Raw genomic sequence first — 72,089 nt, forward strand, 5'->3', positions numbered from 1 at the left:
CACCCTAACCCTAACCCTAACCCTCACCTTAACCCTAAATCTAAATCTAACCCTAAGCTTATCCCTCACCCTCACCAGAGCCCTCACCCTAAACCTAATCCTAACGTTAACCCTCACCTAACACTAACACTCAACCTAACCCTCACCCTCACCCTAAACCTCACCCTAACCATATCCCTAAACCTAACCCTAACCCTCACAGAAACACTATCCCTAACCCTAACCCTCAACCTAACCCTCACCCTAACCCTCACCCTAAGCCTAAACTTAACACTAACCCTCAACCTAAACCTTAACCTAACCCTTAACGTCACCCTCACCCTAACCCTCACACTAACCCGAACCCTAACCCTAACCCTAACACTAAACGTCACCCTCACCCTAAACCTCACCCTCAGCCTCAATCTAACCCTCACCCTATCCCTAACCCTAACCCTCAAACTAACCCTATCCCTAAACCTTACCCTTATCCTACCCCTAACCCTAACCCACTTCCTAAACCTCAACCTAACACTCACGGTAACCCTAACACTCATTCTCACCCTAACCCTCACCCTAAACATAGCCCTCACACTAAACCTAACCCTCAATCTAACCCTAACCCTACCCCTCAACATTACCCTCATCCTAACCGTAACTCTAACCCTTATCATAATCCTAAACCTAACTCTCACCCTCAACCTAACTCTCACCCTCAACATAACCCTAACCCTCACCCTAACCATAACCCTAAACCTAATCGTAAGCCTAACCCTAACCCTCACCCTAACCCTAATACTAAACAAAATGCTCACCCTCACCCTAACCCTCAACCTAAACCTAAACATAAACGTCACCCTCACCCTCACCCTCACCCTTAGCCTAACTCTAAGCCTAACGCTAATCCGAACCCTCACCCTCAACCTCACCCTAACCCTCAGCCTCGCAGTCACACTCACCCTAACCCTAACCCTAACCCTAACCCTCACCCTCAACCTCACCCTAAAGCTAACCCAAAACCGTACCCTCACCCTAACTGTAATGCTAACCCTAACCCTCACACTCACCCTAAACCTCACACTAACACTTACCCTCACCATAAACCTAACCCCAACCCTAAACCTCACCCTCACCCTATCCGTCCCCCTAACCCTAACGCTAACCCTCACCATAACCCTAACCGTAACCCTCAACCTAACCCTCAACCTAACCCAAACCCTATCCCTTACCCTCACCCTAACCCTAACAGTAACCCTCAACCTAACCCTCAACCTAACCCTAACCCTATCACTTACCCTCACCCTAACCCTAAACCTCTCCCTCACCCTAAATATAATCATTACCAAAACCTTAACCCTAACCCTATCCCTAACCCTTACCCTCACACTAACCCTATCCCTCAACCTCACCCTAACCCTCACACTCACCCTATCCCTTACTCTAACCCTAACCCTAATCGTGTCCCTAAACCTAACCCTAGCCCTAAACCTCACCCTAAACCTAGCCCTCACCCTAACCATAACCCTACCCTCACCTTAACTTTCACCCTAACCCTAACCCTAACCCTCACCCTAATACTAAACGTTACCTTCAATCTAACCCTAAAAATATCCCTAAACCTCTCCTTCACCCTAAACCTCACCCTCACCCTAACCCTAACCCTAACCCTCACCCTAAACCTAACACTATCCCTAACCCTAACCCTCACACTAACCCGAAAACTAACCATCAAACTAACCCTAAACCTAACCCTCACCCTCACCCTAACACTCACGGTAACCCGAACGTTCATTCTCACTCTAACCCTCACCTTAACCCTAACCCTCATACTAAACCTAACACTTACTCTAACCCTAACCCTACACATCACCATTACCCTCATCCTAACCCTTACCCTAACCCACACCATAACCCTAAACCTAACTCTCACCCTCAAACTAGCCCTCATCCTAACCCTAAACCTAACCCTAACCCTCACCTTCACCCTAACACTCACCCTAAACATAACCCTCACCGTCACAATAACCCTCACTCTAATCCTCACCCTAACACTCACCCTCACCATAAGCCTAACCCTCACCCTAACCATAACCCTAACCCTAACCCTAAGCCTATCCCTAACCCTAACCCTCACCCTAACCCTCAACCTAAACATAAACATAAACGTCAAACTCACCCTCACCCTCACCCTCAGCCTAACTCTAAGCCTAACGCTAATCCTAAGCCCTCATCCTCACCCTCACCCTAACCCTCAGCCTCGATGTCACACTCACCCTAACCCTAACCCTAACCGTAACCCTCACCCTCAAACTCACCCGAAAGCTAACCCTAAACCGAACCCTCACCCTAACCCTCACCCTAAACGTAATGCTAACCCTAACCCTCACACTCACCCTAACCCTTACCATCACCGTAAACCTAACCCCAACCCAAAACCTCACACTCAAAATATCCGTCACCCTAACACTAACGCTAACCCTCACCCTAACCCTCACCCTAACCCTAACCCTCACCCTAACCCTAACACTATCCCTAACCCGCTCCTTCACCCTAAACCTCACCCTCACCCTAACCCTAACCCTTACCCTCACCCTAACCCTAACACTATCCCTAACCCTAACCCTCACACTAACCCTAAACCTAACCATCACACTAACCCTAACCCTAAACCTCACCCTCACCCTAACACTCATGGTAACCCTAACGCTCATTCTCACACTAACCCTCACCTTAACCCTAACCCTCACACTAAACCTAATCATTACCCTAACCCTAAGCCTACACCTCACCATTACCCTCATCCTAACCCTTACCCTAACACTCACCATAACTCTAAACCTAACTCTCACCCTCAAGCTAGCCCTCACCCTAACCCTAATTCTCTCCCTAACCCTCACCTTAACCCTAACCCTCACCTTAAATGTTACCCTCACACTCACATAACCTGACCCTAACCTAACCCTAACTCTAATCCTCACCCGAACCCTAAACCTCACCAACACCCTTTCCCTCACCCTAAAACTCAACCTAACCCTAACTTTAAGCCTAAACCTAACCTCACCCTAACCCTAATACTAAACCTAACCCTCACCCTCACCCTAACCCTTAACCTCAGCATCACCCAAACCCTCACACTAACCCTAACCCTCAACCTAACCCTAAGCATAAACATCACCCTCAAACTCACCCTCAACCTCAGACTAATTCTAAACCTAACGCTAATCCAAAGCCTCACCATCAGCCTCACCCTAACCCTAACCCTAACCCTCATCCTCACCGTAACACTCAACTTCACCCTCACCCTCACATTAACCCAAACCCTCAACCTAACCCTCACCCTAACCCTCACCCTAACCCCAACCCTAACACTAAACCTCACCATAACCCTCAACCTAACCCTTAACCTCACCCTCACCCTAACCGTCACCTAGTCCAAACCCGCACCCTAACCCTAAACCTGAACGTCACCCGCACCCTAACCCATACCCTCAGCCTAACTCTAACCCTCACCCTAACCCGAACCCTATCCCTCACCCTCACCCTAACCTTAACCCTAACCCTATCCCTCACCCTAACCCTGAACCTAACCCTCATCCTCAATCTAGCCCTCACCCTAACCCTAAACTTAACCCTAACCCTCAACTTAAACCTTACCCTCACATTAACCATAAACCTCACCGTAACCCTAACCCTAATCCTCACCGTAACCCTCACTCTAAACCTTACCCTCACCCTAACCATAACTCTCAGCCTCACAATAACCCTCACAATAACCCTAACCAGTACCCTAACTCTAACACTCACCCTAACCCTCACCCTCACTCTAAACCTAACCCTCACCCTAACCCTAACCCTAAGCCTTACTCTAACCCTAACCCTAAACCCCTAAACGTAACCCTCACCCTAACCCTAATGCTAGCCCTAATCCTCACATTCACCCTAAACCTCACCCTCACAGTGAACCTAACCCTAACCTTAACCCGAACCCTCAACCTAACCCTCAACCTTACCCTAACCCTATGCCTAAACCAAACCCTAATCCTGAATCTCACCCTCAACCTAACTGTAACCCTTACCTTCTCCATAACCCTAACCCTATCCCAAAACCTAACCCTCACACTAACTCTAACCCTCAGCCTCACCCTTACCCTCACCTGAACCCGAACCCGTACGCTCACCCTAACCCTAACCCTATCCCTAAACCTAACCCTCACACGAACACTAAACCTCACCCTCACATTAACACGATCCCTCACCCTAACCCTCATCCTAACTGTAAGCCTAACCCTAACTCTCACTCTAACCATAACCCTAAACCTGAACCTAACCCTCACCCTCACCCTAACCCTCACACTCACCCTCACCCTCAGCCTAAACCTAACCCTAATCCTAACAATAACCCTCACCCTCATCTTAACTCTAACCCAAATCCTAACCCGCACACTCACCCTAACCCTCACACTAACCCTAAACATCACCCTAACCCTAACTCTCACACTAACCCTAACCCTATCACTCAAGCTAACCCTTACCCTAACCCTAAACTTAACCCTCACCCTAACACTAAGCCTCAACCCCACCCGAACCCTCACCCTCATCTGAAACCTCAAACTCACCCTAGCCCTCATCATCACCCTAAATAAAGCCCCAACCCTAAGCCTCACACTAACCCTAACCCTAACCCTCACCCTTACCCTCACCCTCACCCTGAGACTAACTTTAACCCTAAACCTAATCCTAACCCTAAACCTCAACTTCACCCTGACCCTCACCCTAAACCTTACCCTCACCCTAACCCTAACCCTAACCCTAACCCTCATACTAAACCTAACCCTCACCATATCCCTAAGCCTACCCCTCAACCTAACCCCCACACTAACCCTAAACCTAACCCTCACACTAAAGCTAAACCTCACCCTAACCCTAATCCTCACCCTCACCCTCACACTCACCCTAACCCTTATACTCACCCTAAGCCTAACACTAACACTAACCATAAAACTAAACCTAACCCTCACTCTAACCCTAACTCTAAACTTCACCTTAACCGTAACCCTCACCCTGTCACCCTCACCGTCACCTTACCCCTCACCCTAACCCTAACTCTAACCCTCACCTTAACCGTAAACCTCACCCTCAACCTAATCATCACCCTAACCCTAAACCTTACTTAGTTGAAACCCTCACCCTCACCTTCACCCTCACCCTAAGCCTAACCCTAACCTTAGCCCTCAACTTAACCCTAACCCTAATACTAACCCTCACCCTCACCCTAACCCTCATCCTCACCAGAGCCCTCTACTTAACCCTAACCCTAATCCTAACTCCCACCCTAACAATCACACTCAAGCTCAGGCTAACCCTCACCCTCATCCTAATCCTAAACCTAACCCTCACCCTCACCCTAACCCTCAACCTAACCCACACCCTCATCCTAATCCTAACCCTAACCCTAACCCTCACACTAAACCTAACCCTCACACTCACACTCACCCTAACCCTCACACTAACCCTAACCCTCATCCTCACCCTAAACCTCACCCTAACCCTAACCCAACCCCTCACCCTAACCCTCACCCTATTCCTATCCCTGACACTAATCCTAACCCTCAACCTAACCCTCAACCTAAAGCTCAATCCTAACCCTAACCCACAATCTAACCCTAATCCTCACCCTCAACCTAACCCTTAACCTCACCCTCACCCTCACCCTAACCCTCACACTAACCCTAACCCTCACCCTAACCATAACCCTAAATGTCACCCACACCCTAACCTTCACTCTCAGCCTAACTTTAACCCTCACCCTAACCCTAAACCTAACCTTCACACTAACCCGAAACCTAACCCTCACACTCCCCCTAACACTCACGTTAACCCTAACGCTCATTCTCACACTAACCCTCACCCTAACCATAACCCTCACACTAAACCTAACACTCACCCTAACCCTAACTCTACACCTCACCGTTACCCTCATCCTAACCATAACCATAACCCTCACCATACCCCTAAACCTAACTCTCACCCTCAACCTAGCCCTCACCCTAACCCTAATCCTATCCCTAACCCTCACCCTAACCATATCCCTCACCCTAACCGATACCCTCACCCTTACAATAACCCTCACCCTAACCCTAACCCAAAACCTAACTCTAATCATCACCCCAACCCTAAAACTCACCATCACACTTTCCCTCACCCTAAAACTCAACCTAACCCTAACTTTAAGCCTAACCCTAACCATCAACCTAACCCTCACCCTAACCCTAATCCTAAACCTAACCCTCATCCTCACCCTTACCCTTAACCTCAGCCTTACCCTAACCCTCACACTAACCCTAACCCTCACCCTAATCCAAAGCATAAACGTCACCCTCAACCTCAAGCTCACCCTCAGACTAACTCGAACCCAAACGCTAATCCAAACCCTCACCCTCAGCCTCAACCTAACCCTAACCCTAACCCTCATCCTCACCCTAACCCTCAGCCTCGCCCTCTTCCTCACACTAACCCTAACCCTAACCTAACTCTCATCCTAAACCTAAACCTCAACCTAACCCTAACCCTAACTCTCACCCTAAACCTAACCCTAAACCTAATCCTAACACTACCCCTCACCCTAACCCTCATGCTAACCCTAAATCTAACCATAACCCTCACCCTACACCTCACACTAACCCTAACCCTGAACGTAAACCTCACCCTAACCCTCACCCTCAGCCTAACTCTAACCCTCACCCTAACCACAAACCTAACCCTCACACTAACCCTAACCCTAACCCTCACCATCACCCTAACCCTAAACTAACCCTCACCCTAACCCTCACCCTAATACTCACAGTAACCCTAAACCTCATCCTCACCCTAACTCTAACCCTCACCCTAACACTCACCCTAACCATAACCCTAAGCTAACCCTCACCCTAACCCTCACCCTAATACTCACAGTAACCCTAAACCTCACCCTCACCCTAACTCTAACCCTCACCCTAACACTCACCCTAACCCTAACCCTAACACTCAACCTAAACCTAACCCTATCCCTAACCGTCACCCTTACCCTAAAGCTCACCCTCACCCTAACCCTAAACCTACCCCTCACCCTAACCCGCATGCTGACCCTAAATCTAAAACTAACCCTCACCCTAACCATCACCCTAAACCTAAATCTTACCCTAACCCTCACCCTAACTCTAACCCTTACTCTCACCCTAAACTAACCTTAATTCTAAGACTATCCCTCAACCTCACCCTAGCCCTCACACTAACCCTAATCCTAACCCTAACCCTCACCCTCACCCTAACAATAACCCTAACCCTCACCCTAACAATAACCCTAACCCTCACCCTAACCCTCACCCTAACTTTAATCCTAAACATAACCCTCACCCTCACCCTAATGCTCACCCTAACCCTTAAACTCAGCCTCACCCTAACCCTCAACCTAAACCTACCCCTCACCCTAACCCTAAACATAAATGTCACACTCACCCTCACCCTCAGCCTCAGCCTGAATCTAACCGTAACGCTAATCCGAAGCCTCACCCTCAGGCTCACCCTAACCCTAACCCTAACCATCACCCTCACTCTCACCATCACCCTAACCCTCACCCTAACCCTAAACCTTACCCTCAACCTAACCAAACACTATCCCTGAACCTAACACTCACACTAACCCTAAAGCTCACCCTCATCCTAAACCTCTCCCTCACACTAACGCTTACCCTCACCCTCACCCTAACCCTATGCCTCAACCTAACCCCAACCCTAACCCTCACACTAAACCTAGCCCTCACCTTAACCCTAACCCTAGCCCTCACCTTAACCCTCAACCTAACCCTAACCCTAACCCTAACCCTATGCCTAACCCTCAGCCTCACCCTAAACCTCACCCTCACTCTAACCCTAACACTTACCCTCACCCTAACCATAACCCTATCACTAACCCTAACCCTCACACTAACACTAACCGTCTTCCTCACCCTAACCCTCACCCACACCCTAACCCTTACCCTCACACTAAAGCTAACCCTAACCCTCACCCTAACCTTTATCCTCACTGTAACCCTAACCCTCACACTAAATCTAACCCTCACGCTAACTCTAACCCTGCCCCTCACACTAACACCCACCCTAAACCTAACTGCAACCCTCATCCTAACCCTAACACTCACCCTCACCCTAAACCTCACCCTAATCCAAACCCTCACCCTAATCCTAAGCCTAACCCTCACACTAATCCTATCCCTCACCCTAACCCTCACCCTCACCCTAATCCTAAGCCTAACCCTAACACTCAACCTCAACCTAGCCGTCACCATAACCCCAATCCTAACCCTAACCCTCAAACTAACCCTAACCCTCACCCTCACTTTCACCCTAACCCTAACCCTCACACTCACCCTCATGATAACCCTAACCCTAACCCTAACCCTCAGCCTCACCCTCACCTTCAACCTAACCCTAACACTATCCCTCACCCTAACCCTCACACTAACAGTCACGCTAAACCTAACCCTCACTCTCACCCTAAACCTCACCTTAACGCTTACCCTCATCCTAAACATAACCCTAACCCTAACCCTCACACTAAACCTAACCCTCACCCTAACCCTAATCCTAACCCTCAAGCTAACACTCACCCTAACCCTAACCTTACACCTCACCCTAAACCTAAGCCTCACCCTCATCCTAAACCTAACCCTAACCCTAACCCTCACAGTAAACCTAACCCTCACCCTAACCCTAATCCTAACCCTCAAGCTAACACTCACCCTAACCCTAACCTTACACCTCACCCTAAACCTAAACCTCACCCTAATCCTAAACCTAACCCTAACCCTCACCCTCAACCTAGCCCTTACCCTAACCCTAATCATAACCTTAACCCTCAACCTACCCTAACCCTCATCCTCAACCTAACCCTCACCCTAACCCTAAACCTCACCCTAAACCTAACGATAATCCTAACACTAACCCTCACTCTCACACTCACCCTAACCCTAACCCTAACCCAAAACCTCACAGTAAGCATAACCATCACTCTAACGCTCACCCTAACCCTAAAGCTCACTCTAAGCCATACCCTCACCCGAACCCTAAACCTAACCCTGATCCTCACTCTAACCCTAAGCCTAACCCTTACCCTCACAGTACCCCTCTTCCTAACCCTAAACCTAAACCTAACCGTCACCCTCACACTAACCCTAACTCTAACCCTAACCGTAACCCTCACACTAACCCTAACCCTAACACTAACCCTAACCCTACCCCTCACCTTATCCCTCATCCTAACCCTAACCTAACCCTAAACCTAAACCTAACCCTCACACACAGCCTCAACCTCAGCCTAACCCTAACAATGATCCTAACCCTAATCCGGACCATCACCCTCTTCCTAGCCCTAACCCTAACCCTAACCCTCACCCTCACCCTCAGCCTAACCATAAACCGAACGCTCACCCTAAACCTAACCCTAACTCTCACCCTCAACCTCACCCTAACCCTAAACCTAACCCTAACCTTCACCCTAACACTAACCCTCACCCACACCCTAACACTCAACCTCAACCGAAGCCTCACCATAACACTATTCCTCACTGTCACCCTAACCCTCACCCAAACCCTAAAGCTCACCCACACCTTAACCCTCACCCTCACCCTAACCCTTAACCCTCAACCTCACCCTAAACATAACCTTAACACTAACCCTCACATTAACCCTAAACCTAACCCTCAACCTAACCCTCAACCTCACCCTCACCCTCATCCTAAGCCTAACCCTAACCCTAAAACTAATCCAAAACCTAAACCTCTCCCTCACCTTCACCCTAACCCTAACATTTAGCCTATCCCTAACACTCACATGAACCTTAACCCTAATCCTAACCCTAATATTAACACTCACACTCACCCTAATCCTAAAACTAACACTCACTCTGAAACTAACCCTTACCCTAACCCTTATCCTCACCCTAAATCTAACCCTAACCCTAAATCTAACCTTCACACTAAACCTAACCATCATCCTAACCCTAACCCTAACCCTAACCCTCACCCTCATCCTTACCTTCACCCTAACCATTAACCTCAGCCTAACCCTCACCCTAAACCTCACTCTAATCCTAATCCTCACCCTCACCCACACACTACCTCAAACCTAACCCTAACCCTCACCGTAACCTTAACTCTCAACCTATACCTATCACTGAGTCTCACCCTAACCCTCAAACAAACCATAAAACTAACTGTAACGCTGACCCTCACCCTCTCCCTCACCATCATCCTAACCCTTACCCTCACCCTAACCCTAAACCTCACGCTAACAGTCACCCTCACCCTAACCCAAATTCTAACCCTAACCCTAACCTTAACCCTAACCCTATCCCTCAACCTCAAACTAACCGTCACACTAACCCTTACCCTCACCCTAATGCTAAGCCTTACCCTCACACTAACCCTAACCCTCACCCTAACCATAACCCTACCCCTCACCCTAACCCTCATCGTAACCCTAAACTAAACCTAACCCTCACCTTCACCCTCAACCTCAGCCTAACCCTAACCTTAACCCTAATCCAAACCCTAATCCTCACCCTAACCCTAACCATTATCCTAATCCTAACCCTAATCCTCACCCTAAACCTAACACTCAGCCTAACTTACACACTAAACCTAAACCTAACCCTAAAGCTCACCCTCAACCTAAACCTCACCCTAACCCTTACCCTCAGCCTAACCCTCAGCCTAACCCTCAACCTAACCCTAACCCTTACCCTAACCCTCACCGTCACCCTCATCCTAACTCTCACCCTAACCCTAACCCTAAATCTCACCCTAACTCTCACCCTAACCGTAACCTCAACCTGTACCCTGACACTAAACCTAACCCTCACCCTAACATTAACCCTAAAACTAACCCTCACCCTAACCCTCACACTAAACCTAAACGGCACCCTAACCCTCACACTCACCCTAAACCTCACCCTAAACCTAAACCTAACTCTCACCCTCAACCTTGCCATCACCCTAACCCTATTCCTAACTCTAACCCTCACCCTAACCCTAACCCACAAACTCACGCTAACACTCACCCTCACACTACGCCTAAACCTACCCCTAACCCTGAACCTCACAGTCACCCTAATCCTAACCCTAATCCTCACCCTCAATGGAACCCTAACCCTAACCCTCACCATAACACTAAACCTAACCCTAACCCTAACCCTCACCCTCACCCTTGCCCTCACCCTAACCCAAATCCTAACCCTAAACCTCATATAAACCTCACCCTAACCCAACCCAAACACTCACCCTAACCCTAACCCTAACCCTAAACCCCACGCTAAGCCTAAGCCTAAGCCTAAGCCTAACACTAAGCCTAACCCTAACCCTAACCCTAACCCTAAACCTTACACTCAACCTCACCCTAAAACTAAGCCTAAGCCTAACACTAACCCTAACCCTCACTCTCACCTTATCCCTCACCCAAACCCTAACCCTAACACTAACCCTAACCCTAACCCTCACCCTAACCCTCACCCTAACCCTAACTCTAACCCTAAAGCTCACCCTCACCCTAACCCTAACCCTAAACCTCATCCTCAGCCTCAAAGTCACCATAACCTTAATCCGAAGCCTAATCCTAACAATAACCCTATCCCTAACACTAATCCTATCCCTAACCTTCACCTTAACCCTGACTCTAAACATAACCCTAATCCCACCCTCACCTTAGCTCTCACCCTAACGCTAATACTAACCCTAATAATCACCCAAACTCTAACACTAATCCTAACCCTAAACCTGACACTAACCTTAACCCTCACACTCACATTCACCCTCAAACTAAACATAAACATAATCCTAAGCATAACCCTCACCCAAACTCTCACCCTAATCCTAACCCTTACCCTCACCCTAACCTAACCCTCACCCTCACCCTCAGCCTCAGCCTAAGCCTAAACCTTATCCTAACCATAACCCTCACCCTCACCCTCATCCTAACCCTACCCCTAACTCTAACCCTCACCCTAACCCAACCTCCACGCTAAACCTATCCCTCACCTTAAAGCTAACCCTCACCCTAACCCTAAGCCTAACTCTAACACCAAACCTCATCCTCACCCTAACACTAACCCTAATACTAACCCTTACACTAAACCTCACCCTAATGCTAACTCTAACCCTAAACTTCATGCTGACCCAAACCCTAACCCTCACCCTAACCCTCACCCTCAGCCTAACCCTAAGCCTAAGCCTAAGCCTAACCCTAACCCTCACACTCACCCTCACCCTAACCCATACCCTAATCCTAATCCAAACCCTAAACCTAACCCTAACACTCACCCTATCCCTCACCCTAACCCTAACAATAACACTAAAAATAACCCTAACCCTAACCCTCACCCTAACACTAACTCTAAACCTAAACCTCACTCTCACCCTAACCCTAACCCTAAACCTAAACCTAACCCTAACCCTCACCCTGACCCTAACCCTGAACCTCACCATAAACCTAACCCTAACCCTCACCCTCACCGAAGCCCTCAACCTAATCCTAATCCTAAACCTAACCCTCACTCTAACCCTCAACCTAACCCTAACCTTAACACTCACCCTAACACTAATCCTATCCCTAACCCTCACCCTAAAACTTACCCTCACTCTTACACTTACCCTTATCCTAACCCTAACCCTCACACTAACCCTAAAACTCACCAAACTCTAAACCTCACACTAACCCTCACCCTAGCGCTCACCCTAACCCTAATCCTAACCCTAAACTTCATCCTCACCCTCACCATAACCCTAACCGTAACCCTCACCCTAACCCTCAACGTCACGCTCGGCCTAAGCCTAAGCCTAAGCCTAAGCTTAAGCCTAACCCTCACACTCACCCTCACCCAAACCCTAACTGTAACACTAACACTAACACTCACAGTAACACTCAGCCTAACGCTAAATCTAACCCTATACCTCACCCTCACGGTAACAATAACCCTCACACTCAACCTCACCCTCAGCCTAAACCTAACCCTAACCCTAATCCTAAACCTAACCCTCACCCTTACCCTCACCCTAAACTTAAACCTAACCATAACCCTCACACTCACCGTCACCCTAACTGTAACCCTTAAGCTAACCCTCACCCTATCCCTCATCCTAACCCTCATGAAAACCCTAACCCTCACTCTCACCCTATCCCTCACCCTAACCGTCACGAAAACCCTAACCCTCACTCTCAGCCTAACCCTCACCCTAACCCTTACCCTCACCGTAACCCTAACCATAACGCTCACCTTCACCCTAAACCTAACCCTAACGCTCACCATCACCCTAACCCTCAATTAAAACCTAACCCACACCCACACCCTAAACCTCAGTCTCACACTCACCCATACCCTCACGCTAATCCTCACCCTCACCCTAAATATCAGCCTAAGCCTAACCCTCACCCTTACCCTAACTCTCACTCTCACCATCACCTTCAGCCTAACCCTAATCCTAACCGTAATCCTAACCCTAACCCTCACCCTCAACCTCAACCTCAACCTAACCTTAAACCTAACCCCAATCCTAACCCTAAACTTCAGCCTCACCCTAACCCTCACCCTAACCCTAATCCTAACCCTAACCCAAACCCTAACCCTCACCCTAAACCTCACCCTAACCTTAAACCTAACACTTACCCTAACACTAACCCTCAGCCTAAACCTCACCCTAACACTAACTCTAACCCTAAACCTCATCCTCATCGTAACCCTAACCCTCACCCTCACCCTCAACCTCATCCTAACCCTAAGGCTAAGACTAACCCTAACCCTAACGCTTACACTCACCCTCACCCTAACCCTAAACCTGAACTTTTTCCTAACCCTAAACCAAACATTCATCCTAACCTTCACCCTAACCCTAACCCTAACACTAACCCTAAACCTAACCCTCACCAAAACCCTCACCCAAACTCTAACTCTAACCCTAAACCCCACCCTCACCCTAACCCTAACCCTCACCCTTACCTCACCCTCACTGCAACCCTAACCGAAACCCTAACCCTAAACTTCACCCTCAACCTCACCCTAACCCAAACCCAAACCCTCAACCGAACCCTCAACCTAACCCTCATCCTCACCATCACCCTCAGCCTAACCCTAACCCTAATTTAACCCTAACCTTCACCCTCAACCTAACCCTAGCCCTAACCCTTACTCTCACCCCAACCCAAACCTCCACCCTATACTTAACCCTCACCCTAACCCTAACCCCAATGCTAACCCTAACCCTCACACTAAACCTAACCCTCACCATAAACGTAATCCTAACCCTCACGCTACCCCTCACCCTATGCCTCACCCTAACCCTAAACCTAACCCTAATCTTAACCCTAACCCTAACCCTAAACCTCACCCCAACCCTAACCCTCACCCTCACCCTCAAGCTCATGCTCACCATAACCGTAACCCTAACCCTAACCCTAACACTAACCCTAAACCTAAACCTAACCCTAATCCTAATCCTTAAACTCACCCTCAAACTCACCCTAACCTTAACAATGACCCTAATCCTAACCCTAAACCTAACCCTAACCCTAATTCTAACACTCAGCCTAACCAAAACCATAACCTTAAACCTCACCCGAACCCTAACCAAAACCCTCACCCTCCCCCTAACCCTAAATCTAATCCTAACCCTACCCCTCACCTTAACACTGACTCTAACACTCACGGTAACCCCAACCCTAAATTTCACCCTAACCCTCACCCTAAACCTTACCCTAACCCTAACTCTAACCCTAACACTAACCCGCACACTAAACCTAACCCTCACCCTAACCCTAACACTTACCCTCATCCTCACACTCACCCTCACCCTAAAACTAACCCTAACCGTCACCCTAACCCTCACACTAACTCTAAGGCTAACCTTAACCCTCATTCTCACCCTAACCCTCACGCTAACCCTAACCCTAACCCTCACTCTAAACCTCGCCCTCACAATAACCCTCACCCTAAGCCTAACCCTCACCCTAACTCTAACCTTCACACTCACCCTCAGCCTAACCCTAAACCGAATCTTATCCCTCACCCGCACTCTCAGCCTAACCTCAACTGAACCCTAACCCTAAATCTAAACCTCACCCTCACCCTAACCCTCACTCTAACACTAATCCTAACCCTATAACTAATACTAACCCTCAGCCGCACCCTAAACCTCACTGTCAGTCTAACCCTAAACCTAAACCTAACCCTCACCCACACCCTAACCCTCAGACTCAACCAAACCCTCACCCTCACCCTAAAACTCACCCTAACCCTAACCCTCAACCTCACTCTCACCCTCACCCAAACCCTAATCTTCAGTCTCACCCGAAATCTCACCCTCATCCTAAACCTCACCCTCACCCTAAATATCACCTAAGCCTAACCTTCACCCTCATCATAACCCTAAACCTAAACTTCACCCTAACCTTAACCCTCACCCTCAACCTAACCCTCAGCCTCACCTAACCCTAATCCTACCCCTAAACCTCACCCTCACTCTCCACATCATCTTAAACTAACCCTCACCCTAACCCTAACCCTAACCCTCAGCCTAACCCTGACTCTCCCCCTAACCCTCACCCTCACCCCAACCTCACCCTAACCATAACCCTAAACCTAGCCCTTACCCTAACCCTAAGCATCACACTCACCCTCACACTCAACCTAACCCTCACCCTCAAACTAGCCCTCAGCCTAAACCTAACACTAACCCTAAACCTCAACCTCACCCTCACACTCAGACTAATCCTAACCCTAAACCTAATCCTAACCTTAACCCTCACACTCACACTCACCATAAACCTCATCCTCACCATAGCCCTCACTCTAACCCTAACCCTAACCCAAACCCTAAACATCAACATCACCCTCCCCCTCCCCCTCTCCCTCAGGCTAACCCTAACCCTAACATTAATCCTAACCCTAACCCTAACACTCACACTAACCCTAACCCTCACTCTCACCCTAAACCTCACCCTAACACTTACCCTAACCCTAACCCTTACCCTAAGCCTAACACTCACACTAAACCTAACCCTCACCCTAACCCTAACACTAACCATCACACAAACCCTAAGCCTAACCCTAAACCTCACCCTAAACCTAATCATCACAATCACCCTAGCCCTCAAACCAACCCTAATCCTAACCCTAACCCTCACCCTTACCCTAACCCTAACCGTAAATCTCACTATCACCCTCACACTAACACTAACCCCAACCCTCACCCTAACACTAACCCTACCCCTCACGCTCACCCTCATCCTCACCCTAGCCCTAAACTTAACCCTAACCCTCACACTAACCCTAAGCCTAATCCTAATGCTAACTCTAAGCCTCACCCTCACTCAAACCCTCACCCTCACCCTAACCCTCACCCTAACCCTAATCATAAACCGCAACCTCACCCTCATCCAAAACCTAAACCTAAATCGAACCCTCACCCTCACCCTCACCGTCACTCAAAACCTAACTCTACCGGTAACCCTTACCCTCACCCTCAAATTAACGCTAACAATAACCCTAACCCTAACTGTAACTCTAACCCTCAAACTAACCCTAATTTTAACCTTTACCCTCACCCTAACCATAACCCTAGCCCTATGAATAAACTTCCCACTAACCCCAACCCTCACCCTAACCCTCACCCTCACCCTAACCCTAAAACTAACCCTCACACTCACACTAATTCTAACCCTAAACCTAACCCTAACCTTCACGCTAACCCTCAAAGAAACTCTAAGGCTAACCTAAACCTCACTCTCACCCTAACCCTCACCATCAACCTAACCCTTACCCTAACCCTAATCCTAACCCTAACCCTCACCCTCACCCTGTCTCTAATCCTAACTGTCACCCTAACCCTAAACCTATCGCTAAACCTCACCCTATCCCTAACCCTTACCCTAACCCTAACCCAAACCCTGACCCTCACCCTAACCCTAACCCTCACCCTAAACCTCACCCTAATGCTTACCCTCAACCTAACCCTAAACCTAACCCTAACCCTAATACTCACAATAACCCTATGCCTAACCCTAACCCTAACACTCACCCTAATGCTAAACCTCAACCTAAACCTCACCCTCAGCCTAACCCTCAACATCAGCCTAACACTCACCTCACCCTAAACATCAACCTAACCCTAACCTTCACCCTAACCCTAACCCTAACACTCACCCTAAACCTCACCATCACCCTCACACTCACCCTAAGCCTAACCCTAACCCTACCCCTAAACCTTAACCTAACCCTCATCATCACCCTCACCCTAAACCTATCCCTAACCCTAACACTAACCCTCACCCTCACCCTAACCCTACCTCTAACCCTAACCCTAAGCCTAACCCTCACCCTAACCCTTATCCTCATCCTAAAGCTAACCCTAAACCTAACCCTAACAATCACAATAACCCTAACCCTCATTCTAACCATAAACCTACCCCTCAACCTAACACTCACCCTAACCCTAACCCTAAACCTAACCCTCACCTTAGCCCTAAACTTAAGCCTCACCCTCAATTTAACCCTCACCGTCACCCTAACACTCACCCTAAGCCTAACCCTCACCCACATCTTAACCCTCACCCAAACCGAACCCTCACCCTAACACTCACCCTCATCCTAAACATCACCCGAACCCTAACCCTCACCCTAACACTAAAACTAAACTTCACCCTCACCCTAACCGTCTCCCTAAAACTTAACATCACCCTAACCCTAACCCTAAACCTCACCCTCAGCCTAAACCTAACCCTAACCCTAATCCAAAACCTAACCCCCACCCTCACCCTCACCCTCACCGTCACCCTAAGCGTAACCCTTAACCTAACCCTCACCCTATCAAACACCCTAACCCTCACGAAAAACCTAACCCTCATTCTCACCCTATCCCTCACCCTAACCCTAACCATAACGCTCACCTTCACCCTAAACCTAACCCTAACGCTCACCATTACCCTAACCCTCACCTAAAACCTAACCCACACCCACACCCTAAACCTCAGTCTCACCCTCACCCATACCCTCACCCTAACTCTCACCCTCACCCTAAACATCACCCTAAGCCTAACCCTCACCCTTACCCTAACTCTCACCCTCACCCTCACCCTCAGCCTAACCCTAAACCTAACCATAATCCTAACCCAAACCCTCACCCTCACCCTCAACCGCAACCTAACCTTAACCCTAATCCTAATCCTAATCCTAACCCTCAGACTCACCCTAACCCTAACACTAACCCTCACCTTAACACTAACCCTCAACTTCTCCCTCAGCTTACCAGTATCCGTAACCCTAATCCTAACACTCACACTCACCCTCAATCTAACCTAACCCTAATCCTCACCCTAACCCTAACACTAACTCTCATCCTCACCCTCACCCTAACCCTAATATTACACCTCACTAAAACCCTAACTCTCACCCTCACCCTCACCCTAACACTCATCCTCACACTAACCCCAAACCTCACCCTAATCCTCACACTCACCCTTACCCTATCCCTCAGTCTCACCCTAACCTTAACTCTAATCCTAACCCTCACACTCACCCCTTATCCTCAGCCTAACACTCACCCTCATACTCACCCTCACCCTAACCCTTAACCTCACTGTAACCCTCACCCGAACCCTGAGCTTAACCATAACCCTAATCCTAACCCTAGCACTCAACCTCACCCTCACCCTAAACCTAACCCTAACCCTAGGCCTCACCCTCACCATCACCCTCACTGTAACCCTAACCCTCACCCTAACCCTATCCCTAACCCTAACCGTCACAGTAACCCTAACCCTAACCCTATCACTCACACTCACCCTAATCTTAAAACCCTAACCCTCACCTTAAAACTCACCATAACTCATGAAAACCCTAACCCTCACTCTCACCCTAAACCTCACCCTAATGCTTATCCTCACCCTAACCCTCACCCTAACCCTAACCCTAACCCTCATCCTATCCCTCATCCTAATTTTAACCCTACCCCACACCCTAACCCTAATCCTAACACTCACCCTTACACTAACATTAACCCTAAACCTAACTCTAAACTTCCCCCAATCCTCAACATAACCCTAACCCTAACCCTCACCTTAACACTAACCCTAACCTTAACCCTCATCCTCACCCTAAACCTCACCCTAACTCTTAACCTCACCGTAACGTTAACCCTAACTCTAACCCTCAACCTCACCCTAAATATCACCCTCACAATAACTCTTACCTCACACCAAACCTCACCCTAAACCTAAACCTGACCCTCACCCTCACCATCACTCTAATAGTAAGTCTAACCCTAACCCTAACAATAAACCTAACCATAAACCTAACCGTCACCCTCACCAAAACCCTAAACCTAACCCAATCCCTCACCCTACCCCTACCCCTAACCCTAACCCTAAACCTCACCTAAACCCTAACCCTAACCTCACCCTCACCGTAAAGGTAACCCTAACCCTAACAATAACCCAAAAGTTGACCCTAATCCAAACTCTCACGCTCACCCTCACCATAACCCGAAGCCTAACACTAAGCCTAATCCTAACCCTTAACCTCACCCTAATCCTAAACCTCACCCTATCCCTCACCCTCAACCTCACCTAAACCTTAATTCTAACCCTAATCCTAACCCTAACCCTAAACCTCACCTTAACCCTCACCCTCACCCTAAACCTAACACAAAACCTAACAAAACACAAAACCTAGCCCGCACCCTAACCCTAAACCTAACCGTAACCCTCACAGTAAACCTAACCCTCACCCTAACCCTAACCCTACGCCTCACCCTAAGCCTAATCCTAACCCTAACCATAACCCTAACCCTAAACCTCACCCTAACCCTAACACTAATCCTCACACTCATCCTCACCCTCATCTTAACTGTAACCCTAACCCTAACAATAAACATAACCCTTAACCTAATCCTAACCCTCACCCTCACCCTAACCCTAAACCTAACCCTAACCCTCATCCTAAACCTAACCCTCACCCTAACCGTAAACCTTACCCTAAGCCAAACCCTCACCCTAACCCTAGCCTTATACTTAAACCTAAACCTCACCCTAACCCTAACGCTAACCCTCACCATCCCCCTAGCCCTCACCGTAACCCTAATCCTAACCCTAAACCTCATCCTAAATCTAACCCTCACCTTAATCTTAAACTTCACCCTCACCTTCAGCCTAACCCTAAGCCTAAACATAACCCTAACCCTAATAGTCACACTCACACTAACTCTATTCCTAATCCTAAAACTAACACTAACCCTAACCCTAACCCTAACCCTATCCCTAAAAGAACCCTAACCATAACCCTAAACCTCACCCTCACCCTATCCCTAAAGTTAACCCTAACCCTAACCCTAACCCTAAACCTCACCCAAAACCTTACCCTCACCCTAAACCTCACCCTCATCCCCACCGTAACCGTAACTCTAACACTAACCCTAACAATAACCCTAACCCTAAACCTAAACCTATCCCTAACCCTCACCCTCACCCTCACCCTCATCCTACCCCTATCCCTCACCCTAACCCTAATGCTAACCCTCACCCTCACCCTCACCCTCACCCTCACCCTAACCCCAATCCTAACCCTAACCTTCACCCTAACCCTCACCCTAACCCTAAACCTAACACTCACCCTACATCTAACCCTCACCCGCACCCTAAACCTAATCCTAACCCTAGGCCTCACCCTCATACTCAACCTCACCCTCAGCCTAACCATAACCGTAATCCTAATCCTAAACATCAACCACACACCTCACCCTAAGCCTAACCCTCACGTCACGCTCACCCTCACCCTAAACCTTACGTTCAACCTTACCCTCAGCGTAACCCTAAATCCAATCCTAACCCTAACCCTCAACCTCACCCTCACCCTAAACTTAAACCTAACCCTAGGCCTCACCCTCACCCTCACCCTCACCATAACCCTAACCCTCACTCTCACCCTAACCCTATCCCTAACACTTACACTAACCCTAATCCTAACCCTAACACTCACACTCACCCTAACCCTAAAATCCTAACCCTCACCCTAAAATTCACCATAACACTCATGATAACCCTAATCCTCACTCTCACCCTAAAACTCACCCTAATGCATATCCTCACCCGAACCCTAACCCTAACCCTCATCCTGATCTTTACCCTAACCCTCACCTTAACATTAACTATAACCCTAAACCTCACCCTCACCTTAAACCTCACCCTCATCCTAGACTTCATCCTAACCCTAATCCTAACCCTAAACCTCACCCTAAACCTAAACCTAACAATCACCTAAATCTGACCCTTACCCTCACCCTCACCCTTCCCCTAACCCTAAGTCTAACCATAACCATAAACCTAACCCTCACCCTAACCCTCACGCTCACCCTAAACATAACCCTATCCCTAACCCTCACCCTAACCTTAAGTCTAAACCTCACTCTAACCCTTGCCCTCACCCTCACCCTCACCCTCAGCTTAACACGAAACCTAAACCTAATCCTAACCGTAACCCTCGCCTTCACCCTCAAACTAACCCTAAACCTAACCCTCACCTAACCCTAACCCTCACCCTCACCCTCAGGCTAACAATATCCCTACCCCTAATCATAACCCTCACACTCATGCTCACCCTAACCCTAACACGAAACCTCACCCTAACACTAATGCTTACCCTCAACCTCACCCTCACCCTAACCCTCACCCTAACCCTAAACCTAACCCTAAACCTCACCCTCACCCTCACACTCACACTCAGCCAAACCCTAACTGTAAGCCTAATCCTAACCCTCACCCTCACCTCTCACCATCAGCCTAAACTTGACCCACACACTAACCCTCACCCTAACCCTTACCCTCACCACAACCCTCACCCTACCGCACAGCATAAACCTTACCCTAATCCTAACCCTAACTCTCAACCTGGCCCTCACCCTAAACCTAACCCTAACCCTAAGCCTCACCCTCACCCTCACCCTCACAGTCACCCTAAACATAACCCTCACACTCATGCTCACCCTAACCCTAACCCTAAACCTCACCCTAATCCTAACCCTAACCCTAAACCTCACCCTAACCCTAACACTAACCCTCACACTCATCCTCACCCCCACCGTACCTGTAACCCTAACCCTAAGACTAAAAATAACCATAAACCTTAAACGTAACCGTAAGTATAACCCTAACCCTAACAATAATCCTAAAACTAACCCTAATCCTAACCCTCACCCTCACCCTAAGACGAACGCTAACCCTAACCCTCACCCTAACCCTAAGCCTCAACATAACCGTAAACCTAACCCTAACCATCACACTAACCCTAACCCTAAACCTCACCCTAACCCTAACACTAATCCATACCCTCATCCTAGCCCTAATCCTAAAACTAATCCTAACCCTAACCCTCACTCTAACCCTAACCCTAACACTAACCCTAACTCTCTCCCTAACCCTAATCCTAAAGCTAACTTTCACCCTAACCCTCACCCTACCCTAACCATAATACTCACCCTCACCTTAGATCTCACCCTAACCCTAATCTTAACCCTAACCCTCAACCTCACACTCAACCTAAACCTACACCTAACTCTAACCCTCACCCTAAACCTAACCTCCATCCTAATTCTCACCCTAACCCTAACCCTAACCCTAAACCTCACCCTAAACCTCACCCTCAACCTAACCCTAACCCAAACCCTAACCCTCAACCTAACCCTCACCCTAACCCTAACCCTAACCTTCACCCTCACCCTAACCCTAACCCTAACCCTAACCCTCACCTTCATTGTAACACTAACCCTAAACCTCACCCAAACCCTAAACCTCACCCTAACGCTCACCCTAACCCTAACCATCAACATAACCGTAAACCTAACCCTAACACTAACCCTAACCCTAACCCTAAACCTCACCCTAAACCTAACACTAACCCATACCCTCAACCTAGCCCTAACGCTAAAACTAATCCTAATCCTAACCCTCACTCTAACCTTAACCCTAACAGTAACCCTAACTCTCACCCTAACCCTAATCGTAAAGCTAACTCTCACCCTAACCCTCACCCTAACCTAACTATAACCTCACCCTCACCCTAGCTCTCAACCTAAACCTAATCCTAACCCTAACCCTCAACCTAAACCTACTCCTAACCCTAAACCTCACCCTAACCCTAACCTCCATCCTAACTCTCGCCCTAACCCTAACCCTAACCCTAAACCTCACGCTAAACCTCACCTTCAACCTAACCCTAACCCAAACCCTAACCCTCAACCTAACCCTCACCCTAACCCTAAACCTAAACCTCACCTTAACCCTAACGCTCACCCTCACCCTAGCCCTTAACCTAACCCTAATCCTAACCCTAACCCTCATCCTAAACTTCACCCTAACCCTAAACCTAAACCTTACCCTCACCCTAAACCAAACCCTAACCCCAACCCTAACCCTCACCCTATCCCTCAAGAAAACCCGAACCCTCGCTCTCACCCTAACCTTCACGCTAACGCTCACTGTCACCCTAACCCTCACCCTAAACCTAGCCCACACCCACACCCTAATCCTCAGTCTCACCCTCACGCATACCCTCACTCTAACGCTCGCCCAATCCCTAAACCTCACCCAAGCCTAACCCTTACACTTACACTAACCCTCACCCTCACCCTCAACCTAATCCTAAACATAAACCTAAGCCTAATCCTAACCCTAACCCTCACCCTCACCCTCAACCTCAACCTAACCATAACCCTAACCCTAATCCTAACCCTAACCCTCAGCCTCACACTAACCCTAACTCTAACCCTAAAACTAACCCTCACCCTAACCATAATGCTAAGCCTAATGCTCACCCTAACCCTCACCCTAATACTTACCCTCCCGCTAACCCTCACCCTAAAGCTAACCCTAACCCTAACCCTAAAGATCACTATAACCTTCACCCTAACACATACGATAACTCCAACCCTCATTCTCACCATAACCTTCACCTTAACCCTTACCTTCACCCCAAACCGAACCCCAAACCTCACACTAAAACTAACCCTCACTCTTACCTAAACCTTACCCTCACCCTCATCTTAAACCTAAACCTAACCCTAAACCTAATCCTCACCATAACCCTCACACTTGGACTAAGGCTAACACTAACCCTCCCTATCACCCTAACCTTCACCCTTAATCTTAAACTCACCCTAACCCTAACCCTAACCCTCACACTATACGTAATCCTCACCCTCACTAACCCTACCCCTCACCCTCACCCTCACCCTCACCCTAACACTTAGACTCTCCCTAACCCTCACCTTAAGCCTTAGACTTGCCCTAACCCTCACCCTAACCCTAACCCTATCACTAAGCCTCACCCTAACCCTCACCATAAGCCTCACACTAACCCTCACCCTAACCCTAGCCCTCACCCTCAACCTCACCCACAGTTTAACACTAAACCTAAACCTAATCCTAACTGTAACCCTCGGCCTGAACGTCACCCTAACCCTAACCCTAACCCTCAACCTAAATCTAACCCCCACACTCATCCTCAGCCTAAAAGTATCCCTAATCCTAATCCTAACCCTCACACTCACCCTCACACTACCCCAAACCCTAACCCTCACCCTAACCCTAATGCTAACCCTCAACCTCAGTCTCACCCTCAGCCTAACACTCACCCTCACACTAACCCTCATCCTCAGCCTAACCCTAACCAGAACCCTAATCCTAACCCTCACCATCAACCCTAACCCTCAGCCTAACCCTCACCCTCACACTAACCCTCACCCTAACACTTACCCTCACCCTAACCCTCACCCTCACCCTCAGGGTTACCCTTAATCCTAACACTAACCCTCAAACTCACTTTTACCCTAAACCTAACCCTAAAACTAAGCCTCAAACTAACCCTAACCCTAACCCTAACACTCACACTAATCCTAACCCTAACCCTAACCCTAACCCTAACCCTAAGCCTAACCCTAACCCTAACACTAAAGCTAACCCTCTCGCTCACCGAAATCCTAAACCTAACCCAAAACCTCACCCTAACTCTAAACCTAACCTTAACCGTAAACCTCACCCTATCCCTAACCCTAACCCTCACCCTCACCCTAGCCTTCACCCTAACCCTAATCCTATCCCTAACACTAACCCTCACCCTAACCCTAAACCTAACACTCACACTAAATCTAACCCTCACTGTCATCCTCACCCTATGCCTAACCCTAAGCCTAAACCTAACCCTAACCCTAACCCTAACACACCCTCATCCTCACCCTCACCCTCAGCCTAACCCTAACCCTAACCTTAACCTTAACCCTCACCATAACCCTCACACTAAGAATAAGTCTAACCCTAGCTATCACTATCCCCCCAACCCTCACCCTAACTCTTAATCTCACCCTAAGTCTAACCCTCTCACACTAAACCTAACCCTCACTCTAACCCTAACCATACCCCTCACCCTAACCCTCACCCTAAACCTTAGCCTCACCCTAACCCTCACCCTAAGCCTTAGCCTTGTCCTAACCCTCAGCGTAACCCTAAATCTATCACTAACCCTCACCCTAACCCTCACCCTAAACCTCACCATAACCATCACCCTAACCCTAACCCTAACCCTCATACAAAGCCTAACCCTCACCCTAACCATAACCCTAGTCCTCATCCTAACCCCCAACCTAACCCTAAACCTAACCCTCATCCTAACCCAAACCCTAAACCTCACCCGCACGCTAACCCTCACCCTAACCCTAACCCTAACCCTCATACAAAGCCTAACCCTCACCCTAACCATAACCCTAGCCCTCATCCTAACCCCCAACTTAACCCTAAACCTAACCCTCATCCTAACCCAAACCCTAAACCTCACCCGCACGCTAACCCTCACCCTAACCCTAAACCTCTCCCTCACCCTCAGCGTAAAAGTATCCCTAACCCTAATCATAAACCTCACACTCACCCTCAACCTAATCTAACCCTAACCCTCACCCTAATACTAATGCTCACCCTCACGCTCACCCTCACCCTCACACTAACCCTCACCCTCACCCTATCCCTAAACCTCACCCTCACACTCACCCTCACCTCTCATCCTCAGCCTAACACTCACTCTCACACTAACCCTTACCCTAACCCTTACCCTAACCCTAACTCTCATCTTCACCCTCAGCATATCACTAACCCTAACCCTCAACCTAAACCTCACCCTAAAACTAACCCTAATTCTAAGCCTCACCCTCCCTCTCCCCCTCCCCCTCCCCTAACCCTAAACCTCACCCTAACCCTATCCCTAACCCTAACCCTCACCCTACCCCTAACCCTAACCCTCACCCTAACACTCACCCTAACACTCACGATAACCCTAAACCTCACTCTCACCCTAAACCTCACCCTAATGCTAATCCTAACCCTAACCCTCACCCTAACCCTCATCCTAACCGTCATCCTAATCTTAACCCTAACCCTTACCCTAAAACTAACCCTCACCCTCTCCCTCCCCCTCAGCCTAAACGTAACCCTAACCCTAATCCTAACCCTCACACTCAGCCTAAACCTCGACCTAACCCTTACGCTCACCCTAATCCTCACCCTCACCCTCAGCGTAACACTAACCCTAATCCTAACCCTAACCCTCAACCTCACCCTCACACTGAACCTAAACCTAAACATAATCCTCACCCTCGCTCTCACCCTAAACCTCACCTTAAACCTTACCCTCAACCTATCACTAACCCTAAACCTAACTCTCACACTAAAACTTACCATCACCCTAACACTAAAACTACCGCTCAACCTACCCCTCACCCTAAACCTAACTCTAACCCTAAACCTCACCCTCATCCTAGGCTTCACCCTAATCCTAATCCTAACACTCACCCTCACACTAACCTTAACCCTAAACTTAACCCTAACCCTAGCCTTCCCTCTAACCCTCAACCTAACCTAACCCTAACCCTCACACTAACACTAACCATAACCTTAACCCTTACCCTCACCCTAACCCTTAACATCACCATAACGTTAACCCTAACCCTCACCCCTCACCCTGAGCCTAACCTTCACCCTCACACTAAACCTCACCCTAACCCAAAACCTCACCCTAACGCTCACCCTCACACTCAGCATAACCCTAACCCTAAACCTCAAACTCACCCTCACGCTAAACCTAACCCTTACCCTAAGCCTCAACCTCACCTTCAAGCTCACACACACCCTCAAGCTAACCCTCACCCTAACCCTATCCCTAACCCTAACCCTCACCCTAACCCTAACCCTAACACTCACACTCACCCTAACCCTAACCCTAACCTAACCCTCACCCTAAAACTCACCTCAACACTCATGACAACCTTAACACTCACTATCACCCTAAACCTCACCCTAAAGCTTATCCTCACCCTAACCCTAACCATAACCCTCAACCTAACCCTCATCCTAACTTAACCCTAACCCTCACCCTAACCCTAACCCTAACCCTAAACCTAACCCTCACCCTCACCCTCACCCTCAGCCTAACATTAACCCTCACCATAATTCTAACCCTCACACTCACCCCTCACCCTCAGCCTAACCCTCACCCTCACACTAAACTTCACACTAACCCTTAACCTCACACTAGCCCTCCCCCGCCCCATCAGCTTAACCATAACCCTAAAACTAACCCTAATCCTCAAACTCAACCTCACCCTAAACCTAACCCTAACCCAAAGCCTCACCCTCATTCTCACCCTAACCCTCACCTTAATCCTTACCCTCAACCTAACCCAAACACTAACCCTAAGACTCACACTAAATCTTACCCTTACCCTAACCCTACACCACACCCTACCCCTCACGCTAACCCTAACCCTAACCCTAACCCTCACACTAGCCCTCACCCTAACCCTAATCCTAACACTCACCCTCACACTAACCTTAAACCTAACCCTAATCCTAAACCAAACACTAAACCTAACCTTCCCCCAAACCCTCAACCTAACCCTAACCCTAACGCTCACGCTAACACTAACCCTAAACTTAAACCTCACCCTTACTCTAACCCTCACCCTAAATTTTCACCTCACCCTAACGTTAACCCTAACCCTAACTCTAACCTCAACCCAAACCTCACCCTAACCGTCAAACTGACCCTCACCTTAACCGTAACCTTAACCCTAACCCTCACCGTAAACCTCACCCTAACGCTAACTCAAACCCTCACCCTAACCCTACCTGTAACCCTAACTCTAAACCTCACCAAAACCCTAACCCTAACCTCACCCTCAGCCTCACTCTCACCGTAAAGGTAACCCTAACACTAGCCCTAACAATAACCCTAAACCTAACCCTAATCCTAACCCTCACCGTCACCCTCACCATAACCATAACCGTAAACCTAACCCTCACTGTAACCCTAACCCTAATCCTCACCCTTACCCTAACCCTAAACCTAAACCTCACCCTAACCCTAACCCTAACCCTAAACCTCACCCTAACCCTAACCCTAACACTAAACTCAACCTCAACCTCACCATAACTGTAACTCTAACCCTAATTCTAAAATTAACCCTAACCCTAACCCTAACCCTAAACCTAACCATAACACTCACCCTCACCGTAACCCTAACCCTAACCATACACCACACCCTCACTGTAACCCTAACCATAAACCTGACCCTCAGTCTCACCCTAACCACAAAGGTAAACATAACCCTAACCCTAACCCTAAATATAACCCTAAACCTAACCTTAATCCTAATCGTCACACTCACCCTAACCTCAACCCTAACGCTAACCCTCACCTTCATTGTAACCCTCAACCTAAACCTAAACCTCACCCTAAACCTAACCTTCACCCTCACCCTCAACCTCAGCCTAACACTAAGACCTACCCTAACCCTAACCCTCAAACTCAACCTCAACCTACCCCTAAACCTATCCCTAACCCTAAACCTAACCATCGCCCTAACCCTAAACCTAACACTAACCTTAACACTAACCCTAACCCTCACCCTCACCCTCACCCTAGCCTTCAACCTAACCCTAATCCTAACCCTAAACCTCACCCTAACTCTAAACCTAACACTCACCCTAAATCTAACCCTCACCCTCACCCTCACCCTACGCCTAACCCTGAGCCTAACCCTCACCCTAACCCTAACCCTCACACTCACCCTCATCCTCACCCTAAACCTCAGCCTAACCCTAACCCTAACACTAACCTTAACCCTCACCATAACCCTCACACTAAGACTAAGGCTAACCCTAACCCTCACTATCACACCAACCCTCACCCTATCTCTTACCCTCACCCTAACTCTAACCCTAACCCTAATATTAAACCTAACCCTCACCCTAACCCTAAACATACCCCTCACCATAACCCTCACCCTAACCCTTAGTCTCACCCTAACCCTCACCGTAAAACTTAGCCTTGCCCTTACCCTCACCCTAACCCTAAATCTATCACTAACCCTCACCCTAACCCTCACCCTAACCCTCATGCTAACCCTCAACCTAACCATCACCCTAACCCTAACTCTAGCCCTCATCCTAACCCTCATCCTAACCCTAAACCTAACCCTTAACCTAAACCTAACCCTAAACCTCACCCGCACCCTAACCCTCACATTAACCCTAACCCTCACCCTAAATATCACCCTAACCCCAACCCTCACACTTACCTTAAGCCTAACCCTCACCCTAAACCTAGCCCTCACCCTCACCCTCAGCCTCAGCATAGCACTAAACCAAACCCTAATCCTAACATTTACCCTCACCTCACACTCATCCAAACCCTAATCCTAACCCTCACCCTAACCGTAAACCTCACCCACACCCTCAGGGTAAAAGTATCCCTAACCCTAATCCTAACCCTCTCCTTAACCTAACCATAACCCTCACCCTAATCCTAATGCTAACCCTCACCCTCACACTCACCCTAACCCTCACCCTCACCCTAACCCTAAACCTAACCATAAACCTCACCCTCAACCTCACCCTCACCCTCAGCCTAACCCTCACCCTTACACAAACCCTCATCCTAACCCTTACCCTCACCCTGACCCTTTCCCTCAACCTAAGCATAACCCTAACCCTAACCCTCAACCTCACCATCATCCTAAACCTAACCCTAATTCTAAGCCTCCACCTCCGGCTCACACTCACCCTTACCCTAATCCTAACCCTCACCCTAATCCTATTCTTAACCCTAACCCTCACCCTAACCTTAACTCTAACCCTAACTCTCACACTCACCATAACCCTAATCCTAACCCTCACCCTAACACTCACCCTAACACTCATGATAACCCTAAACTTCACTCTCACCCTAAACCACACACTAAAGCTTATCCTCACCCTAACCCTCACCCTAACGCTCATCCTAAACCTCATCCTAACCTTGACCCAAACCCTCACCATAACCCTAACCCTAACCCTAAACCTCACCCTCAACCTCATTCTCATCCTCAGCCTAACCCTAACCCTAACCTAATCCTAACCCTCACACTCACCACTGAACCTCAGCCTAAACCTCACCCTAACACTTACACTCTCCCTATCCCTCACCCTAACCCTCAGCATAACCCTAACCCTAATCCTAACCCTAACCCTCAACCTCACCCTCACTCTTAACCTAACCCTAACCCTAAGCCTCAACCTCACACTCACCCTAATCCTCACCCTAACCCTTACCCTCAACCTAACCCTAAGCCTAACCCTAACCCTCACACTAAAACTTACCCTCACACTAACCCTAACCCTACCCCTCACCCTACCTCTCACACAAACCCTAACTCTAACCTTCACACTCACCCTAGCCCTCACCCTAATCCTAATCCTAACACTTACTCTCACACGAACGTTAATCCTAACCCTAACCCTAACCCTCACCCTAGCCTTCCCTCTAACCCTGAACCTAACCTAACCCTAACCTTCACCGTCACACTAAACCTCACCCTAACCCTAACCCTCACCCTAACCCTCACCCTCACACTCAGCATAACCCTCACCCTAACCCTCAAGCTCACCCTCAACCTGAACCTAAACCTAAACCTAAGCCTCACCCTCACCCTCACCCTTACCCTAACCCTAACCCTCACCCTAACCCTATACCTAACCCTAACCCTCACCCTAAACCTAACCCTAACACTCACACTCACCCTAAACCTAATCATAACCCTAACACTCACCCTAACACTCATGATAACCTTAACCTTCACTCTCACCCTAATCCTCACCCTGATGCTTATCCTCACCCTAATCCTCACCCAAAATCTCAACTTAAGGCTCATCCTAACCTTAACACTAACCTGCACCCTAACCGTAACCCTAAAACTAAACCTCCCCCTCCAGCTCCCGCTCCCCCTCACCCTCAGCCTAACATTAACCCTCACACCAATTCTAACCATCACACTCACGCCTCACCCTCAGCCAAACCCTCACCCTCACACTAACCCTCACCCTAACCCTTATCCTCACCATAACACTCCCCCTCTCCCTGAGCTTAACCCTAACCCTAATTCTAACCCTAAACATCAACCTCACCCTCACCCTAAACCTAACTCTAACCCTAAGCTTCACCCTCACTCTCACCCTAAACCTCACCTTAAACCTTACCCTCAACCTAACCCTAACCCTAACCATAAACCTCACACTAAAACTTACCCTCACACTAACCCTAACCCTATCCCTCACCCTACCCCTCACCCTAACCCTAATCCTAACACTCGCCCTCACATTAACCTTAAACCTAACCCTCACCCTAACCCTAAACCTAACCTTAACCTTCCCCCAAACCCTCAACCTAACCCTAACCCAAACACTCACACTAACACTAACACTAAATTTAACCCTCAACCTTACTCTAACCCTCACCCTTTTAACTTCACCCTAACGTTAACCCTAACCCTAACCCTCAACCTCACCCTAAACCTCACCCTAACCCTAACCCTAAGCATAACTCTAACCCCATCCTAAACCTCACCCTAACCCTAACCCTAACCCTCACACGCACCCTCACCGAAACAGTACCTCTAATCCTAACACTAAAAATAACCCTAATCCTAACCCTAAAACTAACCCTAACCCTCACCCTCACCATAACCGTAACCCTAACCCAAACCCTCACCCTAACACTACCCACAACCCTAACCCTAAACCTCACCCAAACCCTAACCTCACCCTCTGCCTCACCCTCACCGTAAAGGTAACCCTAACACTAACCCTAACAATAACCCTAAAACTAACCCTAATCCTAACCCTCACCCTCACCCTCACCATAACCCTAACCCTAACCCTAACCCTCAATGTAACCCTAACCATAAACCTCACCCTAACCCTAACCCTAAACCTAAACCTCACCCCTACCCTAACCTTAACCCTAAAACTCACCCTAACCCTAACCCTAACCGAAACACTCACCCTCAACCTCACCACCTCACCATAACCGTAACTGTAACTCTAACTCAAACATTAAAAATAACCCTAACCCTAACCCTAAACCTAACCCTAACCCTCACCCTCACCGTAACACTAATCCTAACCATAACCCTCACCCTCACTGTAACCCTAACACTAAACCTAACCCTCTGTCTCACCCTCAACGTAAAGTTAACCCTAACCCTAACAGTAACAATAACCCTTAACCTATCCCTAATCCTAACCCTCACACTCACCCTAACCATAACCCTAAACCTAACCCTCACCCTCACTGTAACATTAACCCTAAACATCACCTTCACCCTAACCCTAACCCTCCCCCTCACCCTCAACCTCAGCCTAACACTAAGCCTAACCCTAAACCTAAACCTAAACCTAACCCACAAACTCATCCTCTCCGTAACCCTAACCCTAACCCTAAACCTAACCCTCACTCTAAACCGAACCCTCACCCTAACTCTAACCCTAACCCTAACCCTAAACCTCTCCCTAACCCTTAGCCTAAAAATTACCTTCACCCTCACCCTCACCTTAACCCTAACCCTAACCCTAACAATAAGCCTAACCCTAACCCTAACCCTCTCCCTCCCCATAACCCTAACCCTAACCCAAAACCTCACACTAATCCTAAACCTTACTGTAACCATAAACCTCACCCTAAACCTAACACTAAACCTCACCCTCACCCTAGCCTTCATCCTATCCCTAATCCTAAACCCAATCCTAACCGTAACCCTCAACTTAACCTTAAACCTAACACTCACCCTAAATTTAAACCTCACCCTCACCCTCACCGAACGCCTAACCATAAGCCTAACCCTAACCCTAACCCTAACACTTACCCTCATCTTCACCCTCACCCACAGCCTAACCCTAACCCGAATCCTAACCTTAAGCCTCACCATAACCCTCACACTAAGACTAAGGCTAAGCCTAACCCTCACTATCTCCCCAACCCTCACCCTAACTTTTACCCTCACCCTAACTTTAACCTTAACCCTCACACAAAATCTAACCCTCACACTTACCCTAACCCTACACCTTACCTAACCCTACCCCTCACCCTAACCCTCACCATAACACTTAGCCTCACCCTAACACTTAGCCTCACCCTAACCCTCACATTAAGCCTAACCCTCACCCTAACCCTAACCCTAGCACTCATCCTAACACTCTTCCTAAACCTAAACCTAACCCTCATCTTAACCTGAACCCTAAACCTAACCCTCACCCTAAATATCACCCTAACCCTAACCCTCACCCTAAACTTAAGCCTAACCCTCACCCAAACGGTAGACTTCACCCTCACCCTCACCCTTAGCTTAACACTAAACCTAACTCTAATCTATACTGTCACCCTCACCCACACCCTCACCCTAACCCTAACCCTAATCCTCACCGTAACCCTAACCCTCATCCTCACCATCAGCCTAACAGTATCCCTACCCCTAATCCTAACTCTCACATTAAACCTCACCCTAACACTAACCCTAACACTCACGCTAACCCTAATACTAACCCTCACCCTCACCCTAACCCTCACCCTCACCCTAACCCTCACCCTCACCCTAAACATCACCCTAACCCTAAACCTCACCCTAACCTTAAGCCTAACCCACACCCTAACCTTAGCCATCACCCTCACCCTCAGCTTACCACTAAACCTAACCATAATCCTAACTGTAACATTCACCCTCACATTAAACCTAACCCTAAAACTCACCCTAACCATAACCTTCAAATTCTCCCTCAGCCTAAGAGTATACCTAACCCTAAACCTAACCCTCACACTCAGCCTCACCCTACCCTAACCCTAAGCTTCACCCTAACCCTAATGCTAACCATCACCCTCACCCTCAACCTCACCTTCACACTCACCCTAAAACTCAGCCTAATACTAACCCTCAACCTCACCCTCACCCTCAATCTAACCTAACCCAAGGCCACACCCTCACCCTCACACTCACCCTAACCATAACCCTCACCCTAACCCTATTCCTAAACCTAACCCTCACCCTAACCCTAACCCTAACACTCACACTCACAAAAACCCTAAAACCCTAACCCTCACCCTAAAACTCATGATAATTCTAACCCTCACTCTCACCCTAAACCTCAACCTAATACTTATCCTCACCCTAACCCTCACCCTAAACCTAACCTTAACCCTAACTCTAACTCTAAACTTCACCCTCACCCTCACCCTCAGCTTAAACCTAACCCTAACGCAAATCCTAACCCTGACCCTCACCCCTTACCCTAACCTTCAGCATGACCCTATCCGTAACTCTAATCCTAAATCTCACCTTCACAATAACCCTCAACCTAACCCTTACCCTCACCCTAACCCTCACCCTCACCCTCAGCATAATCCTAACCCTAATCCTAACCCTAACCCTGAACCTAACCCTAACCCTAACCATCACCCTAACACTAAACCTAACCTTCACCCTCACCCTCAACCTAAACTTCACCCTGACTCTTATCTCACCCTAACGTTAACCCTAACCCTAAACCACAACATCACCCTAAACCTCAGCCTAACCCTAACCCTCACCCTAACTCTTACCTCACTCTAAACCTCACCCTAACCCTAACCCTAACCCTCACCCTCACCCTCACTGTAACCTTAAGTCTAACCCTAACCCTAACAATATCCCTAACCCTAACCCTAACACTAATGCTAACCCTAACCATCACCCTCACCATAACCCTAACCCTAACCCAAACTCTCACCCTAACCCTACCCCTAACCCTAACCCTAAACCTCACCCAAACCCTAAGCCTAACCTCACCTTCAGCCTCACCCTCACCGTAAAGGTAACCCTAACCCTAATCGTAAAAATAACCCTAAAGCTATCCCTAATCCTAACCCTGAAGCTCACCCTCAACATAAACCTAAACCTAACCCTAACCTTAACCCTAATCCTCAATGTAACCCTAACCCTAAACCTCAGCCTAACCCTAAACCTAACCCTAAACCTCATCCTAACCCTAACCCTAACCTAAACCTCACCCTTATCGTAATCCTTACCCTCACCCTCAACCACAACATAACCGTAACTCTAACCCTAACCCTAAACCTAAACCTCACCTGAATCCTCACCCTCAACCTAACCCTAACCCAAAACATAACCCTCAACCTAACCCTCACCCTAACCCTAAACCTAACCCTACCCCTCACAGTAACCCTATCCCTAACGCTACCCCTCACCCTAACCCTCACCCTAACCCTTAGCCTCACCCTAACCCTCACCCTAAGCCTTAGCCTTGCTCCAACCTTCACCCTAACCCTAACACTATCATTAACCCTCACCCTAAATCTCACCCTAACCCTCACCCTAACCATCACCCTAACCCTAAACATAACCCTAACCCTCACATTAAGCCTAACCCTCACCCTAACCCTAAGCCTAGCCCTCATAACAGTCTTCCTAAACCTAAACCTAACCCTCATCCTAACCCGAACGCTAACCCTCACCTGCACCCTATCCCACACCCTAACCCTAACCCTCACCCTAAATATCACCCTAACCCTAACCCTCACCCTAACCTTAAGCCTAACCCTCACCCTAACCCTAGCCCTCACCCTCACCCTCACCCTCACCCTCAGCTTAACACTAAACCTAACCCTAATCTAAACTGTAACCCTCACCCTCACCCTCACCCTAACCCTAACCCTCATCCTCACCCTCAGCCTAAGAGTATCCCTACCCCTAATCCTAACCCTCACACTAAACCTCACCCTAACCCTAACCCTAACACTCACGCTAACCCTAATACTAACCCTCACCCTCACCCTAACCCTCACCCTCACCCTAAACATCACCCTAAACCTAAACGTCACACTAAACTTAGACCTCACCCTCACCCTCACCCTCAGCTTAGCACTAAACCTAACCCTAATACTAACCCTAACCCTCACCCTCACAGTAAACCTAACCCTCACCCTAACCCTCACCCTAACCATAACCTTCACCTTCTCCCTCAGCCTAACAATATTCCTAACCCTAATCCTAACCCTCACACTCACCGTCACCCTAACCTTACCCTAACCTTCACCCTATCCCTATTGCTAACCCTCACCCTCACCCTCACCCTCACCCTAACCCTAAACCTCAACTTAACCCTCATTCTAACCCTCAGCCTAACCCTATCCCTAAACCTAACCCTCACCCTCACCTTTACCCTCACCCTAACCCTCAGCCAAACCCTATCCCTAATCCTAACCCTCACCCTCACCCTAACCCTAACACTCACACTCACAATAACCTTAAAACCCTAACCCTCACCCTAAAACTCACCCTAACACTCATGATAACCCTAACCCTCACTCTCACCCTGAACTTCAACCTAATGCTTATCCTCAACCTAACCCTCACCTTAAACCTAACCCTAACCCTCATCCTATCCCTCATCCTAATTTTAAACCTAACCATCACCCTAAGCCTAATTCTAACTCTAAACCTCGCCCTCACCATCACCCTCAGCTTAACCCTAACCCTAACCCAAATCCTAACACTCACCCTCACCCCTCACCCTCAGCCTAAACCTCACCCTCACACTAACCCTTAACCTAACCCTTACCCTCACCCTAACCCTCACCCTCACCCTCAGTATAACCCTAACCCTAATCCTAAACCTAACCCACATTCTCAACCTCACACTAAACCTAACCCTAACCCTAAGCCTCACCATCACTCTCACCCTAACCCTCACCCTAACCCTTACCCTTAACCTAACCCTAACTCTAACCCTCACACTAAAACTTACCCTCACCCTAACCCTAACCCTACCCCTCACCCTAACCCTAACCATGAACCTAAACCTCACCCTTACCCTAGCCCTCACCCTAACACTAATCCTAAAACTCACCCTCACACTAATCTTATCCCTAACCCTAACCCTCATCCTAATTTTAATCCTAACCCTCAACCTAACCCTAACTCTAATTCTAAACCTGACCCTGACCCTCACCCTCACCATCAGCTTAACCCTAACCCTAACCCTAATCCTAACCCTCACCCTCAGCCTAACCCTCACCCTCACACGAACCCTCACCCTAAACCTTACCCTCAACCTAACCCTCACACTCACCCTCAGCATAAACCTAACCCTAATCCTAACCCTAACCCTCAACCTAGACCTAACCCTAACCCTCACTCTAACACTAACCCTAACCTTAACCCTCACCCTCAACCTAACCCTCACCCTAACTCTTAACATCACTCTAATGTTAACCTAACCCTACCCCTCAACCTCACCCTAAACTTCACCCTAACCCTAACCCTCACCCTAACTCTTACCTCACTCTAAACCTCACTCTAACCCTAACCCTCACCCTCACCCTCACCGTAATCGTAAGTCTAACCCTAACCTTAACAATAGCCCTAAACCTAACACTAACACTAACCCTAACCCTAACCGTCACCCTCACAGTAACATTAACCTTAACCCAAACCCTCCCCCTAACCCTTCACCTAACCCTAATCCTAAAGCTCACCCAAACCCTAAGCCTAACCTCACCTTCAGCCTCACCCTCACCGTAAAGGTAAACCTAAACCTAACCCTAACAATAACCCTAAAGCTAACCCTAATCCTAACCCTCATGCTTAACCTCAACATAACCCTAACCCTAACCCTAACCCTCACTGTAATCCTAACCCTAAACCTCACTCTCACCCTAACCCTAACCCTAAACCTCACCCTAACCCTAACCCTAAACTTCACCCTCAACCTCACCATAACCGTAACTCTAACCCTCGCCCTAACCCTAAATCTCACCTTTACCCTCACCCTCACCCTAACCGTAACCCAAACCCTAACCCTCATCCTAACCCTCAACCTAACCCTAAACTAACCCTAACCCTCACAGTAATGCTAACCCTCACCCTAACCCTACCCTAAGCCTCATCTTAAACCTCACCATAATCCTAACCATATCCCTAACCCTAAACCTTTCCCTAACCCTAACACTAACCCTCACACTCAACTTCACCCTCACTTTAACCGTAACCCTAAACCTATCACTCAAAATAGCCATAACCCTTAACCTAATCCTAACCCTCACCCTCACCGTCATCCTAACCCTAACCCTAACCCTCACCATAACCGTAAACCTTACCCTAACCCTAACCCTCACCCTAACCCTAACCCTATACTTAACCCTAAACCTCACCATAACCCTAATGCTACCACTAACCCTCAACCTCACCCTAGCCCTCACCCTAATGCTAATCCTAACCCTAACCCTCATCCTAAACCTAAACCTCACCCTAACGCTAACCTGCACCTTCAACCTCAGCCTAATCCTAAGCCTAACCATAACCCTAACCCTAACCCTCACACTCACACTCACCCTAACCCTAATCCTAACCCTAACCCTAACCCTCACCCTGACCGTAACCCTAACCCTAACCCAAACCCTCACCTTAACACTAACCCTAAACCTAAACCTAAACCTCACCCAAACCCTAAACCTAACCTCACCCTCAGCCTCACTCTCACCGTAAAGGTAACCCTAACCCTAACCCTAAAAATAACGCTAAACCTAAACCTAATCCTAACCCTCACTCTCACCCTCACCCTAACTCTCACCCTCACCATAACCCTTACCCAAACCCTAACGCGAACCCTCACTCTAAACCTAACCCTTAACCTCAACATCAGCCTCACCCTCACCATAAAGGTAAGCCTAACCCTAAAAATAAAAATGACCCTAAACCTAACCCTAAACCTAACCCTCACCCTCACCCTAGCCCTCACCCTAACAATAATTCTAAAACTCACCCTCACACTAATCTTAAGCCTAACCCTAACCCTCATCCTAATTTTAACCCTAACCCTCACACTAACCCTAACTCTAATTCTAAACCTGACCCTCACCCTCAGCCTAACCCTCACCCTCACACTATCCCTCACCCTAACCCTTACCCTCACCCTAACACTCATCCTCACCCTCAGCATAAACCTAACCCTAATCCTAACCCTAAATCTCAACCTAACCCTTACCCTAACCCTCACCCTAACACTAACCCTAACCTTAACCCTCACCCTCATGCTAACCCTCACCCTAACTCTTAACCTCACCCTAACCCTAACCCTCACCCTAACTCTTACCTCACTCTAAACCTCACTCTAAACCTAAACCTAACCCTCACCCTCAACGTAACCGTAAGTCTAACCGTAAGCTTAACAATAAACCTAACCCTAACACCCTAACCCTAACACTAACACTAACCCAAACTGTCACCTTCACAGTAACATTAACCCTAACGCAAACCCTCAACCTAACCCTACCCCTAAAGCTCACCCAAACCCTAAGCCTAACCTCACCTTCAGCCTCACCCTCACCCTAACAATAACCCTAAAGCTAACCCTAATCCTAACCCTCATGCTCACCCTCAACATAACCCTAACCCTCACTGTAACCCTAACCGTAAACCTCACACTAACCCTAACCCTAACCCTAAACTTCACCCTAACTCTAACCCTAAACCTCATCCTCAACCTCACCGTAACCGTAACTCTAACTCTCACCCTAACCCTAAACCTCACCTTAACCCTCACCCTAACCCTAACCGTACCCAAACCCTAACCCTCACCCTCACCCTAACCCTAACTCTCAACGTCACTGTAACCCTAAACCTAAACCTCACCCTCATCCTAACCATAACCCTCACCCTCAGCCTCAACTTCAGCCTAATACTAAGCCTAACCCTAACCCTCAAACTCACACTCAACCAAGCCTAAACCTAAACCTAACCGCTAAACCTAAACCTAATCCTAACCCTCACTCTCATCCTCACCCTAACTCTCACCCTCACCATAACCCTAACCCAAACCCTAACGCGAACCCTCACTCTAAACCTAACCCTTAACCTTACCATCAGCCTCACCCTCACCATAAAGGTAAGCCTAACCCTAACAATAAAAATGACCCTAAACCTAACTCTAAACCTAACCCTAATCTTCACCCTAACCATAACCCTAACACTAACCCTAACCCCAACCCTCATCCTAACCCTCACCCTAACCCTATATCTAACCCTAAACCTCACCCTCACTCTAACCCTAACCCTAAACATCTCGCTAAACTTAGCCTAACAATCACCCTCACACTCACCCTCACCGTAACCCTAACTCTAACCCTAACAATAACCCTAACCCTAACCTTAACCCTAAACCAAACCCTCTTCCTTACCGTAACCCTAACCCTAACCCTAACCCAAACCCTCACCCTAACCCTAACCTTAACCTTAACCCTAACCCTCACCCTCACCCTAGCCCTCACCCTAACCCTAATCCTAACCCTAACCTTCATCCTAACCCTCACCCTAACACTAACCTCCATCCTAACTCTCAACCTAACCCTAACCCTAACCCTAAACCTAACCTTAAACCTCAACCTCAAACTAACCCTAATGCAAACCCTAACCCTCAACCTAACCGTCACCCTAAACCTAACCCTCACTCTCAACCTCACTCAAACCCTCAACCTTACCCTACACACACGCTCATCCTTACCCTCACCCTCAGCCTAACCCTAACCATAATTTAACCCTAACCCTCATGCTCACCCTCATACTAAACCTGCCCTTAACCCTTATCTTCTCCCCAACGCTAACATCCACCCTAAACCTAACTCTCACCCTCAACCTAACCCTAAGCTTATCCCTAAACCTCACACTAAACCTAACCCTAACCCTCATCCTCACCTAGCCCTCACCCTATCTCTGATCCCAACCTTAACCCTCATCCTAAACCTCACCATAACCCTAACCCTAACCCTCAACCTAACCTTAACTCTAACGCTAACCATCACCCACACACTAACCCTAACCCTAAGTCTAACCCTAAACCTCAACCTAACCCTCATCCTCACCTCACACTCACCGTAACCCTAACCCTAAACCTCAACTTCCCCCTCCCCCTAACCCTAACCCAAACCCTTAACCGAACCCGAACCCACACCCTCATCCTCACCATCGCCCTCAGTCTAAACCTAACCCTAATTTAACCCTAACCCTCAACCTCAACCTAACCCTGCCTCTAACCCTTATTCTCACACCATCCCTATCCTCCACCCTAAACCTAACCCTCATCCTAACCCTTACCCTAACCCTCACTCTAAACCTAACCCTCACCCTAACCTTAACCCTAACCCTCACCCTGCCCCTCACCCAAACCTAACCCTAATCCTCACTATAACCCTCACCCTAACTCTAACCCTAACTCTAAAACCCACCCTCACCCTAAACCTCACCCAAACCCTTACTCTCTCCCTAACCCTCACGCTAAACCTAACCCTAACCCTAACGCTCACCCTAACTCTCACACTCACAATAACCCTCACCCTAAGCCTAACCCTCAAACTCACCCTAACCCTCACCCTCACCCTCAGCCTAACCCTAAAACTAATCCTACCCCTCACCCGCACCCTCACCTAAGCTCACGCTAACCATAACTCTAACCCTAACCCTCACCCTCACCCTTACCCTCACCATAACTCTAACCCTAAACCTCACCCTCTGCCTAAAACTAACCCTAACTCTAATCCTAAACCTAACCCTCACCCACACCCTCACCCTAAACCTAAACTTAACCCTAACCCTGACCCTCATCATCACACTATCCATAACCCTTAAACTAAACCTAACCCTCAACCTAACCCTAACCCTAAAACTAACACTCACCCTCAACCTAAACCAAACCCTAATCCCAACCCTAACCCTCAACCAATCCATCACCCTAACCCTCACGATAATCCTAAGCCTCACTCTCACCCTAAACCTCATCCTCACCCTTACCCTCACCCTCACCCTAACCCTAAACCTCACCAGACCCAAACCCTAACCCTCAACCTAACCCTGACCCTAACACTCACGGTAACCCAAAACCTCACACTCACCCTACCCCTCACCCTAAACCGTACGTTAAACCTAACCCTAACCCTAACCCTCACACTCACCCTCACCCGAAACCTAACCCTAACCATCACCCTATCCTTCACACTAAACCTAAGGCTAACCCTAACCCTCACTCTTACCCTAATCCTCACCCTAACCCTTACCCTCACCCTAACCCTAACCCTAACCCTCACTCTAAACCTAACGCACACCCTAAACTTAACCCTATCCCTCAAACTGCCCCTCACTCCAACCTAACCCTAACCCTCACTATAACACTCACCCTAACTCTAACCCTAACTCTAAAACCCACCCTCACCCTAAACCTCACCCAAAACTTTACTCTCCCCCTAACCCTCACGCTAAACCTAACCATAACCCTAACCCTCACCCTAACCCTCACACTCACAACAATCCTCACCCTAAGCCTAACCCTCAAAATCACACTAACCCTCACCCTCACCCTCAGCCTAACCCTAAAACTAATCCTACCCCTCACCCGCACCCTCACCTAAGCTCACCCTAAACATAACCCTAACCCTAACCCTCACCCTCACCCTAACCCTCATCCTAACCCTAACCCTAAACCTCACTCTCTGGCTAAACCTAACCCTAACCCTAATCCTAAACCTAACCCTCACCCTCACCCTCAACATAAACCTAAACCTAACCCTAACCCTCACCCTAAACCAAAGCCTAAAACCAAACCTAACCCTCAACCAATCCATCACCCGAACCCTCACAATAACCCTAAGCCTCACTCTCACCCTAACCCTCACCCTAACCCTTACCCTCACCCTCACCCTAACCCTAAACCTATCCAGACCAAAACCCTAACTCTCACCGTCACCCTAAACCAAACCCTAACACTCACCCTCAAAATAACCTTCACCCTAAACCTCACCCTCACCCAAACACTAACCCTCAGGCTCACCCTGACCCATACCCTCACCCTAACCCTCACCCTCAACCTCACCCTCAGCCTAACCCTAAACCTAACCCTAATCATAACCCTAAACCTCACCCTCACCCTCACCCTCAACCTAACCTGAAACATAACCCTAATCCTAACCCTCACCCTCACCCTAAACCTAACTCTAACCCTAAACCTAACCCTCAATCTAACCCTCACCTTAACCCTAATGCTAAGACTAAACCTCACCCTAACTCTCACCCTAACACTTAACCTCAACCTAACCCTAACCCTCTCCCTCACCCTGAATCTCACCCTAACCCCAATCCACAACATAATCCTTACCCTCCCGCTAACCCTCACCCTAACCCTAACCCTAACACTCACCCTAACCCTCACCCTAACACTCACAATAACCCCAACCCTCATTCTTACACTACCCTTCACCCTAAACCTTATCCTCACCCTAACCCTAACCCTAACCCTAATCCTCACACTAACCCTAACCCTCAACCTAACCCTAAAACTAACCCTCAACCTCATCCTAAACCTAAACCTAACCCTAACCCTCACCATAACCCTCACATTAAGACTAAGGCTAACCCTAAACTTCACTATCACCCTAACCCTCACCCTAAATATTACCCTCACCCTAAAACTAACCCTAACCCTAACCCTCACACTAAATCTAAACCTCACCCTAACCCTAACCCTACCGCTCACCCTAACCATTAGCCTTACCCTAACCCTCACCCTAAGCCTTAGCCTTGCCCTAACTCTCACCCTAACCCTAACCCTATCACTAACCCTCACCCTAACCCTCACGGTAACCCTCACCCTAACCATCACCCTAACCCTTAACTTAACCCTAACCCTCACACTAAGCCTAACCCTCACCCTAACCCTAACTCTAGCCCTCATCCTAAACCTCATCCTAACCCTAACCCTAACCCTTACCCTTACCCTAACCCTAATGCTAACCCTCACAATCAACCTCATCCTAACCCTCAGCCTAACTCTAACAGTAACCCTAATCCTAACCCTCACCCTCACCCTTCACCCTTAGATTAACCCTCACCCTCAACCTAACCATAACCATAACCCTCACCCTAACACTCACGATAACCCAAACACTCACTCTCACCCTAACACTTACCCTAACACTTACCCTGACCAGAAGCTTAACCCTAAACCTAACCCTAACCCTCACACTAACCCTAATCCTCACCATAACACTCACCCTCACCCTAACACTCACCCTCATCCTAAACCTAACCCTAACCCAAACCCGCACACTTACACTCAAACTCACCCTAAAGATATCCCTAAACCTCACTCTCACACTAAACCTCACCCTTAGACTTAACCTCACCCCAACCCTCACCCTACCGCTAAACCTCAAACTAAACCTAACCCTCATGCTAACCCTAACCGTACCCCTCACCCTAACCCTAACCCTAAACCTAACCCTAAACTTCAACCTAACACTAAACCTAAAATTCACCCTAAATCTAACCCTCACCCTCACCCTCACTCTCAGCCTAAATATAAGCCTAATAGTAACCCTAACCATAACCCTCACACTCACCCTCACCCTAACCCTAATCCTAACCCTGACCCTCTTCCTAACCCTCACCCTAACCCTAATACAAAACCTAACCCCAACCCCAACCCTAACCCTAACCCTTACTCTCACCCTCACCCTCCGCCTAACCCTAAGCCTAAGCCTAAACCTAACCCTAACCCTCACACACCCTCATTCTCAACCTCACCTCAGCCTAACCCTAAACCTAATCCTACTGCTAACCCTCAAACTCACCCTCAACCTAAACCTATGCCTAACCCTAACACTCAACATAAACCTAAACTCCACCCTAACCCTAACCCTAACACTAACCCTAACCATCACCCTAACCCTACCGCTGCCCCTCACCCTAACCCTCATCCTAAAGCTAACCCTAACCCTAACCTTAACCCTAACCCTAACACTAAACCTCATCCTAACCCTAACCCTAAACCTCACCCTCACTCTCACCCACATTGTAAAGGTAAACTTAAACCTAATCCTAACCCTAACAATAACCCTAAACCTAGCCCTATCCTATCCCTCTACCTAACCGTAACCCTAAAGAGAACAAAAACCCTCACCCTAACCCTAACCCGAAATCTCACCCTAACCCTAACCCTAACCCTCACCCTCAACCTCGCCGTCACCTAAAACTAATTCTAACCCTAACCCTCACTCTGACCCTAACACTAAACCTAATCCTAACTCTCACCATAACCCTAATCCTAACCCTAACCCTCACCCTAACACTCACTGTAAACCTAACCCTAATCCTCACCTTCACCCTAGCCCTCACCCTAACCCTAATCATAACCCTAACCCTCACCCTCACCCTCAACTTAACCCTACCCCCAACCCTAGCCCTCACCCTAAACCTCACACTAACCCTAAACCTCACCCAAAACCTCTACCTTAACGTAACCCTAACCCAAACCCTAACCCTCAACCTAACCCTCACCCTAACCCTAACCCTAACACTAACACTAACACTCACACTAAACCTAAACCTTAACCTAGCCCTAACCCTACCCCTCACACTAATCCTCATCCTAACCCTAACCATAACCATAACCCTAATGCTGAACCTCACCCTAACCCTAAACCTAACAATCACCCTCACCCTCACCTTAAAACTTAGCCTTACCCTAACCCTCACCCTAAGCTTTAGCCTTGCCCTAACCCTCACCCTAACCCTAACCCTATCACTAACCCTCACCCTATCACTCACGGTAACCCTCACCTTAACCATCACCCTAAACCTTAACCTAACCCTAACCCTCACACTAAGCCTAACCCTCACCCTAACCTTAGCCCCCATCCTAAACCTCATCCTAACCCTAAACCTAACCCTCATCCTAACACTCACCCTAAACCTCACCCGCACCCTAACCCTCACCCTAACCCTAAACCTCACCCTAAACATCACCCTAACCCTAACCCTCACACTAACCTTAAGCCTAGCCCTCCATCTCACCCTTACCCTCAGCCTAACCCTAACCATAATTTAACCGTAACCCTCACCCTCACCCTCAACCTAACCCTGTGCCTAACCCTTACCCTCACCCCAACTCTAACCTGCACCCTAAACTTCATGCTCACCCTAAGCCTAACCCTAAATCTCACCCTAACCCTAACCCTAACCCTCACCATCACCTTACCTTCGCCCTAACCCTAACCCTAATCCTCACCCTAAACCTGACCCTCAGATTAACACTAAGACTAACCCTAACCCTCACCCTAACCCTCAAACTCACCCTCACCCTAACCCTAATCTTAACCCTAAGCCTAAACTTAACCCTAAACCTCATCATAAACCTCAAAATAACCCTAATCCTAACACTAACCCTAAACCTATCCCTCACCTTAACCTTAACTCTAACCCTAACCTTCATCCTCACCCTTACCCTATCCCAAAACCTAAACCTCACCCAAACCCTAACCCTAACACTAACCCTTACCCTTACCTCACACTCACCGAAACCCTAACCCTATACCCTAAATTTCACCCTCAACCTCACCCTAATTCTAACTCAAACCCTCAACCGAAACCTCACGCTCACCCTCATCCTCACCATCACCCTCAACCAAAACCTACCCCTAAACCTTAATCTTCCCCCAACCCTAACCTCCACCCTAAACCTAACCCTCACCCTAACCCTAAACCTAACGCTAAACCTAACCCTCACAATAACCCTAACCCTCACCCTAAACCTAACCCTAACCCTCAAACTACCTCTCATACTAACCCTAAACCTAACACTAAACTTAACCCTAACCCTAACCCTAAACCATACCCAAAATATAACCCTAATCCTAACCCTCACCCTCACCCTAACACTAACATTAACCGTAACCCTAAACCTAAGCTTAACCCTAAACCTAATACTAACCCTCACCCTAACCATAACCATAACCTTAACCCTCCCCTGAACCCTAACCCTAACCCTCACCCTCACCCTAACCCTAAACCTAAACCTAACCCTAAGCCTCACACTAATCCTCACCCTAACCCTAACCCTAAACTTCACCCTAATCCTCACCCTATCCCTAACCCTAACCCTAACACTCACCCTAATACTAACCATAAACCTAACCCTCACCCTCAGCCTAAACATCACCATAACCCTAACCTTCACCCTAAGCCTAACCCTAACACTCACCCTAAACCTCACCCTCACCCTCACCCTCACCCTAAGCCTAACCATAACCCTAAGCCTAATCCTTAACCTAACCCTCTCCATCACCTTCACCCTAAACCTATCCCTACCACTAAAACTAACCCTCCCCCTGCCCCTCACCCTAACACGAACCCTAAACCTAATCCTAAACCTCACCTTAAACCTACCCCTCAACCACAACCTAATTCTAACCCTCACCCTAACCCTAACAATCACAATAACCCTAAACCTAACTCTAAACATAAACCTACCCCTCAACCTAACAATCATCCTAAGCCTAACCCTAAACCTAATCCTCACCCTAACCCTAACCCTAACCCTCACCCTCACCATAACCATCCCCGTCACCCTAACACTAACCCTAAGCCTAACCCTCAACCACACCTTAACCCTCAACCTCACGCGAACCCTCACCCTCACCCTAAAACTAACCCTCAACCTAAACATCACCCGAACCCTAACCCTCAACTTAACCCTAACCCTAACGCTCACCCTAAACCTAATCCTCACCCTGACCCTCAACCTCACCCTAATCCTCACATTAACCCTCATCTATACCTAACCGAAACCCTCACCCTCAACCTCACAATAACCCGCACCCTTACCCTAGCCCTCATCCTAACCCTAACCCTTACACTCACCCTCACACTCACACTCATCCTAATCCTAAGCCTAACTCTAATCCTAACCCTCACCCTCACCCTCACCCTCAGCCCAACCCTTCACCCTCACCCTAACCATCTCCCTAAACCTTACCCTCACCCTAAACCTAAACCTCACCCTCACCCTCACCCTAAACCTAATCCTAACCCTAACCCTCACCCTCACCCTCACCCTAACCGTAACCCTCACCCTCAGCCTAAACCAAACCCTAAACCAAACCCTAAACCTGACACTAAGCCTCACCCTAACTCTAATGCTAAGCTTAACCCTCAACCTAACACTAACCCTAACCCACACCCCCAAACTAAACCGAACCCTAACCCTAACCCTAACCCTCATCATAACCCTCACAATAAGACTAAGGCTAACCCTAACCCTCACTATCAACCTCACCTTGACCCTAACCCGAACCCTCACCCTCAACCTAACCCTCACCTCACCCAAAACATCAGCCTAAAACTAACCCTCACCCTAGCCCTAACTCTAACCCTCACCCAAACCTTAACTCTCACCCTAACCCTCACCCTCACCCTAACCTCACCCTAACCCTAAGCCTAACCCTAGAACTTACCCTAACCCTAACCCTTACCCTAACACTCACGGTAAACCTAACCCTCAATCTCACCCTAACCCTCACCCTAAACTTTACTCTCAGCCTAACGCTCACAATAAACCAAAATCTCAACCTAACCTTAACGCTAACCATGACCCTAACCCTACCCCTAAACCTCACCCTAACCCTAACCCTCACCCACACCCTAGCCCTCAAACCAACGCTAATCCTAACCCTAACCCTCATCCTTACCCTCACCTTCACCCTAAATCACACACTCACCCTCACCCTAACACTAACCCTAACCCACACCCTAACCCTAAACCTCACCCTAACCCTAACCCTAACCCTCACCCTAAACCATCACCTTCCCCCTTACCCTAATTGTAACCCTAAACCTCACCCTAACCGTAAGCCTAAGACTAATGCTAACTCTAACCCTCACCCTCACTGTCACCCTAACCCTAAACTTATCCCTAAACCTCACCCTATCCCTATCCTTCACCCTAAACCTAACCCAAACCCTCATCCTCATCCTAACCCTAACACTAACCCTGAACCTAAACCTAACACTCACCCTAAACCTCACCCTAATGATTACCCTCAACGTAACCCTAACCCTAACCCTAACCCTAATCCTCACACTAATCCTCATCCAAACCCTAACCCTAAACTTCACCCTAATCCTCACCCTATCCCTAACCCTAACCCTAACACTCACCCTAATACTAACCATAAACCTAACCCTCACCCTCAGCATAAACATCACCGTCAGCCTAACACCCTCACCCGAAACACCACCCTCACCCTAACAATAACCCTAACCCACACTCTAACCCTAAACCTCACCCTAACCCTAACCTTATCCCTAACTTTAAAACCTCACCTTCCCCCTTACCCTAATTGTAACCCTAAACCTCACCCTAACCCTAAGCCTAAGACTAATGCTAACTCTAACCCTCAACCTCACTGTCACCCTAACCCTAAACTTATCCCTGAACCTCACCCTATCCCTATCCTTCACCCTAAACCTAACCCAAACCCTCATCCTCACCCTAACCCTAACACTAACCCTGATACTAAACCTAACACTCACCCTAAAACTCACCCTAAAAATTACCCTCAACCTAACCCTAACCCTAACCTTAATCCTCACACTAATCCACACCCAAACCCTAACCCTATACTTCACCCTAATCCTCACACTATCCCTAACCCTAAGCCTAACACTCACCCTAATACTAACCATAAACCTAACTCTCACCCTCAGCCTAAACATCACCGTCAGCCTAACACTCACCCTCATCCTAAACATCACCCGAACCCTAAACTTCACCCTAACCCTAACCCTAACACTCACCCTAAACCTCACCCTCACCCTCACCCTCACCCTAAGCCTAACCATAACCCTACCCCTAATCCTTAACCTAACCCTCTCCATCACCTTCTCCCTAAACCTATCCCTACCCCTACCCCTAAACCTCACCCTCACCCTCACCTTAACACGAACCCTAAATCTAACCCTAAACCTCACCTTAAACCTAACCCTCAAACACAACATAATCCTAACCCTCACCCTAACCCTAACAATCACAATTACCCTAACCCTCACTCTAACCATAAACCCACCCCTCAACCTAACACTCATCCTAACCCTAACCCTAAACGTAATCCTCAACCTCTACCTAAACCTAACCCTCACCCACACCTTAACCCTCAACCTCACGGGAACACTCACCATCACCCTAACAATCACCCTCAACCTAAACATCACCTGAACCCTAACCCTCACCTTAACCCTAACCCTAACCCTCACCCTAAACCTAACCCTCACCCTGACCCTCATCCTAACCCTAATCCTCACATTAACCCTCACCCCTACCTAACCAAAACCCTCACACTCACACTAACCCTAACCCTCACCCTCAACCTAGCTCTCACCCTAACCCTAACCCTAACCCTCACCCTCACCCTCATCCTAACCCTAAGCCTAACTCTAATCCTAACACTCACCCTCACCCTCACCCTCAGCCTAACCCTCTCCCTCACCCTAACTCTCTCCCTAAACCTTACCCTCACCCTAACCCTAACCCTAAACCTCACCCTAAACCTAAACCTAACCCTAAACCTAACCCTCACCTTCCCCCTCACCCTAAACCTAACCCTAACCCTAACCCTCACCCTCACCCTCACCCTAACCATAACCCTCACCCTCACAAAACCAAACCCTCACCCCAACCCTAACCCTCACCCTAACCATCACCCTAAACCGCACGATAACCCTAACCTTCACTCTCACCCTCACCCTCACCCTAAACGTAACCCTCACCCTCACCTTAAACCAAACCCTAACCCCAATCCTAACCCTCACCCTAACCCTCACCCTAACCCTAATGCTAAGCTTAACACTCAACCTAACGCTAACCAAAACCCACACCCTCATCCTAAAACGAACCCTAACCCTAACCCTAACCCCAACCATAACCCTCACAATAAGACTAAGGCTAACCCTAACCCTCACTGTCACCCTCACCCTAACCCGAACCCGAACCCTCACCCTCACCCTAACCTCACCCTAGCCCTAAACCTAACCCTAGCCCTTACTCTAACCCTAACCCTCACCCTAACACTCACGCTAACCCTAAACCTCAATCTCAGCCTAACCCTCACCCTAACACTTACCCTCACCCTAACCCTTACCCCCAGCCTAACGCTCACGCTAAACCTAAATCTCACCCTAACCTTAACGCTAACCATGACCCTAACCCTACCCCGAAACCTCACCCTAACCAAAACACTCACGCGCACCCTAGCCCTCAAAACAACCGTAAACCTCATCCTTACCCTCACCCTCACCCTAAATCACACACTCACCCTCACCATAACACTATCCCTAACCCACACCCTAAACCTAAACCTCACCATAACCCTAATCCTAACCCTCACCCTAAACCCTCACCTTCCACCTAACCCTAATTCTAACCCTAAACCTCACCCTAACCCTAAGTCTAAGATTAATGCTAACTATAACACTCACCCTCACAGTCACACTAACCCTAAAACTATCCCTAAACCTCACCCTTTCCCTAAACTTCACCCTAACCCTAACCCAAACCCTCATCCTCACCCTAATCATAACACTAATCCTGACCCTAACCCTAACCCTCAACCTAACCTCACCCTAACCTAACCCTAACCCTAGCCCTTACCCTAACCCTAAACCACACATTCAACCTCACACACACTCTAACCCTAATCTTAAACCTAGCCCTCACCCTAACCCTAACCCTAACTCTCACCCTCACCCTCATCCTAAACCTAAGCCTAACCCTAATCCTAACCCTCACCCTCACCCTCACCCTCAGCCTAACCCTCACCCTCACCCTAACCCTCTCCGTAAACCTTACCCTCACCCTAACATTAACCCTAATCCTCACCCTCAACCTAAACCTAACCCTAACTCTAACCCTAAACCTAAACCTCACCCTCACCCTCAACCTAAACCTAACGCTAACCATAACCCTAACCCTTACCCTCAGCCTAACCATAACCCTCACCCTCACCCTAAACTAAACCCTAAACCCAACCCTAACCCTCACCCTAACCATCACCCTAAACCTCACGAAAAACGCAACCCTCACTCTCACCCTAACCCTCACCCTAACCCTTACCCTCACCCTAACCCTAACCCTTAACCTCACCTAGACCCAAACCTTAATGCTCAATATCACCCTAAACCTAACCCTAATGCTAACCATAAACCTTACCATCACCCAAACCCTAACCCTCAGTCTCACCCTCACCCATACCCTCACCCTAATCCTCACCCACAGCCTAAACTTCACCCTAAGCCTAACCCTCCCCCTTATCCTAACCCTCACCCTCACCCTCACCCTCAGCCTAACCCTAAACTTTACCCTATTCCTAACCCTAACCCTCAACCTCACCCACATCCTCAACCTAACTGTAAACCTATCCCTAATCCTAACCCTCAACCTCACCCTCACCCTAAACCTAACTCTAACCCTAACCCTAACCCTCACCCTAAACCTCACCCTAACCCTAATGCTAAGCTTAACCCTCAACCTAACACTAACCCTAACCCACACCCTCATCCTAAAACGAACCCTAACCCTAACCCTAACCCTAACCCTCACAATAAAACTAAGGCTAACCCTAACCCTCACTATCACCCTCACCCTCACCCTAACCCGAACCCTCACCCTCACCCTAACCCTCACTCTCACCCAAAACATCACCCTAAAACTAACCCTCACCCAAACCTTAACTCTCACCCAAACCCTCACCCTCACCCTAACCTCACCCTAACCCTAAACCTAACCCTAGCCCTTACCCTAACCCTAAACCTCACCCTAACACTCACGCTAAACCTAACCCCCACTCTCACCCTAACCGTCAACCTAACACTTACCCTCACCCTAAACCTTACCCTCAGCCTAATGCTCACACTAAACCTGAATCTCACCCTAACCTTAATGCTAAACATGACCCTAAACCTACCACCAAACCTAACCCTAACCCTAACCCTCACCCACACAATAGCCTTCAAACCAACCATAATCCCAATCCTAACCCTCATCCTTACCCTCACCCTCACCCTAAATCACACACTCACCCTCACCCTAACACTAACCTTAACCCACAACCTAACCCTAAACCTCACCCTAACCCTAACCCTGACCCTCACCCTAAACCCTCACCTTCCCCCTAAACCTAATTCAAACCCTAAAACTCACCCTAACCCTAAGCCTTAGACTAATGCTAAATCTAACCCTCACCATCACCGTCACCCTAATCCTAAACCTATCCCTAAACCTCACCCTATCCCTAACCTTCACCCTAACCCTAACCCAAACCTCATCCTCACACTAACAATAACACTAACCTGACCCTAACGCTAATCCTCAACCTAACGTCACCCCAAACCTTCCCCTAATCCTAGCCCTTACCCTAACCCTAACCCTCATATTCACACTCACACTCACCCTAACCCTCATTCAAACACAAGCCCTCACCCTAACCCTAACCCTAAACCTCACCCTCACACACACACTCAAACTCAGCCTAACCCAAACCCTAACCCTAATCCTAAACCTAACCCTCACCCTCACCCACACACTCACCCTAACCCTCACACTCACCCTAGCCCTCACACTAACCCTAACCCTAAGCCAAACCCTAAACCTCAACATCACCCTCACCCTCACCCTCATCCTCAGGCTAACGCTAACCTAAACCTAATCCTAACCCTAACACTCACGCTAAACCTAACCCTCACTCTCACCCTAACCCTCACCCTAACCCTTACCCTCAAACTAACCCTTACCCTCAGCCTAATGCTCACACTAAACTTAAACATCATCCTAACCCTAACGCTAACCATGACCCTAACCCTTAACCTAACCCTAAACCTCACCCTAACCCTAACCCTTACCCTCACCCTAGCCCTCAAACCAACCCTAATCCTAACACTAACCCTCATCCTTACCCTCACCCTCACCCTAAATCACACTCTAACCCTCGCCCTAACACTAACCCTAACCCACACCCTAACCCTAACTCTCACCCTAACACTAACCCTAACCCTCACCCTAACACTAACCCTAACCCTCACTCTCACCCTCACTTTCCCCCTAACCCTAATTCTAACCCTAACCCTCACCCTAAACCTAAGCCTAAGCCTAATGCTAACACTAACCCTCACCCACACCGTCACCCTAACCCTAAACTTATCCCTAAACCTCACCCTATCCCTGACCTTCACCCTAACCCTAACCCAAACCCTCATCCTCACCCTAACCCTAACACTAACCCTGATCCTAACTCTAACCATCACCCTAAACCTCACCCTAATGATTACCCTCAACCTAACCCTAAAACTAACCCTAACACTCACCCTAATACTAACCATAAAACTAACCCTCAACCTCAACCTAAATATCATGTTCAGCCTAACATTCACCCTCACCCTAAACATCACCCTAACCCTAACGTTCACCCTAACCCTAACCCTAACACTCACCCTAAACCTCACCCTCACCCTCACCTTCACACTAAGCCTAACCCTAACACTACCCCTAATCCTTAACCTAACTTTCTCCATCACCTTCACCCTAAACCTATCCCTACACCTGACACTAAACCTCACCCTCACCCTCACCCTAACACAAACCCTAAACCTAACCCTAAACCTCACCTGAAACCTAAACCTCAAACACAACCTAATACTAACCCTCACCCTAACCCTAACAATCACAATAACCTTAACCCTCACTCTAATCATAAAGCTACCCCTCAACCTAACACTCATCCTAAGCCTAAACCTAAACCTAATCCTCACCCTAACCCTAACCCTCACCCTCACCATAACCATCACCATCACATTAACACTCACACTAAGCCTAACCCTCACCCACACCTTAAGCCTCAACCTCACGCGAACCCTCACCCTCACCCTAACTCTCACCCTCAACCTAAACATCACCCGAACCCTAACCCTCACCTTAACCCTAACCCTAACCCTCACCCTAAGCCTAACCCTCAACCTGACCCTCAACCTCACCCTAATCCTCAGATTAACCCTCACCCCTACCTAACCGAAACCCTCACCCTCAGCCTCACCCTAACCCTCACCCTCACCCTCACCCTAGCCCTCACCCTAACGCTAAACCTAACCCTCACCCTCACACTCACACTCATCCTAACCCTAAGCCTAACTCTAATCCTAACCCTCACCCTCACCCTCACCTTCAAGCTAACCCTTAACCTCACCCTAACCCTTTCCCTAAACCTTAAACTCAACCTAACCCTCACCTCACCCTCACCCTAAACCTAACCCTAACCCTAACCCTCACCCTCACCCTCACCCTAACCGTAACCCTCACCTTCACCCTAAACCAAAACCTAACCCCAACCCTAACCCTCACCCTAACCATCACCCTAAACCTCACGATAACCCTAACCCTCACTCTCACCCTAACTCTCACCCTAACCCTTACCCTCACCCTAACCCTAACCCTAAACCTCACCCAGACCCAAACTTTAACGCTCAACGTCACCCTAAACCTAACCCTAATGCTCACCCTAAACCTCACCATCACCCAAACCCTAACCCTCAGTCTCACTCTCACGCATACCCACACCCTAACCCTCACCCTCAGCCTAAACATCACCCTAAGCCTAAACCTCCCCCTTATCCTAACCCTCACCCTCACCCTCACCCTCACACTCACCCTTAGCCTAACCCTAATCCTAACTCTAACCCTCAACCTCACCTACACCCTCAACCTAACTGTAAACATATCCCTAATCCTAACCCTCAACCTCACCCTCACCCTAAAACTAACTCTAACGCTAACCCTAACCCTCACCCTAAACCTCACCCTAACCCTAATGCTAAGCTTAACCCTCAAACTAACACTAAACCTAACCCACACCCTTATCCTAAACTGAATCCTAACCTTAAACCTAACCCTCACCATAACCCTCACAATAAGACTAAGGCTGACCCTAACCCTCACTATCACCCTCACCCTCACCCTATCCCGAACCCTCACCCTCACCCTAACCGAAACCTCACCCAAAACATCACCCTAAAACTAACCCTCATCCTAACCCTAACCCTAACCCTCACCCAAACCTTAACTCTCACCCTAACCCTCACCCTCACCCTAACCTCACCCTAACCCTAAACCTAAACCTAGCCCTTACCCTAACCCTAACCCTCACCCTATCACTCACGCTAACCCTAACCCTCACTCTCACCCTAACCCTCACCCTAACACTTACCCTCAACCTAACCCTTACCCTCAGCCTAACGCTCACACGAAACCTAAATCTCAGCTTAACCTTAACCCTAACCATGACCCTAACCCTACGCCTAAACCTCACCCTAAACCTAAACCTCACCGGCACCCTAGCCCTCAAACCAACCCTAATCCCAAGCGTAACCCTCATTCTTACCCTCACCCTCACCCTAAAACATACACCCACCCTCACCCTAACATTAACCCTTACACACACCCTAACCCTAAACCTCACCCTAACCCTGACCCTAAACCCTCACCTTCCCCCTAACCCTAATTCTAACCCTAAACCTCACCCTAACCCTAAGCCTAAGACTAATGCTAACTCTAACCCCCACCCTCACCATCATCCTAACCCTAAACCTATCCCTAACCTCACCCTATCCCTTAACTTCACCCTAACCCTAAACCAAAACCTCATCCTCACCCTAACCCTAACACTAACCCTGACCCTATCCCTAACCCTAAACCTAACCTCACCCTAAACCTAACCCTAACCCTAGCCCTTACCCTAACCCTAACCCTCACATTCACCCTCACACTCACCCTAACTCTAATCCTAACCCTAGCCCTCACCCTAAACCTAAACTTCACCCTCACCCAAACACTCAAACTAAGCCTAACCCAAACCCTAACTCTAATCCTAACCCTAACCCTCACCCTCACCCTCACACTCACCCTAACCCTCACCCTCACCCTCACCCTAGCCCACACACTAACCCTAACCCTAAGCCAAACCCTAAACCTCAACATCACCCTCACCCTCAAACTCATCCTCAGGCTAACCCTATCCCTAACCCTAATCCTAAACCTAACCCTCACCCTAACACTCACGCTAACCCTAACCTTCACTCTCACACTAACCCTCACCCTAACACTGACCATCACACTAACCCTTACCCTCAGCCTAACGCTCACACTAAACTTAACCCTCACCCTAACCCTAACACTAACCATGACCCTAACCCTAAACCTCAGCCTTACCCTAACCCTTACCCTAACCCTAGCCCTCAAACCAACCCTAATCCTAACCCTAACCCTCATTCTTACCCTCACCCTCACCCTAAATCACACTCTAACCCTCGCCCTAACACTAACCCTAACCCACACCCTAAACCACACCCTCACCCTCACTTTCCCCCTAACCATAATTCTAAGCCTAACCCTCACCCTCACCCTAAGCCTAAGCCTAATGTTAACTCTAACCCTCACCCTCACCGTCACCCTAACCCTAAACTTATCCCTTAACCTCACCCTATCCCTAACCTTCACCCTAACCCTAACCCAAACCCTCATCCTCACCCTAACCCTAACACTAACCCTGATCCTAACCCTAACCCTCACCCTAAACCTCACCCTAATGATTACCCTCAACCTAACCCTAACCCTAACCATAACCCTAATCCTCACACTAATCCCCACCATAACCCTAACCCTAAACTTCACCCTAATCCTCACCCTATCCCTAACCCTAACCCTAACACTCACCCTAATACTAACCATAAACCTAACCCTCACCCGCAGCCTAAACATCACCGTCAGCCTAACACTCACCCTCACCCTAAACATCACCCTAACCCTAACCTTCACCCTAACCCTAACCCTAACACTCACCCTAAACCTCACCCTCACCCTCACCCTAACACGAACCCTAAATCTAACCCTAAACCTCACCTTAAACCTAACCCTCAACCACAACCTAATCCAAACCCTCACCCTAACCCTAACAATCACAATAACCCTAACCCTCACTCTAACCATAAACCTACCCCTCAACCTAACACTCATCCTAACCCTAACCCTAACCCTCACCCTCACCATAACCATCACCATCACCCTAACACTCAAACAAAGCCTAAACCTCACCCACACCTTAACACTCAACCTCACGGGAGCCCTCACCCTCACCCTAACAATCACCCTCAACCTGAACATCACTCGAACCCTAACCCTCACCTTAACCCTAACCCTAACCCTCACCCTAAACCTAACCCTCACCCTGACCCTCACCCTCACCCTAATCCTCACATTAAAACTCATCCCTACCTAACCGAAACCCTCACCCTCACCCTAACCCTCACCCTAACCCTAACCCTAACCCTCACCCTTACCCTCACACTCATCCTAACCCTAAGCCTAACTCTAATCCTAACCCTCATCCTCACCCTCACCCTCAGCCTAACCCTCACCCTCACCCTAACCCTCTCCCTAAACCTTATCCTCACCCTAACCCTAACCCTAAACCTCACCCTCAACCTAAACCTAACCGTAACCCTAACACTAAACCTAACCCTCACCCTCACCCTCACCCTAAACCTATCCCTAACCCTAACCCTCACCCTCACCCTCACTCTAACCGTAACCCTCACCCTCACCCTAAACCAAACCCTAACCCCAACCCTAACCCTGACGCTAACCATCACCCTAAACCTCACGATAACCCTAACCCTCACTCTCACCCTAACCCTCACCTTAACGCTTACCCTCACCCTAACCCTAACCCTAAACCTCACCCAGACCAAAACCTTAACACTCATTGTCACATTAAACCTAACCCTAATGCTCACCCTAAACCTTACCATCACCCAAACCCTAACCGTCATTCTCACCCTCACCCATACCCTCACCCTAACCCTCTCCCTCAGCCTAAACATCACCCTAAACCTAACCCTCCCCCTTATTCTAAACCTCACCCTCACCCTCACCCTCAGCCTAACCCTAAACCTAACCCTAATCCTAACCCTAACGCTCAACCTCACCCACACCTTCAACCTAACTGTAAACATATCCCTAATCCTCACCCTGAAGCTCACGCTCACCCTAACCCTCACCCTAACCCTCACCCTAACCCTCACCCTAACCCTCACCCTAACTCTAATGCTTAGCTTAACCCTCAATGTAACACTAACCCTAACACACACCCTCATCTTAAACCGAAAGCTAACCCTAACCCTAACACTTACCATAACCCTCACAATAAGACTAAGGCTAACCCTAACCCTCACTATCACCCTCACACTCACTCTAACCCGAACCCTCACCCTCACCCTAACCCTCACCCAAAACATCACCCTAAAACTAACACTCACCCTAACCCTAACCCTAACCCTCACCCAAATCTTAACTCTCACCCTAACCTTCACCCTCACCCTAACCTCACGCTAACCCTAAACCTCACCCTATCCCTTACCCTAACTCTAACCCTCACCCTAACACTCACACTAACCCTAACCCTCACTCTCACCCTAACCCTCACCCTAACACTTCCCCTCACCCTAACCCTTACTCTCAGCCTAACGCTCACACTAAACCTAAATCTCACACTAACCTTAACGCTAACCATGACCCTAACCCTACCCCTAACCCTCACCCGCACCCTAGCCCTCAAACCAACCCTAATCCTAACCCTAACCCTCATCCTTACCCTCACCCTCACCCTAAATCACACACTCACCCTCACCCTAACCCTAACCCTAACCCACAACTTAACCATAAACCTCACCCTAACCCTAATCCTAACCCTCACACTAAACCCTCACATTCCCCCTAACCATAATTCTAACCCTAAACCTCAACCTAACCCAAAGCCTAAGACTAATGCTAAATCTAACCTTCACCCTCACCTTAATCCTAACACTAAACCTATCCCTAAACCTCACCCTATCCCTTACCTTCACCCTAACCCTAACCCAAACCCTCATGCTCACCCTAACCCTAACATTAACCCTGACCCTAACCTTAAACCTCAACCTATCCTCACCCTAAACCAAACCCTAACCCTAGCCCTTCCCCTAACCATAACCCTCACATTCACCCTCACACTCACCCTAACCCTCATCCTAACTCTAGCCCTCACCCTAAACCTAACCCTAACCCTAAAACTCACCCTCACCCACACTCTCAAACTCAACCTAACACAAACCCTAACCCTAACCCTCACCCTCACCCTCACTCTCACCCTAACCCTCACCCTCACCCTAGCCCTCACACTAACCCTAACCCTAAGCCAAACCCTAAACCTCAATATCACCCTCACCCTCACCCTCAACCTCAGGCTAACCCTAACCCTAACTCTAATCCTAACCCTAACCCTCACCCTAACACTCACACACTCTCACCCTAACCCTCACCCTAACACTTACCCTCATCCTAACCCTTACCCTCAGCCTAACGCTCACACTAACCTTAATCCTCACTCTAACCCTGACACTAACCATGACCGTAACCCCAACCCTAACCCTAAACCTCACCCTAACCCTAACCCTTACCCTCACCCTAGCCCTCAAACCAAACTTAATCCTAACCCTAACCCTCATCCTTACACTCACCCTCACCTTAACTCACACTCTAACCCTCACCCTAACAATAACCCTAACACACACCCTAACCCTTACCCTCAACCTAACCCTAACCCTCACACTCACCCTCAATTTCCCACTAAACCTAATTCTAACCCTAACCCTCACCCTAAACATAAGCCTAAGACTAATGCTAACTCTAAACCTCACCTTACCGTCACCCTAACCCTAAACTTATCCCTTAACCTCACCCTATCCCTAACTTTCACCCTAACCCTAACCCAAACATTCATCCTCACACTAACACTAACACTAACCCAGATCCTAACCCTAACCCTCACCCTAAACCTCACCCTAATGATTACCCTCAACCTAACCCTAACTCTAACCCTAAAACTAATCCTCACACTAATCCTCACCCTAACCCTAAACTTCACCCTAATCCTCACACTAACCCTAACCCTAACCCTAACACTCACCCTAATACTAACCATAAACCTAACCCTCACCCTCAGCCTAAACATCACCGTCAGCGTAACACTCACCCTCACCCTAAATATCACCCTAACCCTAACCTTCACCCTAACCGTAACCCTAACACTCACCCTAAACCTCACCCTCACCCTCACCCTCACCCTAAGCCTAATCATAACCCTACCCCTAATCCTTAACCTAACCCTCTCCATCACCTTCACCCTAAACCTATTCCTACCCCTAACACTAACCCTCACCCTCACCCTCACACTAATACGAACCCTAAACCTAGCCCTAAACCTCACCTTAAACCTAATCCTCAACCACAACCTTATCCTAACCCTCACCCTAACCCTAACAATCACAATAACCCTAACCCTCACTCTAACCATAAACCTACCCCTCAACCTAACACTCATTCTAAGCCTAACCCTAAACCTAATCCTCACCCTAACCCTAACCCTAACCCTCACCATCACCATAACCATCACCATCACCATCACCCTAACACTCACCCTAAGCCTAACCCTCACCCACACCTTAACCCTCAACCTCACGCGAACCCTCACCCTCACGCTAACACTCACCCTCAACCTAAACATCACCCGAACCCTAACCCTCACCTTAACCCTAACCCTAACCCTCACCCTAAACCTAACCCTCACCCTGACCCTCACCCTCACCCTAATCCTCACATTAAGCCTCACCCCTACCTAACCGAAACCCTCACCCTCAGCCTCACCCTAACCCTCACACTCACCTCACCCTAGCCCTCACCCTAACGCTAACCCTAACCCTCACCCTCACCCTCACACTCATCCTAACCCTAAGCCTAACTCTAATCCTAACCCTCACCCTCACCCTCATCCTCAGCCTAACCCTCAACCTCACCCTAACCCTCTCGCTAAACCTTACCCTCACCCTAACCCTAAACCTAAACCTCACCCTCAACCTAAACCTAACCTTAACCTTAACATTAAACCTAACCCTCACCCGCACCCTCACCCCAAACCTAACCCTAACCCTAACCCTCACCCTCACCCTCACAGTAACCCTCACCCTCACCCTAAACCAAACCCTAACCCCAACCTTAACCATCACCCTAACCATCACCCTAAACCTCACGATAACCCTAACCCTCACTCTCAACCTAACCCTCACCCTAACCTTTACCCTCACCCTAACCCTAACCCTAAACTTCACCCAGACCCAGACCCTAACCCTAACACTCACCCTAAACCTCACCCTAACACTAATACTAAGCTTAACCCTCAACCTAACACTAACCCTAACCCACAACCTCATCCTAAATCGAACCATAACCATAACCCTAACCCTCACCATAACCCTCACAATAAGACTAAAGCTAACCGTAACCCTCACTATCACCGTAACCCTCACCCGAACTCTTACCCTCACCCTAACCCTAACCCTATCCCTAACCCTCACACTAAACCTAAACTTCACCCTAACCCTAACTCTAACCCTCACCCTAACTCTTATCCTTACCCTAACCCTCACCCTAAGCCTTAGCCTTGCCCTAACCCTCACCGTAACACTAACCGTATCACTAACCCTCAACCTAACCCTCACCGTAACAATCACCCTAACCCTAATCCTAACTCTCACACTAAGCTTAACCCTCAACCTAACACTAAACCTAATTCTCACACTCACACTAACCGTTAACCTCACCAGCACCCTAACACTCACCCTCACGCTAAATATCACCCTAACCCTAACCCTCACACTAAACTTAAGCCTACCCCTCAACCTAACCCTAGTGCTCACCCAAACCATGACCCTCAGCTTAACACTAAACCTAACCCTAATCCTAACGGTAATTCTGGCCCTCACCCTCACCCTCACCCTAACCCTAACCCTCACCCTAACCCTAACCCTCACCGTCACCCTCAGCCAAACAGTATCCCTAAACCTAATCCTAACCCTCCCACTCACCCTCACCGTAACCCTAAACATAACCCTAACCCTAACCCTAATGCTAACACTCACCCTCACTGTCACCCTCACCCCTCACCCTCAGCCTAACCCTCACCCTCAACCTAACCGTCAACCTAACCCTCACGCTAATTCTCACCCTAACACTCATGATAACCCTAACACTCACTCTCACCCTAACACTCACCCTAACCCTTATCCTCAGGCTAACCCTAACCCTAAACCTAACCCTAACGTTCACACTAACCCTAACCCTCACCCTAACCCTAACCCTCACCCTAACAATCACCCTCATCCTAAACCTAAACCTAACCCTAACCCGTACCCTTACCCTCACACTCGCCCTAAGGCTAAACCTAAACCTCACTCTCACCCTAAACCTCATCTAAAGCCTTAACCTCACCCCAACCCTCACCCTAACCCTAACCCTCCAACTAAACCAAACCCTTACCCTAACCCTAACCCTAAACCTAACCCTAACTCTAACTCTAACCCTCATACTCACCCTCATCTTCACCCTCACCCTCAGCCTAACCCTAACCCTAATCCTAACGCTAACCCTCACTCTCACACAAAACCAAACCCTATGCCTAACCCTAACCCTCACCCTAACCCTAACCTGCACCCTGACGCTAACCCTCATACTAAACCTAACCCTAACACTAACCATAACCTTCAGACTAACCGTAACCTTCACCCTAACCCTACCCCTACCTCTCGCCCTATCCCTCATACTAACCCTGACCCTAACATTTATCCTAACCCTAACCATAACCTCACACTAACCCTAAACCTTACCCTCACTCTCAACCTAATGGTAACCATAACCTTAAACCTAACCCTAACCCTAACAATAACCCTAAAGCTAACCCTAATGCTAACCCTCACCCTCACCCTAACCCTAACCCTCACACTAACCCTAACCCTCAATCTAACCGTAACCCTAAACCTAACACTAACCCTCACCCTCAACCTAATTGGAAATCTCAACCTAACCCTAAGCCTAACCCTAACCCTCTACCTAGCCCTCACCTAACACTAATCCTAACCCTAAACCTCACTCTAACCCTAACCCTAACCCTAACCCTATCTCTCACCATAACCGTAATCCTAACCCTAACCCTCACCCTACCCCTAAACCTAATCCTCAAGTTCACCCTAGCCCTCACCCTAACCATAATCATAACTCTAACCCTAATACTAAACCTAACCCTCACCCTAAACTTAACCCTAACCCTCACGCTAACCCTGATCCTAAGCCTAACTTTAAACCTAACCATGAACCTCACCCTAACACTAAACCGAACCCTCACCCTCACCCTAACCCTTTGCCTTACCCTAACCCTCACTCTAAGCCTTAGCTTTGTTCTAATCCTCACGCTAATAATAACCCTATCACTAACCCTCACCCTAACCCTTACCCTAACCATCACCCTAACCCTAAACCTAACCCTAATCCTCACACTAAGGCTACCCCTTATCCTAACCCTAACCCTAGCTCTCATGCTAACCATCATCCTATCCCTAAAACTAACCATCCCCCTAACACTAACCCTAAACCTCACCCGCACACTAACCCTCTCCCTAACCATCACCCTCACCATAAACATCACCCTAACCCTAACCTCACCATAACGTTAAGCCTAACCCTCACCCTAACCCTACACACTCACCCTCACCCTCACCCTCCAGTTAAAACTAAACCTAAACCTAATCCTAACCGTAAATCTAGCCCTCACCCGAACCCTAAACCAAACCCTAACCCTCGCCCTAAACCTAACCCTCACACTCACCCTCAGCCTAACCCTAACCCTAACCCTAACCCTCACCCTAACCCTCACCGTCACAATAACCCTCACCCTAAACCTAACCCTCAACCTCACCCTAACGCTCAGCCTCACCGTCAGCCTAACCCTGAAACTAATCCTACCAATCACATGCAACCTCACCCTAACCCCACCCTAGCCCTTATCCTAAACCTAACCCTCACCCTCATCCTAAACCTAACACTCACCCTATAGCTAACCCTCACTCACACCCTAAACCTCAGTCTCACCTGAACCCGAACCCTCACCCTAACCCTCACCCTAACCCTAACTCTCAACCTCACCCTCACCCTCACCCAAAATCTAAACCTCAGTCTCAACTGAACCCTCACCCTCATCCTAACCCTCACCCTAAACATCACCTAAACCTAACCCTCACCGTCACCATAACACTAGCCCTAAACCTCACCCTAATCCTAACCCTCACCCTCAAACTCACCCTCAGCCTAAGCCTAACCCTAACTCTAATCCTACCCCTAAACCTCACCCTCACCCTCAACCTAACCTTAACCCTAACCCTCACCGTCACCCTCACCCTAACCCTAACACTCACCCTAACCCTAACCCTCATTCTCACCCTAACCCTCACCCTAAGACTTACCCTCACCCTAAACCTTAACCTCAGCCTAACTCTCACACTAATCCTAAACCAAATGCTAACCATGACCCTAATCCTAACCCTAAACCTCACCATAACGATAACCATAACCCGAACCCTAAACCTAATGCTAGCCCTTACCCTAACCCTAACCCTCACACTCACACTCACACTCGCCATAAACCCTCACCCTAACACTCACGATAACCCTAACACTCACCCTAACCCTTACCCTCACCCTAACCCTAAACCTAAACGTTACCCTAACCCTCACACTAAACATAACCCTCAACTGAACGCTAAACCTCACCATAACATTCACCCTAATCCTAAACCTAACTCTAAAACTAAGCCGCACCCTTACCTTCACACTCACCCTAAAGCTAACCCTAACCCTCACTCTCACCCTAAACCTCACCCTAAGCCTTAAACTCACACAACCCTCAACCTAACCCTAAACCTCAAACTAAACCTAACGCTCACACTAACCCTAACTCCACCCCTCACCCTAACACTAGCCCTAAACCTCAGCCTAACCTTAAACCTAACCCTCATCCTCACCCTAGAGCTCACACTAACCCTAAACCTAAGCCTCAGCCTCACCCTCACCCTAAACCCGACCCCACCCTTACCTTAACCTAAAGCTCACCCTAAACTAACCCTAACCCTCACACTAACCCTAACCCTCACCATAACCCTAACCCTACCCCTCAGCCTAACCCTCATCCTAATCCTAAACCTAACCCAAACTCTCACCCTAACCCTAACACTAACACTCACCCTAAACCTAAGCCTAACCCTAACCTTAACCCTAACCCTCACCCTCACCTTCAACGTAACCCTTTCCCTAAACCTAATCCTAACCCTAACCCTCACCCTCACCCTGTCTCTAAATTTAACCTTAACCCTAACTCTCACCCTCACTGTAACCCTAACCCTAAACCTATCCTTAAACCTCACCTTAGCCCTAATCCTCACCCTAACCCTAAGCAAAACACTCACCCTCACCATAACCCTAACCCTAACCATACCCTAACCCGCAACCTAAACCCAACCCTAATCCTAACCCTAACCCTCACCCTAATCCTAAACCTAACACTCACACTAAATCTAACCCTCACCCTTAGCCTAACATTAAACCTAACCAAAACCCTGAACCTAACCCTCACACTCACCCTTACTCTAAACATAAGACTAACCCTAACACAACCCTAACCCTCACACTCACCCTCAGCCTCAACCTAACCCTATGCCTTACCCTAACCCTCACCCTCACCCTAAACCTAACCCTAACCTTAAACCTCACCCTAACCCTAACCCTAAGCCTCACCCTCACCTCACCCTCACCGTAATGCTAACCCTAACATTAACCCTAAACCTCACCATCACCCTCACCCTAAACCGAACCCGAACCCTCATCCTCACCACCACCTTCAACCTAAACCTAACCCTAATTTAACCGTAAACCTTACCCTCAACCTAACCCTGACCCTAACCCTTACTCTCACTCCAACCCTAAACCTAACCCTCATCCTCAACCTAACCCTAATCCTCACCCTAACCCTCACACTCAGCATAACCCTAAACCTAACCCTAACCCTAGCCCTCATCCTAACCCTCATCCTATCCCTAAACCTAACCCTCAACCTAACCCTAACACTAAACCTCACCCGCAACCTAACCCTCACCTTAACCCTCACCCTCACCCTAAACATCGCCCTCAACTTCACACTCAAACTAATCTTTAGCCTAACGCTCACCCACACCCTAGCCCTCACCCTCACCCTAACCCTAACCCTAAACCTAACCCCAACCCTAACCCTCACCATCAACCTCAGCCTAACAGTATCCCTAACCCTAATCCTAAACCTCACACTCACTCTCACCAAAACCCTAAACTTAACACTCACCCTAACACTAATGCTAACCATCACTCTCATACTCACCCTCAGCCTAACCCTAACAGTAACCCTAATCCTAACCCTCATCCTCACCCCTCACCCTCAGCCTAACCCTCACCCTCACCCCTCACACTCAGCCTAACCCTCACCCTCAACCTAACCCTAACCCTAACCCTCACCCTAACACTCACAATAACTCTAGCACTCACTTTCATCCTAACACTCACCCTAAACCTTTGCCTAACCCTAACCCTAAACCTAAACCTAACCCTAACCCTCACATTAACCCTAAAACTAGCCCTAAACCTAACCCTAACACTCACTCTCACCCTAACACTCACCCTCATCCTAAACCTCACCCTACCCTTTACCCTAACCTTCACCCTCACCTATACCTCACCCTAACCCTAACCCTAAGCATAACAATAAACCTAAACCTTACCATAATGCTAACCCGCTTCCTCACCCTATCCCTAACCCTAACCCTCACCCTAACACTAAGCCTTACCCTCACCCTCAGCCTAAACCTAACCCTAATTTAACTGTAACCCTCACGCTCACCCTCAATCTAACCCTGCCCCTAAACCTTAACCTCACCCCAACCCTAACCTCCACACTAACCCTAATACTCACCCTAAGCCTAACCCTAACCTTCACCCTAACCCTAACCCTCATACTCACCCCCACCTAAACCCTAATCTTAACCCTAACCCTAACCCTAACCCTAACCCTAACCCTCATCATAGCCCTCACCCTAACCCTAACCCTATCACTAACCCTAACCCTATCCCTCTCCCTGAACTTAATTCTAACCCTAACCCTCACCCTAACCTCACATTCACGGTAACTCTAAACTTAATCCTAAACCTCACCCTCAACCTAGCCCAAACCCAAACAGTAATGCTAACCCTCACGCTCATCCTCACAATCACACTCAACCTAACCCTGCCCATAACCCTTTCTCTTACCCCAACCCTAACCTCCACCCTAAACTTAACCCTCATCCTAACCCTAACCCTAACGCTAACCCTAACCCTCACCCTAAACCTAAACCTATCCCTCACCCTACCTCTCATACTAACCCTAAACCTAACCCTAATCTTAACCATAACACTAACCCTAAACCTCACCCCAAACCTAACCCTAACCCTCACACTCAACCTCACCCTCACCCTCGCCTTATCCGTAACCCTAACACTAACCCTAACACTATCCCTAAACCTAAACCTAATCCTAAACCTCACCCTCAACCTCACCTTAACAATAACAATAACCGTAACCCTAACCATAACCTTAACCCTCACCTGAAACCTAAACCTAACCCTCACACTCACCCTAACCCTAAACCTAACCCTAACCCTAACCCTCACCCTACAACTCATGGTAACCCTAACCCTCACACTCACCCTAACGTTCACCCTAAACCTTAACTTAATCCTAACCCTAACCCTAAGCCTAAGCCTAACCAGCACATTAACCCTCACCCTAACCCTATCCCTAACCCTAACCATCACCGTAACTCTCACCCTAACTCTAACACTAACACTAACCCTAACCCTAACCCTCACCCTAACACTATCTCTAACCTTAAACCTCACCCTCACCCTAACCCTAACCCTAACCCTAAACCTCTCCCTATGCCTTAGCCTAACAATCACCCTCACCCTCACCCTCACCGTAACCAAAACCATAACCCTAACAATAACCCTAACCGTAACCCTAACCCTAACCCTCTCCCTCATCATAACCCTATCCCTAACCCAAACCCTCACCCTCACCATAACACTCACCCTATCCCTAAACCTCACACTCACCCTAAATCTAACCCTCACACTCACCCTCACCCTCCACCTAACCCTAAACCTAATCCTAATGCTAACCATCACCCTCACAACTCAATCTAACCCTATGCCTAACCTTAACCCTCACCCTAACACTAATACTAACGTAAATCTAAACCTACCCTTAACCCTCACACTAACTGTAAACCTCACGCTAACTCTACCCCTACCCCTCACCCTATCCCTTTTCCTAATCCTAACCCTAACCCTAACCTTAACAATAACCCTAACCCTAAAACTCACCCTAACCCTAACCCTAAACCTCACCCTCACTCTCACCATCATCATAGCAGTAACCGTAACCATAACTCTAACCCTAAAAATTACCCTATACCTAACCCTAATCCTAAACCTCACACTCACCCTAAACCTAACCCAAACCCTCACCCTAACCCTAACCCTCATCCTAACCGTAACCCGAAACCTAACACTACCCCTCACCCTCACCCTAACCCTAAACCTCACCCTAACCCTAAAACTAACCCTCACCCTGAACCTAGCCCTCACCCTAAACTAATTGTAACCCTAACCCTCACTCTAACCCTAACCCTAACCCTAACCCTAAATCTCACACTAACGCTAATCTTAACCCTAACCCTCACCCTAACCCTCACCCTAACCCTGACCCTAATAATTACCCTCACGCTAGCCCTCACCCTAACCCTAACCCTAATCCTAACCTCACCCTCACCCTAACCCTAACCCTAACCCTCAAATAACCCTAAACCTAACCCTCAACCTCATCCTAAACCTAACCTTAACCGTAACCCTAACCCTCATGCTAACCCTCACACTAACCCTGAGGCTAACCCTAACCCTCACTCTCACCCTAACCCTCACCTTAAACCTTACCCTCACCCTAACCCTAACCCTAACCCTCACACTATACCTAACCTTCACCCTAACCCTAACCCTACCTCTCACCCTAACACTAAACCTAAGCCTCTCCCTAAACCTCATCCTAACCCTAAACCTCACCCTAACCCTAAACCAAAACCTAACCCTAACCCTAACCCTCACGCTAACCCTCACCATAACACTCACGATAACGCTAACACTCACTCTCACCCTAACACTCACCCTAACCTTAACCCTAACCCTAACCCTCACCCTAACCCTAACTCTCACCCTAACATACATCCTAATCCTAAACCTAACCCTAACCCTAACCCTCACCCTTACCCTCACACTCACCCTAAGGCTAACCCTAATCCTCACTCTCACCCTAACCCTCACCCTCACCATAACACTAAAATTAACCCTAACCCTAACCATCACACTAAACCTAAACCTCACCCTCACGCTAAACCTACCCTGACTGTAAACCTCACCCTAACCCTTAGCCTCACCCTAACCCACACCCTAACCCTAACCCTAAATCTCACCCAACTCTAACCCTAACCCGAAACCTCACCCTAACCCTAACCCTAACTCTAACCCTAAACCTCACCCTCACCCTAACACTAACCCTAACCCTCACCCTCAGCCTCACCCTCACCGCAAACTTAACCCTAACCATAACACTAACAATAACCCTAACATTAAGCCTAACCCTAACTCTAATCCTCACCCCCACAGTCACCCTCAGCCTAACCCTAACCCTAAACCTAACCTTAACACTACCCCTATCCCTAAACCTAACCCTAAATTTAACCCTTAACCTAACCCTAATCCTCAACCTCAACTGCACCCTAAACCAAACCCTAACCCTAACCCTCACCTTAACTCTCAGCCTAAACCTAAACCTAATCATAAGCAACACACTCACCCTCACCCTAACACTAATCCTAAACCTAACCCTATCGCTAACACTAACCATCACCCTAACCCTTACCCTAACCCTCACCATAACCCTAACCCTAACCCTAAACCTCATCCTAAACCTGACACTAATCAAAACCCTAACCCGAACCCTAACCCGAACCCTAACCCGAACCCTCATGCTCGGCCTAAGCCTAACCTAAGCCTAACCCTAACCCTCACACTAACCCTAAACCTAAACCTAACCCTAATTCTAACACTAAATCTCACCCTCACCCTCACCCTAACACTAAATCTAACCCTAACCTTAACCCTAACAATAACCCTAACCCTCACCCTAACCATAATCCTCACCCGAACCCTAAACCTCACCCTAACACTTGCCCTCACCCTACCACTAACCCTAACCCTAACACTAACCCTCACAATAACCCTAACCCTAACCTCACCCTAACCAGAACCCTAACCCGAACCCTCAACCTAAGCCTAATCCTCATGCTCAACTTAACCTAACCCTAACCATAATCTTCACCCTAACCCTAACCCTCATCCTAACACTTACCCTCACCCTAACACTAACCCTAATACTAAACCTAACCCTAACCCTAAACCTCACCCTCACAGTAACCTTAACCCTAACCCTCACCCTAACCATTACCCTCACCCTAAACCTAACCCTCCCCCTAACTCTTACTCTCACATTAACACTAACCGTAACCCAAACACTAAACCTCACAATAACCATAAACATAACCAAAACCCTAAACCTCACCCTAACACTAACCCTAAACCTCAACCTAACCCTAGCCCTAACCCTAACCCTAACACTCATCCTCATGGTAAACCTCACACTAAACCTAACACTAATCCTCAATCTAACCCTCACCCTCAACCT

Source organism: Dipodomys merriami, unplaced genomic scaffold (assembly GCF_024711535.1).
Source record: "Dipodomys merriami isolate MVZ:Mamm:240054 unplaced genomic scaffold, mDipMer1.0.p SCAF_73, whole genome shotgun sequence".
In the NCBI taxonomy this organism is placed as follows: domain Eukaryota; kingdom Metazoa; phylum Chordata; class Mammalia; order Rodentia; family Heteromyidae; genus Dipodomys; species Dipodomys merriami.